Here is a 72089-nt window from a genome sequence, read left to right on the forward strand (position 1 = left end):
AAATAATAACATAAATAATAATAAATATATATAATTAATACATAAAAACAATGATATATATATATTTTCAATATTTGAAACATTAATTTAACACAACATTATGTAACATACTAAAAACATTATAAAATACATAAATAAATATAAATTATATTGGATAGCGTAAGACTAAAAATTACTATTCAAACTCCATAGGGTGCAACAGTAGGGAAAGTGTTGGATAGCGGATAGGTAAAAATTACTATTCCCACTCCAATGAGTGCAACATTAGGGAAAGCGTTGGATAGCGTAAGGGTAAAAATTACTATTTCAACTCCAAAGGGTGCAACAGTAGGGAAAGCGTTGGATAGTGTAGGGGGTAAAATTACTATTCCCACTCCAGAGAGTGCAACAGTAGGGAAAGCGTTGGATAGCGGGTGGGTAAACATTACTATTCCAACTCCAAAGGGTGCAACAGTTGAGAAAGCGTTGGATAGTGTAGGGGGTAAAATTACTATTCCCACTTCAGAGAGTGCAACAGTAGGGAAAGCGTTGGATAGCGGGTGGGTAAAAATTACTTTTCCCACTCCAATGAGTGCAAAGGTAGGGAAAGCGTTGGATAGCGTACGGGTAAAAATTACTATTCCCACTCCAGTGGTTGCAACAGTAGGGAAAGTGTTGGATAGCGGGTGGGTAAAAATTACTATTCCAACTCCAAAGGGTGAAACAGTAGGGAAAGCGATAGATAGTGTAGGGAGTAAAATTACTATTCCCACTCCAGAGAGTACAACAGTATGGAAAACGTTGGATAGCGGATGGGTAAAAATGACTATTCCCACTCCAGTGAGTGCAACAGTAGGGAAAGCGTTGGATAGCGTACAGGTAAAAATTACTATTCCCACTCCAGTGGGTGCAACAGTAGGAAAAGTGTTGGATAGTGTAGGGGGTAAAATTACTATTCCCACTCCAGTGGGTGCAACAGTAGAGAAAGCGTTGGATAGCGGGGAGGTAAAAATTACTACTCCCACTCCAATGAGTGCAACAGTAAGAAATACATTGGATAGTGTAGGGGATAAACTTACTATTCCCACTCCAGAGAGTGCAACAGTAGAGAAAGCTTTGGATAGCGGGTGGTTAAAAATTACTATTCCCACTCCAGTGAGTGCAATAGTAGAGAAAGCGTTGGATAGCGTACGGATAAAAATTACTATTCCCACTCCAGTGGGTGCAACAGTAGGAAAAGTGTTGGATAGTGTAGGTGGTAAAATTACTATTCCCACTCAAGTGGGTGCAACAGTAGGGAAAGCGTTGGATAGCGGGTAAGTAAAAATGACTACTCCCACTCCAATGAGTGCAACTGTAGGGAATGCGTTGGATAGTGTAGGGGTAAAATTACTATTTCCACTCCAAAGAGTGCAACAGTAGGGAAAGCGTTGGATAGCGGGTGGGTAAAATTTACTATTCCCACTCCAGTGGGTGCAAGAGTAGGGAAAGCGTTGGATAGTGTAGGGGGTAAAAATCCTATTCCCACTCCAGAGAGTGCAACAGTAGGGAAAGCTTTGGATAGCGTAGGGGGAAAAATTACTATTCCAACTCCAAAGGGTGCAACAGTAGGGAAAGCTTTGGATAGCGTAGGGGGAAAAATTACTAGTCCAACTCCAAAGGGTACAACAGTAGGGAAAGCGTGTAATAACATAGATTGTTATTTTAACATGCTTCTAAATAATGTTTATATTTGAAATAATGTATAATAAATTTTTCAAATACATCAACATCAATAAAAAACAATTAATAATAAACAAAACGATTTAAATTTGAATAATTAATTGACAATAAATTAACAACAAAACCCAATAATTAATATTTATTAAATATTACTCACCAAATAATACATATTACAAAATAAATGATTTATCATACCAATAAAATATTATTTTAATTTAAATCAATTTTAAAAATTTAACTACATTATACAAATTAACATTTAAAAAAATATGTTGAACAAATAATTAATTAATTTTTCTAAGTATTAAAAAAGATTTACAAATTACAAATATTAATTAACAATTTGAAAAATAATTATCTATTAAAATAATTAATTACCAATGAATAATTATGTAATACATTACTTATCCATTACTAAAAATGTATAAATAAATAAATATTTACTATAAAATTACTTTCCACCCAATACCCCTAAAAACACACAACAAACTCAGGTACTAAAACATATCATTGAATTAAAATTAACATTAATTACCAATTAATTAATTAATTTATCAATTAAAATAATTATTTGCCAATTAATAATTAATTACAACATAAAATATACATACAAAAATATTTTATTAATTACAATTAAATGACTTCCCACCCTATTCCCCTATAAACCCACAACCCGCTACGGTAATAAAACATAACATTTAAATAAAATTAACATTAATTACCAATTATATAATTAATTAATCAATTAAATTAATTATTTGCCTATTATTATAAAATATTTAATTGCCAATTAATAATGAATTACAAATTAAATTATACTCAAATAAATATTTTATTATTTACAATTAATTTACTTCCCACCCTATTCCCCTATAAACCCACAACCCGCTCCGGTACTAAAAAATAACATTTAATTTAAATGAACATTAATTACCAATTATATAATTAATTAATCAATTAAATTAATTATTTGCCTATTATTAATTAATTACTAAATAAATTATACATAAATAAATATGTTATTAATTGCAATTAAATTACTTCCCACCCTATTCCCCTATAAACCCACAACCCGCTCCAGTACTAAAACATATAATTTACTTATAAATACATTTATTAATATATACAATTAATACACATATAATATAAATTATTTTAAATACTTAAATAAAACATATATCACATACATAATAAAATACAAAAGAATAATACAAATATCGATATTAGTGTCATCGAAATTAGTTACATCGATATATATGCTATCGATATTACTAACTTCGATAATACTTACATCGATATTATCAATTTCGATATTACTTACCTTAGGGTCGATATTCTGTCCAACGATGTTATATTATGTTATGTTATTTATTTATTTATATAGCGCTCGGCTACTCAAAAAGAGTGTCCCGGCGCTTTACTGGAGAAAGGAAAACTGCGACATAATAACATAACACCAGATAAAAGCCACGATATTCTTGACATCGATATTCTACACCTTCGAAATTTAAAACACGATATTTTTGAAGTTCGAAATTTAGAACTCGATATTTTGACTGTGTACCAGCAGCGAGATGGTCCAAGTTAGGTTTTTTAGTAAGGGAAGAATATGAGCCTTTTTCCATGCACTAGGAACAATACCAGTTTTGGGAGAGGAGTTGGGTACAGGATTAATAATGGGATTGATGATAAGTGCCATCTTGGCAAGAACCTTCGCAGAGCAAGGATCCGACGGGGAGCCGGGCTTAAACTTTAATAATAATTCCAATGATACTTGTAGGGAAAGTGGAGGAAAAATCGAGAGCGTATAGCTCTCAGGAAGGGAAGGAAATGCAGGGAAGTTAAGGTCAGAATCACTTATTGAACAAATTGGCGTGAATGAGGCCTGAATGCTTTTAATTTTGTTAGCAAAAAAACTGGCCAATTGTTCAATCCAGAGTTTCGAAGGAGAAAATTTAGATATTTGAGTCGTGGGGGAGGAGAATTCCTTAACTATTGTAAAAATTTCCTTACTGATATTAGCAGCCGATTCAATTCTTTTCTTTTGGCGAAATAGGATTTTTTCTCGACGGTAATGTCTTTATGGTAGGTTTTTATGAGTTCCCTATATATAGCTTTCGACGAAGCATCATAACTTTTACGCCAGGGTCTCTCGGCTTTCTTAAAGAGCCTTCTGTTATCATGCAAAGCAGGAGTAAACCATGGCGCAAAGGCACGACAATTTCTTTTAGAGTGGGTAGAGAGAGGTGCTAGCTCCTCCAAACGTTGCGTGAGCCAGGACTGGAAGAGAGCTAAGTCGTCTGCCAAATCACCTGTTAGCTGACAAGGGTGCATGGCAAGCGAATGGGCTAGCATGTCGGAAGAGACAAGATGGTACGAGCGAATGGCAGTTGACTGCGGGCCAGAGCTAGTAGTGGTCACTTTGGTCACACACAGGATGTCAAAATTCAATAAATAGTGATCCGACCACACCAAAGGAAGAGGGGGAGAGGTGATGATGGGATTCGTCGAAAAGATTTGATCCAAGGTGTGGCCTTTATTGTGTGTAGCAGTCGAGGTAAAAGAAGTAAGACCAAATGGACTTGTAACGTCCAGGAGTTTTATGGTATCTGCTGCATCTGCCACATCCATATGGATATTGAAGTCACCCAGAAGCAGACAGTGCTTATATTTCATAATAAAAGGGGAAATGGCATTATGAAGTTCGTCATGAAAAGAACCAGCCTGACCAGGCGGTCTAGGCGGGTGGAGAAGAGTGGCTCAATGGTTAGAGTGGCAGACCCTAATGCAGAGGTCTAGCCTGGGACCAGGGTTCAATTCCCCGCCTCGGCGGGTCTTGGGTTCAAAAATTCCACAGACCTGATAATTCTCGCCTCGGTGCCTATTCCAATCATGGAGTCCCACTCTGCAACTCTGGGCAATAGCTTGCTTAATCTCCACAACGGCCCCCACAACGCTAAGGATGCCTGGCCTCCACCTTGGGGGTGCCAAGGAGTGGGCGCCTCACAGGGAAAGCCAGGATGGGTTCCACAGTGGTATTCGTACAAGCGCCTTGAGACCCTTGCTGGTGAGTAGTGCGCTATACAAGTATCAATTTACATATTTACATATATATCAGAAGTCCGCCGCACGAGTGATGAGGTGAGAACGACAGACAGAAGCCAAGAGACTAAGCCCCGTGTATATCTTCCGTAAGGACAACTGAGCAAGACTAGCGGTCATCTACCACAATTGCAACTCCTCCTCCCTTGCCCACAACCCGGTCTTTCCTTAATATATAATCATTTTGAGGGATAGCGATGGATATGTCGGGGCTCGGGGAATCTCCAAGCCAGGTCTCTGTCAGAAATAGGCATGCAGGTTTAGATCGAAAAGATCTAGGGCATGTTTACCCAAAGACCGCGTATTGAGTAACATGCAGGAGTAGTTGTTGTGATGTCTCCCACTGACAGTCTCAGGGTCGGGGGGATCTGAAGGAAAAAGGATCTCCTCGCAAGACGGCAAATTGCGAGGTGTCCAACCACAGCTAGTGCAATGAGTATCGGCATAAAGGTTGTTTGGAAACACAGGACAGCAGCAGCTAATATTTTCCCCCAGAGTTTTCAAATAACTTGAGTCATACCTATGCACATCACAAGGAGTAGTGACAGAAGGTCCATCAGTGAGTCCAGCGCCTGGCGCCTCCGGGACACTGATGGTCACAGACGGGCTTACTTTGGCGCACCTTCGGCGCGCATTTGGCGCAACCGCTGCACTCTCTGCTGCACGTCCTCGGAGGCATTTGGCTAAAATAAGGGCGAGGAAGTGGGTCAGAGGGCGCTAAAGACTAGCGTGCTGACCCCAGTTACACCCAAGATGGCAGCCGCGCTGCAAGCAGCGCCCCCAACAGAGTGCACAAATCAGGTAGGGCTAAATATTAAAAACAGTAGCTTCAGTGTCACAGCAGTAAAAATTATAAGCACAGATCGCCTATCAAATCACAGAGCGTTTCTGGCTAAATTAACGCGCGCGTTCCCGGCTGAGCCTCAGGAACAAGTCGGTTTGGAGTAAGGCAAGGTGGAAGGGAAGAAAGTAGGTGTAGATGAGAAGGAGACATCAGAGGAAGTTAAGGCATTTAAGGGAAAAGGAGTGAAAGGTACGGGTGATAACTAGGAAAGGAGTCAAGGCAAGGTAAAGACGAACAACAGCAAGAGGAGAAGAAAGAAAGTTTGGAGCTAAGGTTTAAAGGATTAATGTATATGGGAATAACAAACTCCCTCATAGGATCTACCAAGGAGAGGATATGGAAAGGCAAGTACACAGAGGTATTTAAGCCTCTCTGCTGGGAAGTGAGGGCAAAGGAAGGTTCTAAAGAGGAGGAGTAGTAATTGGCAAAGAGGTCCAGGGTACCAGTCATAATAGAAAACTGGACAGCAGCATTCTTAATTTACACCAGTGACTAGTGTAAGATGTTCCAGAGTAATGTGTGGCCCTGTTTAAATACATGGATGTCAATCAGAAGGCACACATTACATTCCGGGGTATGCTTGGGTGAGGTACGATGAAGAGTTTCAAGCTTGCCTTTTGCAGGACTCGGAAGGTATGTGGGTTGAATAGGACAATGATTTTTAACTATGCACAATGGGCTCGGAGAGGTGTATTGGCCCTTTCACCAGCATCCCACCAAGGGAGGGGTAGGCATTGAAGGTAGGGGTTAAATGGGACTGGGGAGGTGCTGGGATTTTAACAAGGATTTCTGCAATAGAGAATACTGAAGTTCTGTCATGAAGGCTTAAAATGGACATGATGACACTCACTGCTACAATGCAGTAGGTGCAGGGGAGGGCCACAAGGTAACTCAATAGGTGGCAACAGCAGCCTCAGCGAGGCAGGCACAGAGGGATGCAGAGACCTCTGGGAAAAGGCTCATACTCCAATTAAAGTGCATAGATTGGTGCATTGGGTGCAACGGTTAGTGAAGATGGCTGATGCAGAGCTACTTTTGAGGAGGTTTCAGGAAGGGTTTCTTTTGGGGCATATGTGGCCTCATGTCAGACGTTGGGCTGAAAACTTGAATTCAGGTTGTTCGACAATTGTCCTGGCCAGAAGGGCAGTCAGTGCATCTCAGAAGACCTATGTATGGCATCTTAGTCCAAAGACGATGTGGCAATTGAATTTGGTGAATAAAGTATGAGTGGAAGCACTTATGGTGAAAATGAAATCAAATCAGCTTTTGTCATCCTACTTGTCCACCTTGAAGATTTAGTATTATTTAGCATTCAGTTTGAGGGCAAAACGTATGTGGATAAGGCGCTGCCACAGGACTGCTTGAATTCATGTGCATTGTTTGAAACCCTGAGTTAGTTTCTGCAATGATTATTCACACAGGCGATGGGCTATACTAATGTGACACATTATCTGGATGATTTCTTCTTTGTTGGACAAGCTGGCCCTATGGACTGCTAGTGAATGCTGGGTGGTATTAAGAAGCTCATGGAGGAAGCTCTAGTTCCATTGGTGGGTGAGTGAACCGTGAGGTCACACTGTCACATTGCACTATCCTTTTTAGGGAGAGAGAGTGATACATTGTGTATGGAGGGGAGGTTGCTAGACAAGAACAAGGAGGGGATGATATTGTTAATTTAAGTACTGCTGCAGAAGGATAAAGTATGAGTGAGAGTGGTACAAGTGCTCTTGTATCATTGGAACTTTGGCTGTAGAGTGGTGTGGGCAGAGAGGGTCAATTGTAGGAGGCTGGGATTGGTGTTGTCAGGTTGTCTTTATCATACAACAGGGTAAGATTGAAAGCCGGGTGAAGGAGGACTTGAACATATGGTGTCTTTTTCTTGGAGAGTTTCAATGAAATACTGCTGGCAGGTTTGGGAGACAAAACTGAGTGGACAATAGAAAGACCGTTTTCAGATACATCAGGGGGATGGGCTTTGGAAATCTACTGGTAGTCGCATGTATATGTGGAACAGTGGCCAGAAGGATAGAGAAATGGAGGGCACAGCATTGCCTTTTTGGAATTATTTTCCCTTGGTGGGGGTGTTGGAAGTGTGGGTAAATAACTTCACAAACAAGAAAGTACTGTTTATTGTGGATAATATAGCAGTAGTACACATAATCAATAGGCAATAAGCAGGGGCAGGAATGTATTGAAATTGTTGAGAATCTGTGTTGGGCTGTCTGAAGAAGAACATATGATTCAAGGCTCAGCACGTGCCCGGTACTGCTAATAGCATTGCGGATGCCTTGTCTTGTTTTCAGTGGTGGAGGTTGTGCAGTCTTGCTTCAGGATGCCGACAGAACTTTGGAGAATCGGAGACAAAGGATACTCCAACTTGTAGCGGGTTTTCTGGCAGAATCAACAAGCAGAGCATACAGTCATGCATGGAGGCAGTTCATTTGCTCCAAGGCAAAAACGAGACATGCTGTGGATGGGGTCTGGAGATAGCAGGTGGATATTGTGAATTTAAAGATGGATATGGTGGAAAAAGGTTGGTTGAAAGTGACGATTGCAGGGAAATCAGCTGTAGTTGCATTTGTTGGCAAGCTGCTGTGGGGATACTCAGTGTTAGTGGGAGCGCTGTGGCAAAGGATATTGGAAGGTTGGGCAAGGGAAAGAGGAAACAGGGGGTGCATATGAAGACAGTTGATATGGTCTGAGTTTTGCCAGGTGGTGGGGAATCTGCAGACAGTCTGTTGCAGTCAGCTGGAAACTGAATTATTTTCAACAATCATGTCAGGGATTTGATTGGGGGCCCTTAGAGTATCGGCATCCCCGGAGGGGGAAATGGGGAAAGGGTTGGAATTTGAGGATATGGAGATGCACAAGGATTAAGTAGTGCTTAGGCTTAAGAAGTCAAAAACGGATCACAGAGAGAAGGGTGCAATTAAATTAGGGGCTTTCCCAGTGCAGCATTGTCACCCTGAATAATGGCGGAATAGGCTGAATGGGTAAGGACGAGTTTCCTGGCATGAAAGTGGAGGGGTGGTTGCAGCCTATCAGTTGTTGGACCTGGCCCTTTTTTCAGGGTTATCCCCAAACTTATTGCCTTCTTCCCCCTATTTTGTCTGCCCTATTTTTGTTGACTTTAGGACTATGGGCACTTTACAGCTGCTTAATAATGCTAAAGTGCATATGCTCCCTGTGTAAATTGTGATTATGATTGGTTATCCATGATTGGCATATCTGATTTGCTGGTAAGTCCCTAGTTAAGTGCAACGTGTGTGCTCAGGGCCTGTAAATCAAATGCTACTAGCAGGCCTGTCTCAGTTATAGTGCCACCCACATGATTAGCCCTGTAAACATGTCTCAGGACTGCCACGGCATTGTCTGCAAGTGCAATTTTAAACAGCCATGTCCATGGGCGTCCGCAGGGGAGGGCAAGGGGGTGCGCTTGCCCCCCCCTGGATCGCCGGTCCCATTCCTTTTGGTCCCTAATGTTCAAGATTACAGCAGGCTGTTCCCCTGCGAGAAGCCCCAGGAGTTTAAATGATCTCTCACTTGGGGCCTCTCGCAGTTCTCTTCGAACTCTAGAGGCTGCAGCAGCAACCGGCCTCGAGCAGACTGTGGACAGGCCCATTGTCATTCTGTCTGCTGCTGATCATCACATAAAGAATGACAATGGGCCGTCTGCCTTTAACTTACCTTGAAGGCGAGTGATGAAGTTAAAATGTTGCCCCCCCCCTGGAAGGCGAGTGATGATTTTGCTCCCCCTGGAAACATTTCTGCGGACGCCCATGGCCATGTCGACCTGGCAAGTGCACTCACTTGTCAGACTCAAATCATCCCTTTTCTTACATGTAAGTCACCCTTAAGGTAGGCCAAGGTAGTCCTATGGACAGGGTGCAGTGAATGTGAAAGGTAGGACCTGTACTGGGGTGTTTTACATGTCCCCATAGTGAAATACAGCCAATTTAGTTTTTCACCATTCCATGGACAAGCTCTCCCATAGGTTTTCATTGGAACTGCCTCATAATATTTTGCAAGTGTAACTTTCAATTGGGAAGAGCTTGGGATTTGGAGTTTGGGTTCTCGGAGCTCAGGATTTAAAAGCACATATTTTAGGAAAGGTGGCTTTTAAATTGTGTGTTTGAAAATGCCACTTTAATACCATCGGTGCGGTGCAGATTTCCGCGGTGCGCTGACCGCAAACGGAAACCTATGCGTTCATGACGAGCTCAGCTCGTCATGAGTGTACGAGAGGTGTACCTCATGATGAGCTGAGCTCATCATGAGCGTCGAAGGGGTTAAGAAAGTGGGCATTTTCTTGCTTAACCATCCTGTGCCTCTGCCTGTCTGGTTTAGACTGACAGCTGGGTTGTTTGTGTATTTACTCTAGACACTAGACAATCACTCAGAGGGAGCTGAGGTGTGTCCTGCATATCCTGATGGCCCATCACCAGGCTGAGGGGCCTTCCTGAGCTAGAGTGGTAGGATGAGTTGTTACTGACACCTGAATAGGGCTCTGATTGCCATCTCACAATACTGTCTCCACCCCACTGGAGTGTCTCTGGGGCCAAGGCAGGACAAGGCAGGAACTTGTGAACTACAAATACTTTTCTTCAAGTATGCCTACTTCAAAGATCAAGAGGGGTATAAGTATTAGACCTAAAACCCCAGACTATTAGAACACTTCTGGACTGAGGACTCTGCCAAGAAAAGATGAACAACAGTCAGTAGAAGTACTGCCCTTGCTGTGTGTTGCTTTACTGGGTTGGCCTGCTGCCTGCTGCTTCAGTCTGTGGGCGTGAAAGGACTTGACTGCCTTTCTATTCTGCTTGTCAAAGGTTCTCCAAGGGCTTGCGTGCTTGCCTCTGGTTTTCATAGAGATCACCGGAACATCAAGGACCGCTTACTACCAACTGACTTGGGGGATCTAAGTGACAGGAGGGTGCCAATCGTGACCGAGGGCTGAGTGCAGTCTTTTCCTAGAGCCTGCGTGCACTTGCTGCACAGAGCTGCTTCAGTGCCTTGTGGTTTTCCCCAGCCCTATCGCTCTGCAACTCGAACTCCCATTTCTACAACCAGCGCTACTGTTTCTACCACCAACAAGGACGAGCGCTGGGGTTTGTTCTTGCCGGATGCAGACGTCGTGGGAGGTCACGCCAGTACTGCTGAGTGTAAGCCAGCACCTGCTGATGAAGAGGATCTCTGTGCCCTAGTACACAACAGAGGCCCTTGCGTACGGCCACCCGTACTGCCCTCTACAGCTACTAGGTACTGTGACACACAGACCCCCCTGTACCAGACACTCAATTGAACCCTGCTTGCAGCCCCATAACCTCCAAGACGGATTGGTGATGCCCTGGCAGAGCCATTCCAAATCTCCCCGGCTTCTGAAGCGAGACAGCTGCAAGGTAGGCAGTAGGAAGTCTGGAGCAGTATAGTAAACTCCTGTAAAGGGAGTACCGCGCACTTTGTGTTCCAATCTATGAATCCCTGTTGGCACATCGCCTGCTGTTTAAATGTGCAAGTGGAGCTTACTCCAATATTTTGCGACAAGCCGCTTTTCCTTTACTGTGAACCCGAGTGGGTCTGACATGTTTCTTTTGCGCTCCTTGCACCGACTCCCTAGATACCATTATTGTTTTATTAGAAGTGCACTAACTTCAAGAGTCATCGTTATTCATGCAATGAGGAGTATTTTTATGTAACCCGAAGTACAACAAAAGTATTGATGGAGCGAGGAAGTGACAAAATGTTTTGTGTACCCCTCGTGAAGTCAGGTTTCTCATAACTATAACATGTATTAATCAAGTGGAGTGCAGTACTAACCAACGAAAAGAAAAACACACACAGAAAAGTACACGTGGGATACTAATTTGCTTGTGTTGCAAATCGTGATACATTAATTATGTGAATTCGTCATACTAATATAGTGCAATAATGCTTTTCGAGTAAACAAAGCTATGCATGTGTGCTTATTATAAGTATTCACTGTGGCAAAACAAAGGAGATTGGTAAGAAAACAATGCATTTCATTGCTTAATGCTAGGTAACTACTAACAGGGTAAACTTAGAATGGTGGGCGGTAAACAGAAAGGCTTTACTTCGAAACCTAACATTTAATTGTGTTTGTTTCTATAATAGTTCCCATTATGGCCCATGCGGCCTAGTCAAAAAATGGAGGTTTTGTGAGACTCCGAGAGAGTGTAACTCTACGCATGCGCGACTGTGCTCGAGAGATGTACGAGCAGCCTGTGCCTGGGCTACTGATGTCAAGGTCAGCATGGCCCGGAAAAGCTGAATGCTGCCAAATGAGATGCTTGGGTTGCGAGCCTGACAAAATTTAGCGAAGTATCGACATTAAGGACAGGATGAATGTGTTACAAACATGAACAATTAATCCCACCACATGAGAATTATGGAAGTGACTTTCCAAAATTTGGACAATGACCACTTTGAATGGACCAATGAGAAATGAGTGTGGACCCTAAAGTTTCAAATTTTAGTTAGATAGTTAGTGAAAACGGGTATAAAAAAGGCTGTTTGGATGAGAAAAAAAAACTTCTTGCTTTGAATTATTTTTCGCACCACGACATGCTGTCGGACTGATCAATTTTTGGATGCAAATACTTTGACATTTTCTTGACTTTAACTTTTTATGAGATCGGAGTCCTGATGGGAGGTAGACATCGAGGAAGATAGAGAGGCTGGTTTTGGGAACTTGTAGTTTAATCCTGTTTTTTCATTCTCGATAAGAAGACGGGTAATATGTCTTTGAATTATCTGATTTCTGAACTATTTTGCTAATAAATGTAAACTAATCAAATTTATTTTTTCCCTTTATTTGAGTGATTAGAGAAATGTTATAACCGAGTTCCTTAATAAAAAGTGAATTTTAATCATAAGGTTATGACAGAATAATCAAAGAAAAATAAAGTTAAATAAAATGGTGAATTATGCTGGTCTTGATTTCCATCAACTAACTTTTACTAGCTGGTCCATCGACTAGTGAGGTGCCTTAAATGCTGTTTTATGACATTTAAATACCATGGTGATATTTGTCAAATGTATATGTATATAATGTATAGAATTTAACATTTAGATTAATTAGGGTACTCCTTGTCCAGCAGCTCATCCTCTAGCCTTCACTGATCTTGGGAGCAGTGTGATTTGTGTTAATGAGTGACTCGCGGTGCTATGGGCCCCACCGACGAGTGAATTGTGATAGCTCCTGAGTATTCTGTGATGGTTTTGGGGGATTGTTTGAGAGCAGCGCTGGATCAGAATGCTTTTTGAAACAAGTGACATCTATACTTATGTATGTTGGTTTTTTTTTCGTTTTGGTCTTGTCTTGTTCAGAAAAAGAATGACTATTTTTCTAAATTGGTGTGGTGTCCATTTATTCTATTTTCACTGTGTTACTGTATGTATTATGTGCAAATACTTTACACATTGCCTTTGAGATAAGCCTGACTGCTTGTGCAAAGCTACCAAGAGGGTAAGCAGGGGTTATCTGGGTGTGTAACTCCCTTATCCTGACTAGGACTGGATGCATATCACTGCCAACTATAGTCCACATTTCAAACAGCCGTATTGTGCAAGCCTTTAGAATGAGAAGGGTTTTCTGCAGCAGAATATGGGACACATTCCTGTAGAACTTGTAGTGCGAGAGAGGCAAGGAGGCGGAGTTCATCTCCAGGCAGGATTATGAAGTTGAGGAGATATTCGTTGGAGTCTTATAGAAGATACATGTGCTGAATGGTAAATGATAGGGGTCAGCTTCTTGGGACGGGAGAAGAAAGGAGGGTTCTATCTGTTTGCTTTTTCCATTGTAAGTTCTGTTCCTGGCCTGACGAGTCCAGGCAAGAACATTTTATAGTTGGCCACTCATTTATAAAATGAGCACAGAGACAAGCAGCAGAGAGATGCTACAGGGACCAATTGGCTTTAGGGGAACATGGGGTGCAGGATTATTGGCAAGGAAAAGGGGGTATGTTGTGGAAGGAGCTGTTACCGGGGTTAAACCGGCACTTGGGGGTAGGGAATTCCAGGACATTCTAACGATACATGTAGGGAAAAACGACTTGGTGAGGACGATTAAAATGGATGTGAAGGTAATTAAGCAGTTATGGACTGGTACTTTTGTATTGTTGACAGAGCTAATTCATTGGAGAGTTTGGTGAGGGACAGATCGCCCAGCGGTTATCGGCATAGCGAGACAGAAGTTCAAAAGGAAGTGAGGAAATAGTCTACGGAAGAAGGGATAGGACTTATTATACATACAGAGTTGAATTTTGAGGCTGAGCAAATGTTCTGCAATGATGGGGTAAACTTGTCGAAGATGAGCATGGATTTGCATCTATTGTAATTGCATGTGGCATTGCCTGAAGCCTTAAACATTGAGTTGTAGAGGAAACAGTAAGAAACAGAGAGGGGGGGGGGTAGGGTCCTATGGTTTGTTGGGCAGAAAATTCTCCGGAAAAGAAGCGTTTTCTGGGTGGCGGTCTGCCAACAGGTTTTCAGGGTTAGTTAGGTTTTATCGTGTTGGGGTGGGTGAAGCTTGAAAGAGAGGGATGGAGGGGCTACATTTATAATTGCAGGGGGCAGGAAGCTAAAAGTTACAGTTTGAGGAGTGAATGGTCGTTCAAAGTAATCTGTGATATAATTTTATGTATTACAGTTGGGGGAAAGGTCAGGGGGACATTTAGGGGTGGGGATACGTGAATTGTAGGATGTTTGTTATATAGGAAGGTAAATAGTTTTGTAGGGCGGTTCGCCTAGGAATGTTTATGTCTTCTTATGTGCACCTGCTTCATTGAAGCTCTCTTTTCAATCTCTACAAGTTGCCATTGGTCCGTGCTGTGCCCTCTCGCCTAATGAGCTGATGTGGGCTCAGAGATGGGGCAGCTGGAAGATATTATGAGTTGAGTCTAACCAGAATATGGAACAGTGCAGTCAAGGGAACATCAATGACTGATGAACACACCCTGTGCACCAATACCGCTGTGTGTGCACTATCTGCCAGGCAACTCTGGCCCAATGTGAGCACCTGTACCACCCAGTATCCTCATCAAGGAGGGATTGCCAGCAGTGTCAACCATGAAGATTTGAAGATTTAGTGCCCAAACCTAACCTCCACTGAAAGTCATCACAGCTCTTTTAAGAAAATTGTGGACCAAACTACTTATTGTTTTACAAATTAAGCCCTAAGGAATGCCCTAGCTTGAGGGATTCTTACTGTAAATGTGTAAAATAAGTATGAAAGATGTGCGATCTTCATAATAGACTTTTGTTTCTTCCTGTGATATGACGTTTGTTGCATTTGCAATAAGAAGACAACAACAAGCATTTGCATGCAATAGGTGTCGCATTTATGCAAGACCTATTGCATTGCAAACGGTAGTCATCACGGACAACAGGAGGGAGAGCTGAGGGGGTGGGGGTGAAGAGAAGGCAGGGACCATGGGAGGGTGGGTGCGAGAAGGAACGGACAACGAGAGTGCGAGCAGGGCGAGAGGGCAAGGGCAACGGGAGGGAGGTGGGGAGTAAAGAAGGCAGTAGGAGAACCTCATTAAAGAAAATAGTGCTCAGAGTCTGAATAACATGTACCGTGTAACACTCGAAATAAAGGGGTCAATCGCCATGGGAGGTGACAAATGAAGAGGAGGCGGTACTAAGGAGGGACTAACAAGCCTATTGATGAATCAGAAGCCAGCATTTAGGACAATGACACAAGCCAATGGCAAACATGGGCGGAGAGTGGGCAGGGCTTTGAATCGTTCTTCTTCTACAATAAAGTCTAGCAGAGCAGCGCATGTGAGCTGGCTCATACTGGGCCTAAAAATGGGCCAGGAACCCTTACAGCGCAGTCCTTAAGGCAGATCACATAGGGGTTCCAACAAAACAGGCAGCTTTAGAGCCCCCGCCTCCCGAATCACTCTCAGAGGTTGAGTGCTCTGTGTGGGAAATGCTGAAAGAGGTTTTCACGAAGAGGTGAAGCTCAGCCGTTGCTCAGCCTCCCATTTGGCAAAGGGGATTTCTTCTGAGTCTGCGTCCGCCCACTGCTTTCCCTGAACGGGCTTCAATGAATTTGTGTTATGCAGCAACGGTTGCAAAAGTGGCCCTCGCCTTGGGTGCATCCTCACTGTAGTGAAGATGGGGAGGAGATGAAGATGAGGAAGCAATGGCTTTTTTACTTGCCAGCCATCTCATAACACCCTTTCCTGTCTGTGTCCCAGTACTTACTACCTGGCACCAGGCCCAGCCCTAGGAATTTTTATTTGGGTGGGCCAAGGGTCCTTTCAGGTGGGCCACTGCAGCAGTCACGGCAGGTGTGACTGGGGGGGAGGGGAGCTGGAGGGGGTGTTGCGCTGGGATTTAATTTAAGAATAATAATTTTAATTAATCAGCATGGAGAAGGACAGAGTGTGCATGACTGGTTTGGGCGACCCAAGAGGGCCGACCAAACAGCCTTTACATATTCAGGAGTGGGCACACCACTCCCCCCCTGCTCACAGAGCAGCCCCGCCCACCCGCAACCAAACATAAAATGGTAATAACTGAAAGTTATCACCATTTTTTGTTTCTGCTTCTCGCACTGCGAGAAGCAGTGGGGCGACGCTCCTCCGTCACAGTGTAGGAGCCGCCCCTGCACTGCGGGCCCAATTTGTTGCTTCTGGAGGTAGCCTTCAAGCCCTATATTACATCATACCAATTTGCAAACAGTCACCATGATACAACGGATTGCTTCTGAGTGCATAAAGAGCATGTGGAGAGTTATTTGAAAGTAAGAGCAATGTTTAGACCTAACTGCAAACCATCGAATTCCAGCAGGCCAGGCTTCAATACAGGTGGTGGTGGGGGCTTTGCTGATTAAAATGTATATCTGCCCCAACAAATTCTTTATAGCAGTATTAGAATAATGAAAGACTGGGGAACTATTAACTACACAAAAAAAGATGTTCTAATTATTCCTTTCAGGTTTGTATGCGGCTCTTTGATGTCAGTTCATATGTCACTGTTGTGTTAGGATTGTAACTTCTGAACTGCAAGTAACAAAAGGATCTCTGTAATCAAGGCAGTAACCCACTGAGCTGTCCACATAAACTACAGTATATCTGCATTTGAAAACTACCAACAGACAAAGGATTGCTCTCCAGCAGGATAATTAATCACCAGAGTTATCTGGACATTTTTACTGTTGTCTTGCATTTGTCTCAAAAAAAGGATGTGTCCCCTTCGCCATGCCCTTATTCTACCTGCATGAGTGGGCGGGGGCAGAGCCCACCTTTCTAAAACGAGATGCATGATTGGGGGGGGGGGCTGTGAGAAAGAGCCTAGGCTCAATCACTCAACTCCTAGAATAAGAAAAATAACTTTCAGAGGAACATTTTAAATTTCAGTGGCCAGTTTCTGTTGGCCTTCTTTATGTCGCTGCCAGTGGCGGCTAGTGACATTTGAAAGTGGTAAGGAGTAAAATTAGGGATGACTTAAGTAGCAAGCGAGCACTGCATTTTCTTTTACTCTCCTTTAGCCTTATTATTTTGAAGACTATGTAGCCCCATCAAATGGGTCCCATCACACCCATTTCAACAGAATCACAATTACAACAGGAGTATGTGACCACTTTGTGCTCTCTGCCGAGAGGCCATGGATGGATGGCCATGTATTCTGAACACGTTTTTGACTGACTGCAGGCACTATGAGAAATGTGCATTGCCCTCAGTCTCCGCTCCAGAGCTCTAATTGTGGCATAAAGACATAGTGCTGCTGGTGCGACTCAATCAAAAGGACAGGTGCCTGTAATCTTGAGTGATCTGATTTATAAGCCACTGTCTGCCACATTTCATGCTTTACTCCTTCGATGCTTATGACAAGCTGAGCTCGTCATGAGGCACAGTGGAGCTGTGCTCATGACGAGCTGAGCTCGTCATAACTGCCGCGGAACGCCCACGCGGGGCTAATTCCCCACCTGTGCAGGCATTCCACCGGAGTGGGTGGAGTCAGGAGGAGGTGGGCTTGTCATGAGTACCGTGGCGCCACGTGCGCCCGTTCCCCTGCGCCGTAGGGGTATTAGCCCCGCGGCGAAGGGATTTATGTTGCCATATTATTGGAGTGCTTTGCCTGAGCACCAGATACATTACACAAGGAGAACACATTCAGTTTTGGTTTCCACATGCACATCACAGACTATTCCACTTTCCACTGAGTCTTTGGATGTAATTAAATAAAGCAAGTCTGTTCAGACGTTTTTAAGAGCTGAGCATTTGCTACAGCAGAGTGGGCACAAACCGCAGCTCTTAATTTAAAGAAAATTCTTGTGAAGATCTTAAGCATCTTCTGAAAATACGCCACCTACCAACCTGAGGAAAATGTCCTCACCGAATGTGGGTAAATAACTGCCTCCCACATTTTAAACAGCAGAGGGAACTCTGCTGCATCCAGTTTGCCTGTATGAGCGCTGAATGTGCCCGATAACATCAATATGGCATTAGATCTAAAATGGTAGAATGCCTCACTTCAGCAAAGCCTGACATAAATCGTTAGGAGACCAGGCATTGCACATGCACGACTTCCTGTCACTGGAGAGTTTCGGAGTGCGGAGTTTTAGGTGGAAGATAGGATGGATCCTGGCTGACGAATGGCAAAACACGGCAAATAATCCCCTCCCCCTCCCCACTAGGGGCCTTATTTATGAAGGCCTTGCGTCAGTTTTGCGCCGCCGGTGCGTCACTTTTTGTGACGCACCAGCGGTGTAAGAAATGCGCCTCGTTGCGCCATATTTAAATAGTGACGCATCTAGGTAGATGCGTCACTTTTTAAACCCCTGCGCCACATTATACCTGCGTCAGGTATAATGTATGCAGAGGGGGCGTTCCCCCGCAAAAAGCCTCATAATAGTGACGCAGTGAAATCTATGAGATTTCACTGCGTCACTTTTAGGACGCTGTTGCGTCAAAATCTTGCGCCTGCCTCACAGCAGGCGTAAGACTGACGTAAGCCCTTTCACATGGGGCATTCCCCATGTGAAAGGACGCATTGCTGGAGTTGCGTCACTTTTGTGACACACTCCAGCAATGCGTCACTTTTGCGCTTACAGATACGTCTGAAATATTGGCGTATCTGTAACTCCTTGCGACATGATGCGTCATACATTAAATATGACGTATCAGGAATGTCGTAAGGAGTGCGCAGTGAAAAGTGACGCATCGCTGTTTTCACGCAGCGATGCGTCACTTTTCATAAATGAGGCCCCAGGGGCGCGACAAGAGACAAACTTCGGGGGGAGGAGGGCTACCAACAATTTCGGAGTGGAGCTGATTCTTCCAGCAATATGCAGGGGCTGTAAGAAGGGGTGAAAAAACACAACAAAGCCTCATTAGGACGTAAATGGTCTTTTAAAGACCTGTGAAGTACTCGGTGCGGCTGTGTGTGTGTGCCTGGGATGCTGTCTCACCTACGCTGACACACACGAGGCGGAGGGGGTAAGATCGAGGGCCAAGGTTCATGTTTGGGTGGGCCAGGCCCACCTGGCCCAGTGCCCACCTGCTAGAACCCTGCCTGCCTGGAACGCCCATCGGTACTGGTCCATCTTGATTCAGGGCTTGGATACTAGTTCAACAGCGGGTGTCGTTGTTTAGGAAGGGTGGAGGGTGCACAATGGCAAGTTGCAAGGTGTAAATACCTAATGGACATATATGACTGGAGTAATGAGATTGCCAGTAAGGGCCAGATGTATCAAACAGTTCTACCCATTCTGTGTCTATGGGGAAATGTGTTCATACATCTGGCCCTAAGTCATCATGCACTTGCACGTGCAAAACCCCACCATTCCTTATTACTTTAATGCAGAAGAGTTGCATTTGGTCAGATAATTGTTTCTATTTCACCCCCTAAATCCTTGTATGTTGAGAATTAGATTTGTGAAAGACCCTCCAGGAATCTCGGAAGAAATAATATCAGATTTTAAGTTTGTGGGTGGGTTCTTAAAGATCAATTGGCGCTCTGATTCAGTCTCAGTCCCTGTTTTAAACCTGCAAAAAATCAATGAACTAATGCAATTGATTTGTGCTTGCGAAGTTAAGCAAATAATTTCCTATTTGATTCCACAGACTCACTCCTGTCACACATAAATTTGCTTTATTCTGCAAACTCTCTTAGGCCTTGTAGTACTAATCCTCCTGTGATATTTCGCCCACAATTATTCACAAAAATGTACTAGTCACAGTGTAGTATTCAGATTTACGCTATGAAGTTGTTAATCCTCATTAATGCTAATAAAATAGTTCAACATTCTCACTGTCATGTGTGCCCAATAAAGGGAAAGGCACACAATAATTGCCAATATTGAAGAAGCAGCAACAGTCTCCTGAGAAATTTAAATATTGAAATTCTGAACGATGCGGAGCAACACTCTACCTCTAATGAAATTAAATTCGACTGAATGCTTTTCTAAGCTGATTTTTGCCCACAAGAGGGCAGTATTTGTTGACAATATTTTCGAGCAGCATTTATTTGTGCTATTTTGTACCGACCAGACCGCGCTGAATAAGTGAAGGAATATTACGTCCTCATCTCAAGTAATAGATGAATAGCATTTCTAAGCAGAATTATTTCAGTAGGTCCCTAACGGGCAATTTAATTAATCACACTCCTTACTTTTCTTGAGCGCATTGGACCTCATTTATCAATGTCAAGACATAAACTTGAGACCTTTCCTATTATTGCTATAATTACTGTAGCAGTCCTGTAATTCTTTAAACATTATGGCTCCTGAAAAAAGAGCCAAGGGAAGGTCAGAAAAGCACACGTAATTTCCTACACCACTTCTTGCAGTAAAATATTCTCGCTGTGGTCTGGTCACACTATCACATCCCTATATTTACATGTTTTCTACATTCATCCTAATAGAAATTGGCGGTGTCTGTAATCTGCAATGATCCAGTGTGTGATAGTCACTAATAGGGATATTTTACTCTTGTTCGATGTCGTTAGTGTTCTTTGAAGTCCACTGTTGTTTCATATGCCTTTTCCACTGCAATGCCTTTCCCACTGTTTTTCATAACTTTTAAAGACAGGGGTGATGGATAAAGGTGTAGCTCTGCCTGAATTAGAGCTCCCACCAATATCAGGCAGCAAGCATTGACTAGCACAGAGCACTTTATTCAGATCCATATCGGTGTAAACACCGGTGGTTTCTACTCCTTGTGACTTACACTTCCCAGCTCCTCAACACAACTTCTCCATGCTTAGTCCTCCTTGACGACCCTTTCACAACCACTTAGGCAGGCCCTCCCCCCAACTACAAAAAGAACAACTGATTTACAGAATGCTGCACAATGTCAAACATTCACCCCAGTACAGAGATCTGGGCCTACATCCATTGTTTTTTACTCCCCATGCCATTACAGTTCAGACCCAAGCATAAACACATCAGTCTTGACCCTGTTTCTCATGAGAACAGTCGAGCCTGAACTTCCAAGCTAGGTCCTCCCTGGTCTGGAATAAAGTATCATGGGACCGATTTCAGGGAATCACCCCTCATCAGCCAGGCTAGCTTGACTCTGGTGGTGTAGCCAGCACGGGACCGATGTCTGGACATACCTGTCCCATCCCATGTCCCACTCGGGGTGACAAATGCAAAAAGAACAATTGATGGACAGAATGTTGCACAATGTGAAACATTAACACCAGTACAGAGATCTGGGCCTAAATGCATCGTTTTTTTGTTCCCGTGCCATTCCAGTTCAGACACAGCTAAATGCACATCAGTCTTTACCCTGTTCACCATGGGAACAGTCCACCCTGAACTGCCAGGCCAGGTCCCAGGATCCTTGTTTCTGGTCCAGGGAGGACCTGGCTTGGCAGTTCGGGCTGGACTGTTTCCATTGGGTCCAGGGTCAAGACTGATTTGCATATGGCTGGGTCTAAACTGGGGTGGCATGGTGAGCAAAAGAACAATGGATGTAACCTAGCTCTATTGACCGGGGGAGAATGTTTGATCAGCTCTGCATTCCGACCATCATCTGTCTGTTTTTTGTTCTCCCCCAACTTGTCTGCCTACTCCGGCTGGAACCTTCCATTTTTTGCCCGATGTCTGTTTACCAGCTTCCTCGAAATCTGACTTTAGTCATTTGGCATGAAATCTGTAAGGCAGGTGGGTGAGTGTCTTTGGCCTTTCAAACCGTTTGATGGCAACTTCATTTCGAATAAGCAAGCCCATAGCCCAGCTTCAAAGCAGTGCCTCTACAGCTACTGATGTCACAAAACCATTATCGCGAGGCTCGCGTCCCAAATATCTAGGCTTTGCCCAGACTAACTTGATGAAAAATCTCTCAGCTGTCACTACTTGTCTTCCCCGAACACTAGTTTCACAAAAGGAAATCAGAATTGGTAATGATCCCTTTCCAGTATTTCTAATGTCACTAATTAGGGAATCTCCTTGCTCCCTGGTCAACCAACTGGACACGTAAAATGGAGATAGGTTTTCTATGTGGTACACATTTGATTTCTCTTGTATAAACCAACAGCTTTGCCCTGAAGCATACAGAATTGCAGGGGCTAACTACTGCAACAAGGATCTACTGAAATTTAAATGCCTTAAAAATTACTAGCTGAGGCCTAACTCACCTTGACCACAAGGAAGAGGGATGAAGGCTTATCTGGTAGCACGACACATATCCTTTCAAACACACAGGCATGCACACACAGCAAAGCATACTTATTGTGAGCACAGGGCCATTCAAGAATGCTAAATATAACAAGTGTGGGGCTTATTCACAAACTGCATTTTGTAGCATATTTCGTAGTACTACAATAGTACTACAAACACTACAAAATGCTATTCACAAACTTGTGTGTGAAAGTTCCCGACTGTCGCTACTATTTTTTTCTGTGCAGAGAACTCTACCACAAATACAGAGTTTTGGCACAGGTAAGTATACATTTAAAAGTTGTATACATTAAAGTGTATTGGTAAGAGAAAAGAGGAACGTTTATAGGACCCCTACACCATGAGAGGGTTTATCCCATGGCGTGGGAGTCATTTGTTTTGGTAAAACTAAACACTTTCAGACTTTGTTTCTGAAGAAACAAAAACTTATCAAATTTGACATCTGCCCATCAAAATTTTTAACTTATTGACAGGAACCATCGTGACAGATGTTCCTGTCTATGCCTAGAATTTTTTGCTGGTCTTGCAGACAACTCTAAATTTAGAAGACAGGTACTCTTTCAGGGAGACAGTATTTACCGCATCTCCTTGATGGAGTAGATATAAGACACACAACAGCCATTAGACTGAAATGGCTTCAGCCCCACTTCATGTTCTGTAGCCTGGCTGAAACTGTGTGGGTGTCTGTCTCAGGGAAAGCCAGGACGAAGTATGGGTCGAGAAAGGTGTATCGGTAGAAACATTTTCTTTTCTCTGACAGGCAGCTTATCTTGCTGCTTACAGTGTGCTCAAAAGTGGCAATGAGGGTCACAGGTGATTCCCAACATCCAGGACAAAAGCCCACGCTGCTGGTTCTACTTCTGAAAGGCAGCGTGCTTAACTGATCACCTTTTGTTTTAAATAGAAAGAATGCGTACCCATTAACGATGGTATGTGAGCTTGCATCTGCACTTTAAAGGCAATCTCTGCCATCTTCCTGTGCTTCCAAGCAAAGAAGGCAGTAATCTCAATTTTTTTATTTGTAATTGCATTTATATAGTGCTTACTACTACTGTGAGGGATAACAAGCGCTAAATGAATGCTAAAAAGGTAAGAAAGGTTTTTTTTTAAATGCAGTTACCATGCAGCAGTCCAGGCTTTTCTTTCAATAGCGAGGAGGAATGGGGGGAATTTGTGGTTTTGGGTCTAAAAGTGGCATTTACTGACAAAAACATAAGCACATGACAAACTATGATGGCGAAATAGGGGTGGGGTGAATGAATAGCAAAGAGTGTAGTTTTTTATTTATGCAGTTAAACATGCAGCAAACCCTGACAAAAGGCATCAGGACGCTTTACATGAGCACCAGATTACATTACACAGAATCAGGAGCCCTATTATGTAAAGTACGCGCTTTCCATGTTTGCACCATGGCGCTCCTTAAAACAGGTGCGACGGACGCAAACAGGGAAAGTGCGGCCAATTACATGGAATGCGCTGCCCCCAAGGCAGCTGTGAACTTGTGCACCCGCCTGCACTTTCAAAGGTGATTCAAGATTCCTTGCACGTGGGTGCAGTCAGCGACTGCATCCACCTGCAAGGGGATGTCTGGGGGATCCATGGGACCACTTTTCACCCTCCAGAGGGCTATCATTAGGGGGTGCTCATAGCTCCTTTGCCTCTGTGTCCACCCCTGTAATATGGCACAGGTGCAGAGCCAAAGGGGCTCCTCATTTGCATGGGGAACGCCCCAATGCAAATGAGGAAATGCCCTCTGAAGGTAGCAATGGTGCTCTATGTGCGCTGCACTATCGGTATTACAGAGGGGGCCGCACAAGCGTCTGTGACCACTTCTGTAATACCAAAGTGCCCCGGGGTGTGCAAAGCAGGCGCAAATGCCCATTGCGCCCCAGGGCACCTTCTGTAATACAGCCCCCTGTGGCCCTATTATGTATAGGGCTCACTTTTCCTGTTTACACCCTAGCGCACCTTAAAACAGGTGTGCTAGTTCCACACAGAGAAAGTGCACCCTATTACATAGAATGCGCTGTCCCCAAGGCAGCCGCAAACCTGTGCTGCCCTGGGGGCAGCTCATTTAAGTTAAATACTGAGCGGCTTTGAAGCAGCCCCCCTGTGTTTCACTGTGCAGGCGGCAATCTCCTTGCACTTTTGAAGGGCATTAGAGATCGCCTTGCAGGCGGCTGCAGTGATTGCCTGCACCCACATGCAACGGGATGTCTGGGGGTCCATAGGACCCCTTTTCCCCCCTCCAGATGGCTTCTATCAAGGGGTGCACTGACAGTGCACCACCTTTTAGGTGGCACACTGTCAGTGCACCTCCTAAGAGCTTCTTTGCCTCTCCACTCGGGTCTATAATAGGGTGCAGGCGCAGAGGCAAAGGGACTCCCTCATTTATATGGGGCATGCCCCTTTGGAAATGAGGGAAAGCCCTTTTGAGAAAGTGTAGGTGCTGTATGTGTAATCGCATTATCGGTATTACAGAAGGGGCTGCACAAGTGTCTGTGGCCCCTTCTGCAATAACAAAATGCTCAAGCGGGGGCGCAAAGTGGGCACAAATGCCCACTGATCGCCTGGGCACTTAGTGTAATACGCCCTAGATCATGGGTACTCACAAACTTTCTCTCGAGGGCCAGATTTACAGTGTGGTATGTGTCTGAGGGCCACACCGGTGGGGGAGGGGGGGGTGTCAGTGTGGGAGGGGGCGGGGCTAGAGCAACAACAAAAAACTGTGACCATGAGGTTGAACACAGGTCCCTGCAGCGGATGCCTTCATCCACTGAGCCACCAGACCCGGCATACACACATCTCTCTTTCTCTCTCTCTCTCTCTCTCTCTCTCTCCCTCTCTCTCAACCTCTCTCTCCCTCCCTCTCTCCCTTCATCTCTCCCAATTTCTCCCTCTGTCTCACTCAGACTGTCTCACTCCCTCTCACTCCCTCTCTCTCTCCCTGACTCCCTCTCTCTCACTCTTTCTCTGTCTCCCTCTCTCTCTCCATCTCCATCTCTCTCGCTGTCTCCCTCTCTCTCTCCGTCTCTCTCCCTCTCCGTCTCTCTCCTTCTCCGTCTCTCTCCCTCTCTGTCTCTCTCTCCCTCTCCCTCTCCCTCCCTCTCCATCCCTCTCCCTCTCTTTCCCTCTCCCTCTCATCCCCTCTCCCTCTCCCTCTTCTTCCCTCACCCTCTCCTTCCCTCACCCTCACCCTCTCCTTCCCTCACCCTCACCCTCTCCTTCACCCTCTCCTTCCCTCACCCTCACCCTCACCCTCTCCTTCCCTCACCCTCACCCTCTCCTTCCCTCACCCTCACCCTCACCCTCTCCTTCCCTCACCCTCTCCTTCTCTCACCCTCTCCTTCCCTCACCCTCTCCTTCCCTCACACTCTCCTTCCCTCACCCCTCTGTCTCCCTCACTCTGTCTCCCTCACTCTGTCTCCCTCACTCTGTCTTCCTTACTCTGTTACCATCCATCCTTCTCCCTCCCTCCCTCCTTCGCTCTCCCTCAGTCTGTGTCTGCCTTCCTTTCCCTCCCTCCCTCGCTCTCCCTCTGTCTGCCTCCCTTTCCCTCGCTCCCTCGCTCTACCTCCCTTCCCCTCCCTCCCTCACTCTCCCTCTGTCTGCCTCATTTTCCCTCCCTCCCTCCTTTCCTTCCTTCCCTTCCTCTGTCTGCCTCCCTTTCCCTCCCTCCTTTCCCTCCCTCCCTTGCTCTCACTCTGTCTGCCTCCCTTTCCCTCCCTCCCTCGCTCTCCCTCTCCCTCCATTTCCCTCGCTCTTCTTCCCCCTCCCATTCCCCCCCTCCCTGTCTCCCTGCCTCCACCTCCCTCGCTCTCCGTCTGTCTGCCTTCCTTTCCCTCCATCCTATCCCTCCCTCCCTCGCTCTCCCTCTGCCTGCCTCCCTTTCCCTCCCTCTCTCGCTCTCCATCTCTCTCCCTCCCTTTCCCTCCCTCCCTCGCTCTCCCCTTTGTCTGCCTCCCTTGCTCTCCGTCCCTTTCCCTCCCTCCCTCGCTCTCCCTCTGTCTCCCTCCCTTTCCCTCCCTCCCTTTCACTCCCTCCCTCTACCTCCCTCTGTCACTCTCTTCATCTCAGCCTGCCTGTGTGTGCCCGGGCTGAGACAGCTTCAGGGCGCACACACACACAGCCGCACCCGAGCGCTTCACAGGTCTTTAAAAGACCATTTGTATGTTAATGAGGCTTTTGTATTTCACCTCTTAGCATCCCTGCAGCTGCACTCTGACTATCACTGGAATGCCCGGGCCCCCACAGAGCAGCAGATTCTAGGGGCACAGTGTTTGCAGACTCTCTTTAATTTTATTTTTTTTTAAACACGGGTAAATTGTCTGCAAGGTCAGCGGGCTGCCTAGGAAGGCATGCCAGGCCACTGGACGCCCGCGGACCGTACTATGAGTACCCGTGCCCTAGATGGATTTTATTAGGCATGTGGAGATTATGTGATTTGCCCAGGATGTTGAGCTGATGCTGAGATTCAAACCTCGTTCCCCAGTTCCAAAGTTGGCAGCTTAGGCCTTTAGGCCACATCTCCTTTTTCAAAATTTGTCTCACTCATACTCATTCCCGCTCACATTTAGACCCAGATTAAAAACCTTTGATGCGAACCACACCGCTAAAGATAACATGTGGGAAGCTCTCGACGCATATCTAGAACAGTGACCAACATCTCCCCCTGTACTCTCAATAAAGAATATTTTGAAATTAAAAAAAAAAAAAAAAAAAAAAAAAAAACCTTTGATGATGTGCTGCATTTTTTAAAATCTTTGATAAACTGGACCTTAGTCTCTTTTCCCTCACTCACTCCTCTAACTCACATTCTTTTCCTTGCTCATTATCACTCATATTCACTCACTCCCACTCACTGTTACTCACACAAAAACTTACTCATGCTCGGTGACACTCATTCCCACTTACTAAAGCACTTACACACATACTGACTAACTCTAGGCCCTGGTGCAACTGCACCTGTTGCACCATTGATAGCTACACCCATGATTCACTTCCTTTGCCTCTCACAACCTCCATTCAATAACACATTGTAAGACATTCATTCTCCTTCACTCACTCCCTTGTACTTACTTTCACTTATTCATGCACACTCACAAACTCTGATTCTCACTTTCACTCTCATTGACACTCTCAAATGCACACACTTTTACTCAATCCCATTCACTCTCAATCACTCACAAACACATACAAAAACGCATAGAGAAATAACTTTTTTGCTTTACTTACTTGGCTTACTTAGCTGGCAGCTTGAAGGCTCCATGGCAGCAGCAAAGCAGAAATCTGATTCTGGGAGTAAGAACCAGCAAGCCATGATTCCCAACAAGGAGCCACATGGAGCAGCAAGGGCATGGCTGAAAAGGGGAAGATCCACCTTAATTCCCCTCTCAGCTTCTTAATAGACAATGCCACTGAAATTATGCATCAGGGGAGGGCCAAAGTATGCGGCAGCGCTGCCGAAATTATGAGTCAAGAAAAGCCAAATTATGAGGTGTAATGCAGCACATTTTATGATAGTATCATTTAATATATTTTGTCAGTTTTACACTTGTTAACACTTTTTGGGCATAGGTTGCACCTCTTTGGTTAGCATCTAAATATAGCAATAAGTAGCAGAAAGGTGACCAGCCAACCTTTGCAGAGGGACTTCTGTTTGACAGCAATACATGTCACTGGGCTTTTTAGTAACTTTTGAACCGTTTGAGCTAAAAACAAAAATCTTTTTTTGTTAAAATCTGGAGATTATGCAGCAGAAGATGGATTATGTGGCAAATACAGAAAAACTATAAATTTGTGAAAAATGATGCAGCCGCAAAATCACATATTTCCAGTGGCCCTGTTGATATGACTGGATGCACATGCCTATAAGAAGCTGGGATAGAACTGGAGATCCATCCCCTGCTACACTTTGTGGCTTTTCATTGACTTCATGGATGCACTGATGTGCACCCTGACAGTCCTATTTTAGCAGATATCCTGTGCTGCCTGGGGGATGTGAAGTATGTCTGCTAAATAAAATGGATTGGGCCTCTATTAGAGGATCATAGTTGAACTACGCCCCTCAGACATCTCACGATCCACCTACCAGAAGGTTCTTTTGTGCAGCTTGCTCCTTTTTGGTTTGGTGGACAGACATATAATAATAGACTGAAGAGGTGGAACAGAATGATACTGTGGATAGATGTGGTACAAAACGGGGTGGTGATGGACGGAGCATCTGAATCAATCAAACACTCACACCCAGTCAAAAGATCTGGGTTTAATCCATCACCGTTCTTTAGCCCACTCTGCCACACCAGTTCAGACATGGCTATATGCAAATCCGTCTGACCCTGTGCCTCAAGGGAACAGTCCAGCCCGAACTGCCAAGCCATGTCTTCCCTGGACCGGAAACAAGCTTCCGAGTACCGGTTTCTGGCATTGCAGCCGTCTTCAGCCCGGCTTGCTTGAATCCAGTGGCAAAGTGAGCAAGGGACTCACGTCTGAGCCTACCCTGCCACACTTATGGCGGCCAAAAGCGGTACAAAAGGGGGTGGTGATGGAAGGAGCATCTGAATCAATCAAACACTCACACCCAGTCAAAAGATCTGGGTTTAATTCATCACCGTTCTTTAGCCCACTCTGCCACCCCAGTTCAGACATGGCTATATGCAAATCAGTCTGACCATGTGCCTCATGGGAACAGTACAGCCCGAACTGCCAAGCCATGTCTTCCCTGGACCTGAAACAAGCTTCCGAGGACCGGTTTCTGGCATTCCAGCCATCTTCAGCCCGGCTTGCTTGAATCCAGTGGCAAAGTGAGCAAGGGACTCATGTCTGAGCATACCCTGCCACACTTATGGCGGCCAAAAGCGGTACAAAAGGGGGTGGTGATGGACGGAGCATCTGAATCAATCAAACACTCACACCCAGTCAAAAGATCTGGGTTTAATCCATCACCGTTCTTTAGCCCACTCTGCCACCCCAGTTCAGACATGGCTATATGCAAATCCGTCTGACCCTGTGCCTCAAGGGAACAGTCCAGCCCGAACTGCCAAGCCATGTCTTCCCTGGACCGGAAACAAGCTTCCGAGGACTGGTTTCTGGCATTCCAGCCGTCTTCAGCCCGGCTTGCTTGAATCCAGTGGCAAAGTGAGCAAGGGACTCACGTCTGAGCATACCCTTCCACACTTATGGCGGCCAAAAGCGGTACAAAAGGGGGTGGTGATGGACGGAGCATCTGAATCAATCAAACACTCACACCCAGTCAAAAGATCTGGGTTTAATCCATCACCGTTCTTTAGCCCACTCTGCCACCCCAGTTCAGACATGGCTATATGCAAATCAGTCTGACCCTGTGCCTCATGGGAACAGTCTAGCCCGAACTGCCAAGCCATGTCATTGTTCTACATTTTGTCCATCAACTGTGTTTTTTGCAATTTTCACTGTGGATAGACAGCACCTGCCACTGCTAACATAAATGCTTTCTGTCACAGCAGCATGGTTTCCCCCTGATTGCTCTGCCCTTGTGTGTTTTACCTCTTGATCATCCTTACTAGCACTGCAAGTGGCAGTTCAAGGTTGGAAAATCTTACACTGAGGTTCTGTAAAATCTGCCTTGTCCCGTTATGTTATGGTTCCGTCACGATTTTGGTGATGTTGTACCGTATTTAGCAAGTACGACCAATATGGAGTGAATTTGTCATGTTAACTAGCGAGTTTGTTACGTATTAAGAGACTTTGTCTCAAATATGGGTTCCATTTTGTTTGTGCATCCATTTTGGTGTTGCCATCACGTAGGCCCATGGAGGTAACTAGACGAACGAAGTTGCATGGGCTTCTTTGTTCATGCACTTATTAACTAAGCCTTTTCTTGACTCTAAGGTGCATTGTAAGGAACTGACCTCATTATCTGAAACTGACCCTTTGCGAGGCCGATTTCCTTGGTTGGTTGCTATCTGAGATTGCAAGTCAAAGTTCAGGACATCGTTAGTTTTTAGCTTTTCTACACATGCCTTATCTTGCTCGTTATCTATCATTGTTTCCTTTTTATGGTCCTTCGTTACATGCATTGTGCTTTCAATTATGGGTTTGTCCGGCTTGTGGAGATTGATTTTGGGACATCCTAATAATTAACTTGTGGGGTTGGTACAATGTAAAGTGAGCCTTTTTGGAATGTGATAATGTTTAGAAATGTGTTTTCTGCGTCAGGAATGGGAAGATAATGAGTTGGGTCCGATTCCGCATGATGTGCTCGATGTTCAGTCAGAGTTTGCTAAAGGGATGGTAGTGGAATCTGATGTTACAGATGCCGTAGAGACGATACTTGCTTTCAGATCTAGGCTTTCGCCTCAGACATTGTATGAACCCTATTCCTCTGTTAGGAGGAAAGTGAAACAGTACCCTATGAGAGAAGTTCCTCCTGTATGGAAAGAAGCAGTTCAGGCTAATGTAAATCAGGGTATTGATGCCGCTCCGGCTCATTTTCAGCGAGTATTGGTACATGTCCCTTGGAAGAGAGCAGAGGTCTTGGCTCTTAAGCAGACCTTAACTGACCCTCGTAAGAATCCTGCTGGTTATTACAAGGAGTTGTCCCAGACAGTTAAAGCGTGTATTATGAATTTAGCTGACATCGATATGTTGATGGGTAATGTAGTCCCTCAACCTTTGTGAGCGAAGATTCGTCATGAGAATCATGCTGCTGAATTAGGTAATACCTGGGCGAATATTGTTGCTGCAGATGGTAGACAGGAGGGAGGTGCTAAACCTGAACCTTTAGTTTCAGAATTATCAGGTAGAATTATTAATTTGATAAAAACGATGATGCGCGCTTTACGAGTGAATTGGGATAAGTTAGCAGCATGTAAGCAGAAGAAAGACGAGATTGTATCTGATTTCTTCACTAGGTTTGAAGAGACGTTTATTGATCATAGTGTTCGGGATATGAGTACGGAAGGTGGCCAAAGGTTGTTTGTGGATAAATTTGTCTTTAATTTGCTTCCCGAACTTTCTAATAAGTTAAAGGACTCTGAGAGTTCATGGGATGTTTCTTCGTCGGCCCAGATATTGGCTACTGCACAATATTATGAGAATAGGGATAAAGATGAGAAGGATAAAGTAGAGAAGAAAACGAAATAGTTAAAGACGAAAGTTATTTTGCAGCAAGCTTATCCGCCTCATCAGAATCAGCCTCAGTTTCAGCAACCTCCACAATTTCAGAGATTGTTACAGAAGCCTGAGCCCTCTGCTCCGCGATTCTTTCCTGGCCTTAATCAGTGTGCTTATTGCAGAGAGGAAGGTCATTATAAGAATAGTTGCCCGGCTTTGTTACAGCGTGCAAATGGTCTATCTGGTCAGAGAGGTCGTGGTAGTTTTCAGCAGACACCTAGGGGTAGGGGACGTGGTGTGATCCCTCAAAATGAGCGTTCCTCTTCCCTACAGAATTCTGCAAATTATTTTGACAGACAGAATGTTCCGAGCAGTCAGTCTGCCCAGTATTATGTTGTGGATTACTATGTCGAATGTGAGAGTTCTGGTTATAATGATAACTAGGACAGCCAAGGACAAAGTGAGGGAGTAGTGTCAGTTCCAGTAGATCAGAGTGGACCTTATGTTGAAGTGATTACATCAGGTGTGGTAGAACCTTTTCTTTTGGATACTGGTGCGACGAAGAGTTCTATTATGCACTCTAAACTTCCTGGCACACCTTTGTCTGGCTTGACCAATGTTTCAGTAGGATTTTCAGGCGCCCCAGTTCGTAATCCGGTTTCTAGTCCTTTGTCCCTTTCCATTGGCCCTTGTAAATTGGAAGCTCCGCTTATTATAACGACTGGTTGTGGTGAGAATCTGTTGGGTTTGGACTTGCTGAAAATATTGTATGCAGCCTTGCACTGTTCTCCTTCAGGAGTACAACTTACCCTCGGTAAGAAAGTGATTTCTCCAATGTATTTGTCTAAGGATTGTCTGCCACTGGAATTGCGTTCACTTCCTGATACACTTTGGGCCACAGGTCCAAATGATGTTGGTCTTTTGCAGATTCCTCCGTATGTTGTTACCCTTAAGTCAAATGCTAGGCTGCCTCGTATTCCACAATACAGGATTTCGAGCGATGGTGAGAGAGCTCTTTTAGCGATTGTCTATGATCTGGTTGAGAAGGGTGTAGTTGAGGAAACGAGAGGTAATGTGTGTAACAGTCCTGTTTTGCCTGTCCTTAAACGTACTGATGCTTCTCAGCCACCTGTGTACCGGTTTGTGATTGACCTTCGAGAGGTCAACAAGATTGTACTGCCACAGTTTCCTGTGGTACCTGATATCACTGCTTTGTTGACTCTGATTCCTGCTTCGGCAGCTTGGTTTTCTGTTATCGATTTGAAGAATGCTTTCTTCAGTATTCCTATTGCTGAGGAGAGCAGGGATATTTTTGGCTTCTCATTAGGAGGCCGAAGCTTCCGGTTTAAAAGAGCTCCCCAAGGTTATTGTGAAAGTCCCTCCATCTATAGTCAAGCATTGAAAACTCAGCTTGACAGTTTTGTGTTACCTGTAGGTGCTACTCTTATTCAGTACATTGATTATTTGTTGATTACTGCTGATAATGAAAAGATTTGTAAAGAGGCTACTCTGTCTTTGTTGCGGTATTTGTCTGACCTTCATCATAAAGTGTCACCTTCAAAGTTGCAATATTGTCGCCAAGAAGTGACCTACTTAGGTCATCTCTTGTCGAAGGAGGGAAGGAGATTGACCCCAGAACGAATGCAAGCAATTGCGCAAATGAGTGTGCCATCCACACAGAGAGAAGTGCGTGCCTTTTTAGGTATTACATCGTATTGTAGACAGTGGATTCCCAATTTTTCACTGTTGGCGAAACCTTTGTTAGCATTGACTCTGAAAGATACTCCGCATCCTCTTCCTTGGTCTGACGAATGTCAGAAAAGTTTTTCTGAACTACGCGATGCATTGTGTTCGGCTCCTGTGTTGGGTACTCCAGACTATAGTAAGCCTTTCACGTTGTATGTGCACGAGAGAGAAGGTTGTGCGTTGTCAGTGTTGACACAACCATTTGGTGATAAGCAGCGTCCATGTGCATATTTTTCATCGCCGTTAGATCCGGTAGATAGAGCGTTGACAAGTTGTCTGAGAGCTACAGCGGCCGCGGCTGTTTCTATCCGACAGTCTGCCGGTTTGGTATTGGATAATACATTGATTGTGATGGTCCTACATGCAGTGGATACCTTATTGAATAGAACCAAGACACAGCACCTTACTAGTGCTCGTTGTCAGGTTACGAGTTGACGCTTTTGGCTAGCAATGTTCACATTAAAAGATGTAATGTGCTGAATCCAGCTACATTGTTACCGATCTCTACAGAGACGGATCTGCAGGAACAGCATGATTGTTTTCTTCGTACAGAGGAAGAAACGAAAGCTAGAGTTGACCTAAGGGATACTCCCCTTACGGATGTTGATGGTACGTTGTGGGTAGATGGTTCGTGTTTTAAGCTTCCGAATGGTGAGACGACTGCAGGGTATGCTATCACAACCTTACATACAGTTGTTGCGACAGCACGCATACCACAGAATTCTGCACAAGCAGCAGAGTTGATTGCACTGACTATAGCGTGGGTGTTGTCAGAAGGAAAGCGAGTGAATGTTTATACCGATAGCCAGTATGCGTTTGGTGTTGCTCATAGTTTTGGGCGTTTGTGGAGAGAGCGTGGGTTCCTTACTTCCCATGGAACGAAAATTCAGCATGGACAGTTGGTGAATGAACTTTTGGAATCTCTCACTCTCCCAAAGCAGATTGCAATAATGAAGTGTAGTGCGCATAAGAAAGTTGTGGACGATGTTGGTCGAGGGAATGCGTTTGCGGATGAAGTTGCGAAGGAAACGGCGAAAGACATGATGAGCCGTATGTATGTTGCAGGCCCAGCTAATTGGGCTATGGCTAGTGGAATGTGTGAAGACACAATAGAAAGTGTGAAAATGATTCACGCTGAAGCAACTGAGAAGGAAGTTAGTACATGGAGAGAGACGATGGGTATGTTGGATCCTACAGGTTGTTGGGTTGAGTTGTCAGAACACCAGCGATGGTTGTTGCCAGACGCGTATGTGCTCCCAGTGGTTACAATGGCCCATGGAATGGCTCACATAAGTTTGAAGGGAATATGCAAATTGTTGGCTCCAGTTTGGCAGAATGCTGGAATTCTGAAATTTGCAGAGAACGTGGTGAAGCATTGTATGATTTGTTTGAAGTATAATCCGGTAAGGGAACTCCAACTCCAGCTGGTCATTTTGCTCCTCCAACGTATCTGTTTGAAGTGATACAGCTAGATTATATTCATATGGAGAGATGCAATAACTTGAAGTATGTCCTTGTGGTTGTTTGCGCCTTTTCCAGGTGGATAGAGGCTTACCCCCTAAAGGATAATACTGCCTTGTCTACAGCCAAGGTTTTGCTGAGAGAATACTTCCCTAGGTATGGTTTGCCGAGAATTGTATGGTCAGGCAATGGGAGTGAATTTGTGGGTCAAATCATGAAGAAAGTGTGTTCTGGTTTGGGAATAAGGCTGAAATTCCATGCAGCGAATCACCCCCAGTCTGCTGGACTTGTTGAATGCTACAATGGTACCTTGAAGCTGAAAATAGCTAAGGTACAAGCGAGCACTGGTCTTACATGGCCAGATGCCTTGCCGTTGGCTCTTTTGTCAACAAGGACGACAGTGCATTCTCGTGTGGGACTTAGCCCATACAAAATAGTTTTTGGTCGTCCAGCGAATGTTTGGGGTGTGCCTCGTCCTAAAGAATACAGCAGTATTGAATACCCTATGTTGGTGGATTACTTACATGACTTGACTGCCAAATTACGTGTTCTCCACCAACAGGTCTATGACAGCTTGCAGACAGCTACTACAGATCCAGGACATTCAATCCTGCCTGGTCACTACGTCCTGGTCAAGAACTTCCAGCGTACCATGCATTTGGAACTCAGATGGACTGGTCCTTACTTAGTCCTTTTGGTTACTAGAACCGCTGTTAGAGTAGTCGGCAAAAAGAACTGGGTGCATGCCACCCACTGTAAAAAAGTTCCTTTCCCTTTACCGTATGATCAGTGGGTGAGGGATGGTATAGCTGATACAGATTGCGAGAGAGTTCCCACATTCGTGCCTTTCAGTGATGCTCATTTGACATGGACACGGTCAGAACGCGAGGATGATGATGTTCTGCAAGCTGCTGTGCCTCCTCATCTAAAGATTGACACCACCAATCCGGAACTTTTATTTAAGGATCCAACTGTACCTGATAAAGAACGTTACGATTTGAGGCCAAGAAAGCCTGTTGCTATGGACAAATAAAACCGAATTTTTTCATATAGTGAATTACACCTTGTCAGATCAAGGGACTTTTTTCCTTTTTCCTTTTTCGAGTCACCATCCGGACTCAGATGCAAGGTCGCGGTACAGCCTTAAGGGGTGAGCCACGTATTGACACAAGGTCTGTGGTTCAGGGTCATTAGTGCGATCTTGGCACACACTTAAGTGAAGAAGGTAATAGCCGTGAGCAGCACGTTAGAGGATGGAGTTTTTTGAGTCTGATAAGTATGTTAGGAAAGTGGATTCTAAAGTCCGAATATGTATATTGATTCGTAGCAAATGTTTTTTATTAATGTGTTATGCTTGTGAATATTACGTTAGCTTGTGTGGGTTGGATTTTCTATATCACACAATTGCCGCTTACATCTACATCCCAACCTACTCTTTCTTTTTCGACTGTTTCTCCACATGAGTTTCATAAGTTACCTGAACATGAGCAGACACGAGGATCAGAATTTGTGAACAATTCGTTTATACAGATGTTGCATCAGCATCAGCTAGTCATAAATACCACAAATTGTTGGGTGTGTGGTCTTATGCCACATACTACAGATAAGAGAATGCCATATTTGGTTTTGCCTTTTTCGCCTAATGGGTCAGTTTGGGCACTCCAATCAATGTTTATCTATGCGAATGGAGCCTCTTCTGTACGTTCTGTGAAAGACAATGCGAGTAATAATGCCTTGATACGGGGAATAGTTGATATGATTAGAGATATTGATGCGTATAACGCTATCCCTAAAGATGAGGTACGAGCATAGGTCGGTTGGAATAAGACGACATATAGTGTTAGCTTGACGAAGAAAGAAAGACAGCGAAGGTCTCCTCCTATTTGGATTGTACCCCAACGAGGTCATCTTTGTTTGCAAGGTAATGGTCAGAATCCGAGAGCTCAGCTTGGTAAGAGTGTGTGTGTTCACGCATAAGTTTATACATCCCAGAAATCTCCTCCATTCGTGCCAGCTAAAGGCACATATTTTGTTTGTCTCGACAGAGCCTACACATGGTTGCCATCTGATTTTTCTGGCACATGTTATGTGGCATTTCTGCTTCCCCCTACATACACTGCTGTTGTTGATTACCATAAGACAAGATATGGTAGAGGTGTTATTGATGCAAAATATACTGTCGCACAAGAAGCTGGAGACTTCTTTAAGGGTTTCCTGCCCTTTTGGGATCCTATGGCTAATAGTAGGAATATTCGTCAGCTTACGAGAGTGGTTGAGAACACTATAAATGAGACTGCAGGTGCCCTTAGCAATAATACAGCTGAGCTTCAAGCGGATCGCCTTATGACATTACAGAATCGCTTTGTTTTAGATATTATACTTGCAGACAGTAGCGGTCGGCAGTAGGTGTTTCTATAGGGCGGTGACGTGGGCAGGAGGAGGGGCAGGGTGGGGGGAAATAATGTATGGATTACGGAGTTTTACAGGTAAGTAAACATTTAAATACATAAAACGAATTTCGTTGCGCGCACTGCATCACATTTGGTGATGCAGTGTGCGCAACGAAATTCGTTTTATGTATTTAAATGTTTACTTACCTGTAAAACTCCGTAATCCATACATTATTTCCCCCCACCCTGCCCCTCCTCCTGCCCACGTCACCGCCCTATAGAAACACCTACTGCCGACCGCTACTGCTTGCAGATAGAGGTGGGGTATGCAAATTGATTAGATCTAGTTGCTGCGTTTTCATACCAGATAATGCCCCGACAGTGTTCCAAGCCATCTTTAGGTTACGTAAGTCTGCTGAATCTATACATGTAGACAAAGGTAATTGGTTGTTGATGGGATGGTTATAGGAATTGCTGTCCAAATGGGGATGGAAGATTCTGATGTTCCTTGGTATGACGTTAGCTATCCTTTTCTCGTGTTGCCTATGCATCCAGTGTGGTCCCGCCATTTGTAGTCTTTGTGCTACAATCTGTGTGAGAAGACCCATCCCAAGAGAAGTGAAGGCTAATAAGATGATGTTACAGCAACACCTTGATGACCTGATGAGAATAGATATAGACCTGGATTCATTCATTCAAATTCTTTATTTTGGCTTAAACGCCATAAAAGAACAATGCATACTTTACATTACATTTCATTGAAATAAAACATATCACTACATAAAAAAAATTAGTTAAAAAAGTACAATTCAAGTTGGAAGAGAATTGGAGCGGAAACAATTCATTCATAAATCATAGATGGACCATCTTGTCAATTCCAAGCAAGTCAGTTTAGTTACAATTGATGCCCCATTTTTTTCCTTTGATAAAAAATAGAAAGTAAAAATCTACTAACACTAAATGTTATCTGTTGAGATGTGTTTGTTGTTAGGATTCTCAGAACCTGTGAACATGACCTCAAGCCTAAAGGTAGGCATATTGGTTTAATCCATCTCTTTCTTGCCTGAGCATAAAGAGGGCAGAAAAGGAGGATGTGTTGCTCGTTTTCAATCTGGTTGTGATCACACATAGAGCAAATTTCGTCCATTACTGGGGACGATAAATCACGGTTCCTTGCCCAACGAGCCAAAGTAGTTTTAATTAATAAATTTCCATATCTAAATTTTAAGAATAAAGTTTTGGCAAGTGGGGGCTCTATTTCATCCATAAAAATCTCATAAAGGGGTTCGTCCTTAAAATTTAGGAACTTTGAAACTAAGGTCCCACTAGTTGTTTTACTTACAGTCCTGTTTGATATGAAACTCCAAAACGCCCTTTTTAGAATTAGTTTGGGATTGACGGGTAATTGCTCGGGGTTCTCCCAAAAATGTTTCAATCCTATATTACTCAACCAAGTCTTAATGTGCCTTAGCCATGGGGTGGCAGTCTGACTGTCAAGTATCATAATTTCTTTTAGCCCGTCTCTATAATCTTGGAGTTCAGGGGCATGCCATAATCTAACCCACAGCATTAGAGGTCGAATCAGGACTTGGTGGTCAGTTCTTTTAAAGTTTAGGTCCAGTTCCAAGGGTACTAGTGGGGTACCTCTCGGGACCCTTACCAAACTTCGCATAAAGTTGTTGTCTAGGACACTAAAAGTCTCCCTGGACCCGGGACCCCATATTTCTGCACCATAGAGGACTGATGATTGGACCTTGAATTTAAATAATTCCATCACTGGGGACACCGCTTTGCTGGTGCTCAAGCTTTGCTCCCTAAGAATTGGTTTAGCATTCTGAGCAAAGATTAATTTACTTTCATCCATTTGGGCTTTCCAAGTAAAGTTTGAATCCAAGGTCACCCCTAAATATGAAAAATGAGGCACTGATTCCAACTTTACTCCTTTTAATGTTAGACAGCCCTTGTCCGGTTTAATCGGATTTAGGGCCATACATTTGGTCTTCTTCCCATTGATCTCCAAGCCCTTTTGGCTACAATATTCACTGAAGGTGTCTAATAATGTCTGTAAGCCATTTTTCGTTTGGGAAATCAAAATGGTATCATCAGCAAATAGTAAGGATGTCACCTTTTCGCCGTTCAGTTTAGGAGAGTCGTTTTTACATCTCTCTAAAAAAGAGGGAATATCATTTACAAAGAGGGAGAAGAGCGTAGGAGCCAGGACGCAGCCCTGACGGACTCCACGTTCGATGGGTATTTTTTGAGTTAATTCACCATTAGGGCCCCATCTGATTCTCGCAAAATTCCCTTCATGTAACTCTTTGATCTGAGCGACAAGATTATTAGGCATGCCTGCTGCACTCAAGGTTTTCCATAAGAGATTGCGAGGCACCAGATCAAATGCTGCCCTTAAATCAACAAAGGCAACATATAAGTGGCACCTTTTAATCACTACGTACTTCCAATAGAGGCAGCAGAATCTAAAGATCTGATCTATTGTGCTGACTTTTGATCTGAATCCGGCTTGGAATTTAGTTAGAATTGTGTTTTCATCTAGCCAATTACTCACGCGTAATAAAATGTGTCGTGAGTAGATTTTCTGTAGAATGTCAATTAGACTTATTGGCCGATAATTACATGGGTCCATCCTATCTCCTTTTTTAAAAATTAAAACAATTTCCGCTCCCTTCCAACTTTCAGGGAATTCTAAAGTGCAAGAAAATGTATTGCACAAATAATTAATATAGGGTGCCCATACTCCTAGGTCATGCTTGTATAGGGCCCCCGGGATCTTGTCCAAACCTGGGGCTTTCCCAGATTTAATTTGGGTTATTGCCAGCTCTGTTTCCCCTAAAGTAAAAACCAGGTGGTCTGCTGGGGGTTCATGGTTTGCCACACTCGTGTCCATATGTGGGTCATCATATTTTTTGTATAATTTCGTAAAATGAGTGACCCAAGTTTGCTCATCTAAGAAAACATCTTTGACCACCCTACATACATGGTTCCCATTTGCGACCAGCCTCCAGAAAGCCACATTATCACGCGATCTGGCGGCTAGCAACAAATCGGCCCATTTGTCTTCCTCCCATGCTATCTTTGAGGCCCTTTGAACAGATTTATAATTATTCCTTGCTCTTTTTACATCTATTGGAGATTTGGCCTTGATTGCAATTAATAGTTCCCTCTTTGACTCTCTACAGGATCTGTCATACCATGGCTTACTATGGGACATGTTCTGGGTCTTCTGCTGGTTTTTTTTGGGCATTTTGGTGACTAGTAATCTTAAGTCAGCAAAGAATTTCTGGTGTATTGGCAAGAATGACGTTTTAGTTTCATCCTCAACCATTGTGGCTAAATAAGGTCCAAAAGTCCCAGCAAGAAGTGAGTATATTTCACTAAGGATGTCACTGTGGTCCAGTATAAATGGCCATTTCAGAGATCTTCTGTTGTTACTAATATGGATCTCAGAATTATCAACACCACTTTCCTCAGATGTAAGTTGGTGAACCATATCGTTGAACAGTGAGACATCTAACGTCAAGTTTAGGGGGAAATGATCGCTTTCAAACCGTTCCATTACTTCAAGGTCCAAGAGATGTGGCCAGAGGGGAATAGAAGCAATCACAAAATCTAGGTTATTTTTATAATTGTTCCTGGTAAATGTTGGTTTCTTAGAGCTATCGGATGGTAATCGTCCGTTGCAAGCCCTAAGAGAGTGTTCCGTACATAAATTAATCAGTTGAAGACCCAGTGTTGAGCATTTAACCGATTTAACATTCTCCAGAATAGGGATTTTGTTTGCCTGATCTTCCTCATCAAAGATTTCGCTGATACCCAATACTGGCTCGAAATTACAATTTAAATCGCCAGCCAGGAAAACGAAATCCTCCCTGGGGTCTAGTCTACTCAAGAAGCAGTCTAATTTTGCAATAGTTGGTGATTCTCCTGAAGAGGGTAGGGGCCTATTATAGACATTTACAAGAAATAAGTTCTTCCCGTTACATACTGTGGCTTTTAAAGCTAATATATCTACAGAATTTGTGGGTATCTCCTCAATTTTTACCCTTAAGTTTATTTTCACCCACATCAAAAGACCCCCTGACAGCCTTCCACTTCTAGAGGGTGTCGCACCAATTCCGTAGGTCTTGTAGCCCACCCTATGGGGCGTCTCCACTGCCCAGGTTTCCTGAAAGAAACAGAGGTCAAAGGACTCTATATAGTTTGCCCACTCCGGGTCCCTCAAGTTTTTTACGACTCCAGCTATATTCCAACAGACCATTTTGATCGGCATCTCAAGAGCAATTGACCTCTCAGAAAAAGCCCTAGGCATCTCTTCATAGTTAATGGGAAGCACAGGTTGTATTACCAAGGGCGTTACCTCTAGGGATGAGTTGTTACTCAAAATAATTGTGGGTAATACCTGCTCTTCTGGAATATTTACATCATGGGATACATTTACATCATGAGGTACAGTTTTACCCAAACAAGAAGACACATTATTAACCAGTACGTCAGGCTTATTGACAATGCCCACATCACCAGGATTCGTTGTATCTGGCCCCTCACCCCCCGGATCAAATAACATCAGTCGCAATCATCTAGGCTGCTAAAGATGTCAAACCTATTAAAGGTTTCTAGAGGTGTGAAGGGTTTTAGGTGATCCATCCTTCCTTTCTGGGAATTGTATGTTTTAGCCGATACGTAATTCCATCCCATAGAGTCTGGAGCTACCACAGGGTAGGGAGCATAATGCATATTGTTAGCATTCTGTAGTAAAGGGGGATACAGAGCATATTGATTGCTCCCAGCATTCTGTGCACTAAGATGGTTATTTGGCTGGTTTTTGAGTGTATGCTGTAACGGTTGGTACTGGGGCGGATGGTGCTGGGATGGAAACACCACTGACCTTGGATAAAAATATGTTAGTGGTTTAGGGATTATTATATTATTAGAGCTACCTGTCTGCCAGTTCAGTATGAATTGAACAGCATTAGGGTCTCTAAAATTCACCACCACCACGTCACCATCAATGTCTTTGGGTCTACCCCCCAACCATTGAAGACGACGAACATGGGCAATTTCACCATTAATATGATTTGCAATTGGCCTATATATGCTCAGCCAATGCATAATCTTATTTTTTAATTGGGCGAAACCCTCCCTCTTATTGTGTCCAAGCACTGGCACCCCTGTTAGGACTACCACATAGGGTACTGCCTCTGGTGGGAGTTCGGGCAGAGGAGTCCTTCTAGGTTTCCCCCAGGTATGTCTGTTTTCCCCCACCTCCCTTATTGGTTTCCCCAAAAGTGAATTGGATATGTTACCAATGGTTTTGTTTGTAACATTTGACGATGATTGGTCAGAAGTTTTTTGTTGGGGGGGTTTAGGGGGTGGGTGGTGTTGGACAGTCGCTGTCACCGTATTCCATGCAATTGAGGGAGGGATAGAGATGGGATTAGGAATTGGTTTGGGTGCTTGAGCTAAAGTTGGTGTATTTTTTGATGCATTGTTTGGAATCGTATTAGTTACAATGTTTGGATCGGAGTTAATTACAACATCCTTGCTTCCCAATGCATGCTCAATTTTACTCAACCTACATTCCACTTCCATCAACCTCTCCAAAATACTTGCAGAGTAAGATTTAATCAAACTCTATATATCAAGTAATGACACAGGACCCTTGTTCTCAATTGGTACATTAACAACCGCGCTAGTGTCCATACTGTCCTCCTTGTCTGTCGGCAGATTTGACAAGGCTGAAGATAAAGATGATGTAAGGATCCCCTCGGTATCTATTTGTGGAGTACAGGGTTCCTTGACAACATTGATCGCCTTTTTGCCAAAATCACAACAGCTCAACTTGGGTTGTAAAGGGTCCCCCCTTTTCCGCTGTTTTTTATTCGGTAGTGGTCCATAGATTTTTTGGAAGGGTGTCTGTTTTTTGGCCCTATTACGGGGTATTTTCACTGAAGGCAGAACATCTCCCTTCAATGTTGTTGGGCTATTTACGTGTGAAGTTGAGGCCAACCCATTCGCATCTGTCTTGGGTAAGGTATTTGGTGTGAACACAACCACATTCGCTTCCAAGGGCTGGCTATCCGATAGGTTATTCAACTCATTAACTATTAATTCAGTGTCAGTGTCGGTCAAACCAGTGACGGGAAGTGATGGCAATAAAACTGACCCATTTTTTATGCTTTCCACGGAACGGCGTCGATCCGCCCGCCGCTCCGCCAAGACGATCTCCCTTGCAATATCAGGGGATGATTTGGAAACATAATTGTCCAAGGTTCCATTTAACAGCACTCCCTGTTTGTCATGCGTGGGCTGGTCTATATTTAAGGAAGACATTTATAAGACTGGATTGAAGAAGCTAAATAAGTCAGAGCAGTAATGGGCAATGACAGAAGCAATCAGTACCTGTAGGACAAAGAGATGTGCCCAGTCCGGTCTCCTCGGTTCTCGGAGGGTCTCAGAGGGTCCGCCCTTAGTCCGGGCTTTGTCCCGGGATGAGTCCCGCACACGCGTCCCGCTCACGCGCTACGTCGCCAGATCTTATACCGGAAGATGGTAAAGGGGAGGAGTTCCCGGGAAGAGGCGGCAGGTGTGCCAGGTGTTCCACGCACAGCCTGGTGGGCCTCGCAGTCCCGTCCTCCTTAACTGCTGCGCTTTCTCCCAACGCAGCTCGCCTCACCAGCAGCACTTTCCCAGGGTAACGTGCAAGGATTAAAACAGTCTGCAGCAACAAGCACTCCTCTGCGAGCGGCTCCCGCGAAGCGGGGGCCACAAGGAGTTATGAAGGCGGTGATAGAGGGGAGGAGTTCCCGGGAAGAGGCGGCAGGTGTGCCAGGTGTTCCACGCACAGCCTGGTGGGCCTCGCAGTCCCGTCCTCCTTAACTGCCGCGCTTTCTCCCAACGCAGCTCGCCTCACCAGCAGCACTTTCCCAGGGTAACGTGCAAGGATAAAAACAGTCTGCAGCAACAAGCACTCCTCTGCGAGCGGCACCCCTGGACCTGGATTCAGATTGACTTGAGTTTAGGTTCTTGCCTACGTAATGGCAAAAGGAGGGGCTGAGGTTCTGTAAAATCTGCCTTGTCCTGTTATGGTATGGTTCCGTCACGATTTTGGTGATGTTGTACCATATTTAGCAAGTACAACCAATATGGAGTGAATTCGCCATGTTAACTAGCGAGTTCATTACGCATTACGTATTCAGAGACTTTGTCTCGAATATGGGTCCCATTTTGTTTGTGCCTTCATTTTGGTGTTGCCATCACGTAGGCCCATGGCGGTAACTAGACGAACGAAGTTGCATGGGCTTTGTTGTTCATGCACTTATTAACTAAGCCTTTTCTTGACTCTAAGGTGCACTGCAAGGAGCTGTAAGGAGCTGACCTCTTTATCTGAAACTGACCCTTTGCGAGGCCAATTTCCTTGGTTGATTGCTTTCTGAGATTGCAAGTCAAAGTTCAGGACATCGTTAGTTTTTAGCTTTTCTACACATGCCTTATCTTGCTCGTTATCTATCATTGTTTCCTTTTTATGTTCCTTCTTTACATGCATTGTGCTTTCAATTATGGGTTTGTCCGGCTTGTGGAGATTGAATTTGGGACATCCTAATAATTAACTTGTGGGGTTGGTACAATGTAAAGTGAGCCTTTTTGGAATGTGATAATGTATAGAAATGTGTTTCTATTGGTCAGAATTTGCTGCAGTGGGTGTCCATTTGTAATGTGAATATTGTGTATAAATACCGAAGTCTTGCTCTACAAAATTGAGCAGTTTCTTGAGTTGTACACCGTGTTGTGTTGCTGGGATTACTGCTACTAGCTGCATCTAATAAACTTGATCTCTGACGCCACCTAGAAGTATTCCGTGTCTCTGTTTGCCAAGACAGGAGAACCCAAAGACTTTGGGCATGTCTCTGGTGCCGCTGGGTTCTAAAAACCTGGTTCTTCAACACCAGAGGGGGAATAGTGCCTGCTCCAAATCCATGACACTTGCACATCTCAAAGGATCCAAACTTGTAAGTGTAGTCCTGTGAGTTATCACACCTACTCCAGAAACATGGTCACCCTGAGTCCCCTCTTATCAGAGTATACCAGTTTTAAAGCTCAAACGTGGTGCTCAGAGACAAGAGTTCAAAATGGTATGTTTTATTTTAAACTTTGCTTTGCTGTTCAGGCCCACTCTTTCCTGTCCATGTGCTACAGTGCAGTTTAACTTCTATTCCATTGCCCACAGGTAGCCACCTGGTCCTTATCACTGTTAATCCTGCCCTATATGCCTATTTACCCTCTCTCCACATGTGGCAGCCCTTTCTCCCATTCCCTGTCATACTCCCTTTTCATTTTTCTCAACCGGCCCATTTCCACCACATACATTTCACCTTTGTCTTTTTCCATAATGAACATTGTCTCCTTGTCGCGGACTGATCATCCTGGCTCTTTCAAAATTTTCTCAGTACAAATGTAGATCAAAAGACCATACCAAAATAACATAAAAGCAATGAACATCAAGAAGATGTTCACAACAAATCACACTCTGAGAATGAAGTGTTTGGACATTGAGAGGAGGTAAGAAGACAGGGTAAAAAGAGATTAGCACCATATGTCCAAACTCTTGCAGCTCAAAGTCAATTAAAAAATCACCATTATAAAGGGTGAAGTCTACTCAGTATCAAGAAGCTCATTTCGGTGCCTATTTCATTAAGGAGATAAAGTTAGTTGTTCTTCCTGAGGTAAGTTGAACACTTAGGGCAATATTATGAGTCTGGCGGTCCCAGGACGGCCAGACTTGTGGTGGCACGGTGGTGGGGGATCCAGCCGCACCAGAGGTCTGACGGCCTGATTACCACTTAAGCAGCCGAACTGCCCTAGGACCGCCGGCTCCGCCAGGGAAAAAACACTTTTTGGCGTACCAGTGGCGGTCAGAGGCCGCAATATGCTTGGTGGGACAGCCATGATCCCACCAAACCTATTACAAGTTTCCTCTTTGACAAGCTTTTCCTGGCGGAGAGAAAACAAAGTGGGCCCTATAGGGCCCCCTGTGCCTCAAACATATGTGGATATGTGGATGCATAACATGTGCCCCGTGTGTATGCATGCACATAGGTTCCTGCACGGCATGGACTTTAAAGTCCATGCCTTGCAGAAATCTTGTGAGGCATTCTTATTGCTCCCCCCACCTTTGAAAGGGCACCACAGGAGAAACCGCCATGCCACCCATCTGCCGGACCACTGTAAAGTAGTAATATGGCATTCGGGCGGCGGTGACCTTCGGCGGAGCTGAGCTCCAGCAGAGATGCAGCCAAGTCCCTGCATAGATAGTGCTGAACCCATGCATAGATAGAGCAGAGACCATATACCCATAGGTAATTTCTTTTACTGAGCTGAAGCTGACTTCCTGCATACATAGACTTGCGAACCTGGGCAGACAGAGCTGAGCTCTTCCAAGTATGCAGCTTAGCTCCATTGCAGACTGTGGTGAGCCCTTCTGCAGACATAGATCATGATGAGTCTTCACAGCCAGAGCTGAGCTCTTTCGGGATTAATTTCTATAATGTAAAATATTAGGGGGCATATTACCAAGCAATAGCGATAATTATCGCTATTGCTTGGTTAGAGACAAAAATTTACCGCTGACCTGCGGCGATTTTTACCGCAAATAAACCTTGGTATTACCAAGGTTTATCGAAAATGCGATAAATATCGCCGCAATCCATAAATAACGCTGAAAAGTCAGCGATATTCATGCATTACCGAGCTAATGCTCTTAGCCATGTTATCTACCTCCCATTGGATAACATGGCTAAGAACTGCTCAGGGCAGGTGTTAGCTTTTGGAGATATTCGCGCTTAGCGCGAATATCTCCAAAAGTTGGTAATAGGAGATAGTGATGTTAGCGACTGTTTTCAGTCGCTAACATCTTGGCACGCCCACTTTGCATATCATTAGTGATTAATATCACTGACATGCAAAGTGGGGCCTAGGATGGTCGCTATCTCCTACTAGCTGTCGCTAACTGGTGTTAGCGACAGCTAGGTAATAGGGAGATAATTTTATCTCTGCTTTCTTGGCTTTTAAAACCAAAAAACCGGAGATAAACCCCCTTGGTAATATGCCCCTAGGTTCTGTGGGAACTGTGAACCAGGACTGGCTAATATTCTGTAGGAGTATCACACTTCTCTAACCCAGGTAATTCTTCCTCATAGGGAGTGAGGAGGGGAAGGTGGGAGGGAGGATGACAGTGAGAGCGAAGGGAGTGAGTGAAGTGATTGAAGAGAGAGAAAGAAAAAATAGATAATAGCAAAAGAGAATTACGCATGTGTGTGAATATGGACAGAAAGGTGAGAAAGAAATGAGGAGAGCATGACTGAGATGGAGTGTGAAACAGGAGAACCCAGAATGAGAGATGTATGAACAACACCACAATAATAATGCTAGGGCAAGCTTTGTTATGTTAAGGGTATTTTGAAATGCACAGCTCACCCTGGAAAGTACCCTGGTGATGAAAGCAGGGGTTATGAGTAAGTAGCGACCCCGGATTCAGCTTTGGCCCCCTGGGCACAGCAAGTGAATACACAATGTAGTGTACTGTCCGTTTATTCTAACGTGAATCAAAACTTCTCAAAGCAATGGTAGAAACAAATTAAAGGCATTTATTCATGGTTTTCAATCTTGATGATCAAAATTATAATCCTTAAATGCAAGTGATCAAGGCATCGTCATCACAGCATCTTCACAGTTAAATCCACTCCCTATGTATTTCGGGCTGAAGGCCCTTCATCAGGGGAATAATCTGCAAACAATAAACAGCATATTATGCCAAAAAGTATACACACCAATAGAAAAGCTATAATAGTGTTTGCTTATAGCCAGGAAAACTGTGCTAACTAAAAAATCTCAATGCAAAAAGCATAGGTGTGCCTGGAAGGAATTGTCGCAATTACTCTAAGACGTGCGAAAAGCTGTCTATAACATATCAGAATGTATCGTATAAATATCCTGAAAAAACAGTTGACTAGACGTGAACGTTAGAAGTGGCTGGAAACAAAAATAAAAATGCTGGCAGTGTTAATAATGGTGTCGGCATGCCTGACAATTGCTAATAAAACATGGTGGCAGCGTGCGTAAATCATAACAGAAAGAACAAGAAAAAGGTGCTCAAACGCAGACACCGATACGGTGTTCGGTAAAGAATTGTGAAGCATGTGGTAAAACAGACCATGTGGGCGGCGTGCACCAAGTTGTAAACTTACTCTGTGCCGCGGTGAAAAACGCTCCTCTGTGATCTCAAAGTGAAAGGTTGTTAGTGGGCAGTTAACGGCGTATAGTGGTTCATGTCCGTCCAGTTATGAAAACTGATAACGGACTATGGAGCACAAGCCTGAATCGTTGTGAGTGTGGTCGCCATTTTGTAACTGTGAAAAATAACCGGAACATATGGAAAAGACTAAAGGTGAAAGAATATAACAGCAGAACAAACCCAAATAGAAAGAAAGTAAACAGTAAAAAGTTAATAGCGTGAGAAATCGAGATTAACAAAGACAAGTGATAAATCAATGGGAGAAATGGAAACAAATAAAAACAGAGTGAAAATGAATGTCAGCTACAAGAAAGATGAGAAGCTAGAGATAACAGGAAAACTCCATCCGTTCATTGAGACCGTGGGGTTTCATTGAGTTTAAATGTTTAATCCATAAGTTCTCTCGTTGTAAGAGAAAATTATTGTTGTTGCGGCCTTCTTGTTTCTCCACTGTGAGAAGTTGGCCTGGTATATAATGCTCACTAATTCTAGTGATCACTTTGTACCATGCCAAGCAACCCTTATGATGATTGGTTGTAATTCAACCTTGTAGACCAGTTATCCTAGTGGTAACGTGGACAAAGCAGTCTTAGGCTAAGCTCTGAAAGGCATGTGAAGCCAGCTGTATTACCATCCACAACCCCCTTGAATACCAAATGAAAGGACACCACACAGATTTATTGAAAATATATATTGATTTATTAACTATAAAATCCCCTGGACTCTTTATGAGCACAGAAGCACAAGAGTTAAATCACAAGACAGTTTAAAATACACAAAAGTTGCACAATTTGGATGAGCCCTAGGGGCCACCTAAACCATATACTAAGAAAGTGGTATAAGAGATACCAATCAGAACGGGAACAGGCCTAGGGCCTTGGGAATCGCTTGAGCTATTCGAGACTAGCAGTGATTAAGTCGGGAAAGGCCCGAGGGACTCGGGTGCAGTGTCTAAAGTGCACGCACTTTCCAATGTAAAGTCTATGGTGCGTAAAAAGTACAAAGTTAGTTAGTTTGGAACCTTCCGAGTGACCTAGAACGCTGAAACTTAAGACACAGGCCCTTGAGATGTGTACCAGTGTAGGAACACCAGCGGAGCTGAGTTACCTACCCACAGGAAGCGGGTGCACAGGGTCGAAGTAGTGTCGGGTTTCGTCACGCTGGTCGATGGTGCTTGGAGCTGAAGATGCTGCAGGCGGCTCGATGTGAAGAGTTCCGGTGGATCCAAGAGTGGATCTGAAGATGTGAAGACCTGAAAGCAGAGGGGACAATGTTCAAAGTCACTAGCCAGTGACTACCGTTGAACCAGATTGGAACCAGGCGATGTCGGGGGCAAACAGGCGTTGAGGTGTAGCTTCTCTCTGCAGCCACGTGGACACCGGGGGTCGAGGACAACCAGGAGTCGGTCACGAGCTGTCCCACGCAGGCTTCTCGCTGTTGGCGGTGTCGGCAACTTGATTGGAGCAAACAGGCCTTGGCTAATGCAAGCCACGCAGGAATCAAAAAATGCTTAACACTCGGACCCGCAAGGTCAGAGCGGGTGCTCCTTTACACAGGAGCTTGGGAAAGTCTGGAGCAACCATACCCGCAGTGTAGTTTTTCGGTTTCGTCGCCAAGATGGCCGCTGACCACGTGGCTAGTGGCCGGGATGGCGCGTCGAGTGGCACAATGCAAAAGGGCCCCACGCAGATCGGGGAGATGCTGGAGGGCTCTTCTTCAGTGCAAGAGCTGCTCGGTGGTGGGGGTTCACAGTCCCCAAAGCACAACATCGAGGATGCCTCGGTTGCTGCGCAGTCAGCTTTTCAAGTGTCTTCCAAGAGGTCCGGTCCCACGTCACTCAGTGCCTCCACGGGTCCCTTCTTTGCAGGGACTGTGAATCGGGCTGTGAGAGGTCTGGAAGTCTGGGTCTTGTCAGGCTCTGGGCTCGGGCTCCGGCGGAAGGCGGCGGCAAAGCAGACGTCGAGTTGCTGGTTAGTGCCTGTGTTCACAGGTTGGCCACTCCTAGGCCACAAGGGAGATTCTCTTCAGTCTTCTGTGCAGCAGAATGTCGAAGTCCAGTCTTCTTCTTGTTTAAAGTTGATTTCAGGATGATCTGCTGTGCAATGGCACTGCTCCCACTCTTATTCCCAATCTGAGGGGTGGATCACCTACTAGGTCCCTCCTCTGGGTGGAACCAGGAAGGGGGGCGGTTACACCCCCTTTCCTTTGTCCAGCTCCTCGCCAGGCCTGGGTCTGGAAAGTCCCAGGACCGGTTTGGACTGGCTTATGCACGGGGACACCTTGTGTGCCCCGGGCATGTCTGATTCTATTCAGCCCTGTCCTACCCAATACACAAAACCCTGTCTGGGGTGGTGCCTGCACCTCCCAAGGCAGGAAACCCTTTGTCCAAGCCTCCCTCGCTGGAAGGACTCCCAGCAGCAGGAGGTCAGACTCGTGTCTGTGGTGGCAGCATCCATTTTGTGATGCTGAGGCTCTGGTTAACTTTAACCGGGGTTAAGGCTACACACATGTCGTGTCCCTCTAGAAGGGTGGAATGCTATCCCCGTCGACAGAACTGTCGAGGGGATAGTATTCCAATTCGTATGACACCTTACTCGACATGTTTTGATAAAGCCAAACCAAAGATAGCAAATAACCGCGAGGATTATAATGCACTTAAGAGTATATGGTATGGCAATATCCCGGAACAGCTTAGGGAGTGGTTCCCGACAGCTGCAGACAGGCTCAGCTCATGCTAGAGCACCATCTCACATATTTCCAAGCACTCTGCCTCCAGGATTGAAGAGGCCTTCCATAGGAGTGGCTGATAGGAACATATGTGTCCAGTTTAAGGTTAGATATAGGGATACTATATCTAAGTAAGAGGTGATTACACCAACTTACCCCAGCTGAGTGATCAGCCAGTTGTGTCAAATATGGAGGCCAGGCCAGGGGTGGCACAATACATGCTGCAGCCCCTGGTAGGCCTTGGAAACACCTATGCCCTGGGTACCTAGGGTACACTGTTACAGGGGCCAATAAGGTGAACCAGTTCCAATTCCTAATGCACCTAAAGTGCATTGGCAGTAATTTAGAGAGAGAACAGCAGGCTTTGGGTCTGATTAGCAGGCCCACAGCCACAGTAAGTCATAAACCAGTGAAGCAAAAAGCAAAAATTTGGGGTGACCATAAGATAGCAGACCCTACTCTCCTACACAACCCCCCCCCAAACGCAGGGACATTAGACTAACCTTGACCAGTTGTGTCTTCATGTTCTAAGTGGAAGTACCTGGAGAGACCATCTGCGTTGCCATGGTCAGTCCCTGGGCGGTGCTCCACTGTAAAGTCCATCCGCTGTAAGGAAATGGACCACCTGAGTAGTTTGGAGTTTTCACCCATCATCTGATTAAGCCATAAGAGGGGCTTATGGTCGGTCTGAATCTTGAAGTGAGTGCCAAATAAGTATGGTCTCAACTTCTTCAGGGCCCACACCACAGCAAAGGCCTCCCTCTCAATAGCTGACCAACGTTCCTCTATGGGGGTCAGCCTTCTGCTAATAAAAGCAATGGGCTGGTCCTGGCCATCTACATTAAGCTGTGAAAGCACTGCTCCCACTCCCAACTCAGAAGCATCTGTTTGGACAATGAACTCTCTTGAGTAGTCAGGACTCTTCAGGATAGGTGCAGAGCACATGGCCTTCTTCAGGTCTTCAAATGCCTTTTGACAGATTTCTGTCCACTGAACCTTTTTGGGCATCTTCTTAGATGTCAGATCATTAAGAGGAGTCACAATGGACCCATAGTTCTTAACAAACTTCCTGTAGTACCCAGTCAGGCCCAAGAAAGCTCTGACCTGAGTCTGGGTAGTTGGAGGGGACCAGTCCATTATGGTCTGGATCTTACTCTCCAGTGGTTGAACTTGGCCTCCACCTACAAGGTGGCCCAGGTATACAACCTTGCTCTGCCCTATCTGGCACTTTGTTGCCTTGATAGTGAGGCCTGCCTTCTGCAGAGCCTCAAGCACTTCCTTCAGGTGGACCAGGTGATCCTCCCAGGTGGAGCTAAAGACAGCAATATCATCCAGATAAGCTGCACAAAAGTCATCCAACCCAGTGAGGACTTGATTCACCAACCTTTGGAAGGTGGCAGGTGCATTTTTCAAACCAAAGGGCATTACCACAAATTGATAATGCCCACTAGGGGTAGAAAATGCTGTCTTGGCTTTAGACTCCTCAGCTAACCTGATTTGCCAGTAGCCAGCTGTCAAGTCAAATGTGCTCAATTATTTGGCAGACGCCAACTTGTCAATGAGCTCATCTGCCCTTGGAATAGGGTGTGCATCTGTCCTGGTGACAGCATTGAGTCCTCTGTAATCCACACAGAACCTCATCTCTCTCTTGCCATCTTTGGTGTGAGGTTTGGGGACCAGAACCACTGGGCTAGCCCAGGGGCTCTCTGAATGCTCAATGACACCTAATTCTAGCATCTTTTGCACCTCAGTCTTTATACAGTCCCTGACGTGGTCAGGTTGCCTGTAAATCTTGCTCTTTACAGGAAGACTGTCACCAGTGTCCACCACATGGGTACACCAGTTAGTCTGACTGGGTGTCAATGAGAACATATGCCTGTATTCCTGTAGAACTTGTCTACAGTCATTTTGCTGATGTTCAGTGAGGCTGCCATCTAAGGCCACACCATCAACTGTGCCATCCTCAGGATTCTGAGTGAGCAGGTCTGGGAGAGGGTCACTCTCTTCCTCCTGTCCCTCATCTGTAGCCATGAGCAAGCCCATGTCTGTCCTGCTGACATATGCCTTCAATCTGTTGACATGGAGCACCCTGTGGGGGCTCCTGGGAGTTCCTAGGTCCACCAAGTAGGTAACCTCTCCCTTCTTTTCCAGAATTTTATGGGGTCCAGACCATTTGTCTTGGAGTGCTGCTGGGGCCACTGGCTCCAACACCCATACCTTCTGTCCAGGCTGAAACTCAACCAGGACAGCCTTTTGGTCATGCCAAGCTTTCTGTAATTCTTGGCTAGCCTCAAGGTTTTTGGATGCCTTTTCCATGTACTCTGCCATCCTGGAGCGGAGACCAAGTACATAGTCCACTATGTCTTCCTTAGGCTTTTTGAGAGGTAACTCCCATCCTTCCTTCACCAGACACAGGGGTCCTCTTACAGGGTGCCCAAACAACAATTCAAAGGGGCTGAAGCCAACCCCCTTTTGAGGGACCTCTCTGTAAGCAAACAAAAGGCAGGGCAGTAGGATGTCCCATCTTCGCCTGAGCTTTTCAGGTAATCCTTTAATCATGCCCTTTAGGGTCTTGTTAAATCTTTCAACAAGCCCATTACATTGTGGATGATAAGGAGTGGTGAACTTGTAGTTGACACCACATTCCTTCCACATAGCTGTCAAATATCCTGACATGAAGTTGGCACCTCTGTCAGATATTACCTCCTTAGGAAACCCCACTCTGGAGAAAACTCCAAGTAAGGCCCTGGCCACAACAGGAGCTGTTGTGGTCCTAAGTGGAATTGCCTCTGGGTACCTGGTGGCATTGTCCACCACCACCAGTATGAATCTGTGCCCAGATGCTGTAGGGGGGTCCATTGGACCTGCAATATCAATCCCCACTCTTTCAAAGGGAACCCCCACCACAGGTAGTGGTATTAGGGGGGCCTTTGTAGTTCCACCTGCTTTACCACTGGCTTGGCAGGTTTCACAGGAGCGACAAAACTCCTTGGTGTCTTCAGACATGTGAGGCCAGTGAAAGTGAGGGACAAGCCTGTCCCAGGTTTTATTCTGGTCTAAGTGTCCTGCTAAAGAAATATCATGGGCCAAGGTGAGAAGGAAACCCCTAAATTGCAGAGGTATAACCAACCTCCTGGTTGCACCAGGCTTGGGGTCTCTACCCTCTGTGTAAAGGAGTCCTTCATCCCAAAAAACTTTATGGGCACCTTGAGCATTCCCAGCAGCCTGCTGTCTGAGGGGTTCAAGAGAGGGACAGGTTAACTGAGCCTGCCCCAAGTCTGCCCTAGAAGGTCCCCCTGTCCCCAGACACTCAACCTGATCAGGTTCAAGTTCTTCAGAGACAGTTCCTTCAGGGGTCTCAAGACCAGCTTCCTGTGAAGCTTGATCCTCACTTGTAGGCAGTTGGGAAGGCACAGCCTTAACCCTCCTGTTCTTCTTCTTGGAAGGTGCTTGGTCCATTGTTCCAGGATCCAAGACCTGAGGTTCAGAGAGGCACTTTTTGGCCTGTGACCTGGTCACAGCAAGGACATGTGATGATATCCCTAACATCTCTGCATGTGTCCTGTACTCAACTTCTGACCATAGAAAGTTCTCCAGGTCATTGCCCAACAAACATTCAACTGGGAGATCAGCACTAACCACAACTCTTTTTAGGCCAGTTACCCCTCCCCAGGAAAAGTTAACGAGTGCCACACTATGTGTAGTAGTGACATTGCTGGCATTGGTCACCAGGTAATTATCACCTGGCATGTATTGTCCAGGGTCCACAAAGTTAGGTGTCACCATTGTGACACTGGCACATGTCTCCCTGTAAGCTTGAGCCACTTTGTTATTAATCAAAGGCGTCTGTCTGTATTTGCCCAGGTTACTGGGACTGATGTCAGGGGTCAAATCTATGTCCCCTTCACAAATCAGAACAGCCTGTGTAAGGGTTCTGACTAGGTCAGAATCTCCTTCAGTTCCCAAAGTGATACCCACTACCCCCTTGGCTTGTGGACCAGCACTGCTAGCTGTACTAGTGGGTGCAGGTGCCTTAGGGGCTGCAGTGCTGGGGGCTCCACCCTTTTTACACTCACTTGTCCAGTTAGAGGTGTTTTTACAAGTTTTACACCAGGGTTTCTTCTGACCTTCTTTCTTCTTTTTCTTGGAAGTTTGGGACCCACCCTCTGTTTCAGTTTGGGGCCCTGTTGAAGACTTCTGGTCTTTAGATTTCTGCTCCCCACCCTTCTGGTCTGTTTTCTTCTGGTCACCACCCTGGTTCGTTCTGGTTCTGGTTCTTTTGCTCAACTCTGGTTCTTACCCATTTATCTGCCCTCTTTCCCAATTCTTGGGGAGAGGTCAAATCTGAGTCAACCAAATGTTGATGCAACTGTTGGTTCTGACAATAATTTAAAATGTGTTCTCTCATCAGCAAATTATACAATCCTTCATAGTCTGTAACCTTGCTTCCCAGCTACCATCCCTCCAGAGCCTTAGTGGCACACTCAACAAATTCAGACCAGTCCTGAGTCTGTGTCTTCTGGGTATCTCTGAACATTAACCTGTACTGTTCAGTGGTTAAGCCTAACCCATACATCAGAGCACTCTTCAGGACCAGGTAGTTTCTAGAATCCCCATCGCTAACTGTGAGGAGTCTGTCTCGACCTCTACCTTCAAAGGAGAGCCGCAAGATTGCTGCCCACTGCTCCTGAGGGATCTGCTGTACTCTGCAGGCTCTCTCCATTGCAGTTATCCATTTGTGGATATCATCCCCAGCTTTGTAGGGGGGCACAATCTTACTCAGGTTTCTGTCATCAATAGACCTGTCTTTATCCTTGTGGATATTGCTGCTGCCAGTGAGTTCTATTACCCCACTCTCTCTAGGCTGTCTTGCTCTAGCAAGTTTCTCTTGGGCCAGGGCAACCTCTAACTCTTGTCTCTGGATCCTCAATTCAGCCTCTCTCATTTTGGTCTCATGTTCCCTTCTCTGAGGGCTAGTCATCTCCCTTCTGGAGTGACCATGAGAACCTCTAGAAGCATGGGAGTTGTTAGAGTCACCTGAGTGAGTCCTTCTCCTCCTAGGCTTTTGGTTAAGTCCACCTGGGGGTCTGAATGGGTTGTTACCTGATTCAGTCCCAAATAGGCTTAAGTTAGCCTGGTTCAGTCTACTGACCAGCACCTGACTATTTCTGTCATCATCTGACTCACTGCTTCCCTCTTCTGTCTCTTCTTCCTCTTCCTCCTCTGGGTCTACCTGAGGAGCTCCAGTGATGGGGGCTTCCTCATCTACCAGGATGATAGGGACAGGGGTGTCTACAGTGTCATCCTCAGAAGGATGGCCTCCTTCAGCATCCCCTGTGGGGTGTGCCTTAGAGGTCTTTAGAGTCTCAGACTGATCCAAGATCTCTCTAAGGTGGTCTTTGGTAGGGGAAGGCCCTGTCCTCAGACCCCTTAAGACACAAAGCTGTCTTAATTCCTTAAAGGAAAAAATAGCAAATTTGGATGGTGCCCTTGGAGGTCACTCTCAACAGGGATGTTCCCAGTGGAACCCTCTGCTCCAGACATTGCTCTAGTGTGGGTGGATGTGTTGCAATCTACCTACACTGGTATTTACCTACTAAACCTATCTAGTAGTTGTAGTCAGGGTGTGCTACTCCCTTTGCTTTACAACAACTAAGTTCAGTAGAACTTAAGTATACTAGTCTTGTTTTATATGTACCTAGCAGGTACCTGTATGATGTTTCAAATGATAATCTCAAAGATTGTAATGGTAAAACAACAGCAAGCTCAGATCCCAATCTGCTGCTCACCAATGTGAGAAGTTGGCCTGGTATATAATGCTCACTAATTCTAGTGATCACTTTGTACCATGCCAAGCAACCCTTATGATGATTGGTTGTAATTCAACCTTGTAGACCAGTTATCCTAGTGGTAACGTGGACAAAGCAGTCTTAGGCTAAGCTCTGAAAGGCATGTGAAGCCAGCTGTATTACCATCCACAACCCCCTTGAATACCAAATGAAAGGACACCACACAGATTTATTGAAAATATATATTGATTTATTAACTATAAAATCCCCTGGACTCTTTATGAGCACAGAAGCACAAGAGTTAAATCACAAGACAGTTTAAAATACACAAAAGTTGCACAATTTGGATGAGCCCTAGGGGCCACCTAAACCATATACTAAGAAAGTGGTATAAGAGGTACCAATCAGAACGGGAACAGGCCTAGGGCCTTGGGAATCGCTTGAGCTATTCGAGACTAGCAGTGATTAAGTCGGGAAAGGCCCGAGGGACTCGGGTGCAGTGTCTAAAGTGCACGCACTTTCCAATGTAAAGTCTATGGTGCGTAAAAAGTACAAAGTTAGTTAGTCTGGAACCTTCCGAGTGACCTAGAACGCTGAAACTTAAGACACAGGCCCTTGAGATGTGTACCAGTGTAGTAACACCGGCGGAGCTGAGTTACCTACCCACAGGAAGCGGGTGCACAGGGTCGAAGTAGTGTCGGGTTTCGTCACGCTGGTCGATGGTGCTTGGAGCTGAAGATGCTGCAGGCGGCTCGATGTGAAGAGTTCCGGTGGATCCAAGAGTGGATCTGAAGATGTGAAGACCTGAAAGCAGAGGGGACAATGTTCAAAGTCACTAGCCAGTGACTACCGTGGAACCAGATTGGAACCAGGCGATGTTGGGGGCAAACAGGCGTTGAGGTGTAGCTTCTCTCTGCAGCCACGTGGACACCGGGGGTCGAGGACAACCAGGAGTCGGTCACGAGCTGTCCCACGCAGGCTTCTCGCTGTTGGCGGTGTCGGCAACTTGATTGGAGCAAACAGGCCTTGGCTAATGCAAGCCACGCAGGAATCAAAAAATGCTTAACACTCGGACCCGCAAGGTCAGAGCGGGTGCTCCTTTACACAGGAGCTTGGGCAAGTCTGGAGCAACCATACCCGCAGTGTAGTTTTTCGGTTTCGTCGCCAAGATGGCCGCTGACCACGTGGCTAGTGGCCGGGATGGCGCGTCGAGTGGCACAATGCAAAAGGGCCCCACGCAGATCGGGGAGATGCTGGAGAGCTCTTCTTCAGTGCAAGAGCTGCTCGGTGGTGGGGGTTCTCAGTCCCCAAAGCACAACATCGAGGATGCCTCGGTTGCTGCGCAGTCAGCTTTTCAAGTGTCTTCCAAGAGGTCCGGTCCCACGTCACTCAGTGCCTCCACGGGTCCCTTCTTTGCAGGGACTGTGAATCGGGCTGTGAGAGGTCTGGACGTCTGGGTCTTGTCAGGCTCTGGGCTCGGGCTCCGGCGGAAGGCGGCGGCAAAGCAGACGTCGAGTTGCTGGTTAGTGCCTGTGTTCACAGGTTGGCCACTCCTAGGCCACAAGGGAGATTCTCTTCAGTCTTCTGTGCAGCAGAATGTCGAAGTCCAGTCTTCTTCTTGTTTAAAGTTGATTTCAGGATGATCTGCTGTGCAATGGCACTGCTCCCACTCTTATTCCCAATCTGAGGGGTGGATCACCTACTAGGTCCCTCCTCTGGGTGGAACCAGGAAGGGGGGCGGTTACACCCCCTTTCCTTTGTCCAGCTCCTCGCCAGGCCTGGGTCTGGAAAGTCCCAGGACCGGTTTGGGCTGGCTTATGCACGGGGACACCTTGTGTGCCCCGGGCATGTCTGATTCTATTCAGCCCTGTCCTACCCAATACACAAAACCCTGTCTGGGGTGGTGCTCGCACCTCCCAAGGCAGGAAACCCTTTGTCCAAGCCTCCCTCGCTGGAAGGACTCCCAGCAGCAGGAGGTCAGACTCGTGTCTGTGGTGGCAGCATCCATTTAGTGATGCTGAGGCTCTGGTTAACTTTAACCGGGGTTAAGGCTACACACATGTCGTGTCCCTCTAGAAGGGTGGAATGCTATCCCCGTCGACAGAACTGTCGAGGGGATAGTATTCCAATTCGTATGACACCTTACTCGACATGTTTTGATAAAGCCAAACCAAAGATAGCAAATAACCGCGAGGATTATAATGCACTTAAGAGTATATGGTATGGCAATATCCCGGAACAGCTTAGGGAGTGGTTCCCGACAGCTGCAGACAGGCTCAGCTCATGCTAGAGCACCATCTCACATATTTCCAAGCACTCTGCCTCCAGGATTGAAGAGGCCTTCCATAGGAGTGGCTGATAGGAACATATGTGTCCAGTTTAAGGTTAGATATAGGGATACTATATCTAAGTAAGAGGTGATTACACCAACTTACCCCAGCTGAGTGATCAGCCAGTTGTGTCAAATATGGAGGCCAGGCCAGGGGTGGCACAATACATGCTGCAGCCCCTGGTAGGCCTTGGAAACACCTATGCCCTGGGTACCTAGGGTACACTGTTACAGGGGCCAATAAGGTGAACCAGTTCCAATTCCTAATGCACCTAAAGTGCATTGGCAGTAATTTAGAGAGAGAACAGCAGGCTTTGGGTCTGATTAGCAGGCCCACAGCCTCAGTAAGTCATAAACCAGTGAAGCAAAAAGCAAAAATTTGGGGTGACCATAAGATAGCAGACCCTACTCTCCTACACAACCCCCCCCCCCCAAACGCAGGGACATTAGACTAACCTTGACCAGTTGTGTCTTCATGTTCTAAGTGGAAGTACCTGGAGAGACCATCTGCGTTGCCAGGGTCAGTCCCTGGGCGGTGCTCCACTGTAAAGTCCATCCGCTGTAAGGAAATGGACCACCTGAGTAGTTTGGAGTTTTCACCCATCATCTGATTAAGCCATAAGAGGGGCTTATGGTCGGTCTGAATCTTGAAGTGAGTGCCAAATAAGTATGGTCTCAACTTCTTCAGGGCCCACACCACAGCAAAGGCCTCCCTCTCAATAGCTGACCAACGTTCCTCTATGGGGGTCAGCCTTCTGCTAATAAAAGCAATGGGCTGGTCCTGGCCATCTACATTAAGCTGTGAAAGCACTGCTCCCACTCCCAACTCAGAAGCATCTGTTTGGACAATGAACTCTCTTGAGTAGTCAGGACTCTTCAGGATAGGTGCAGAGCACATGGCCTTCTTCAGGTCATCAAATGCCTTTTGTCAGATTTCTGTCCACTGAACCTTTTTGGGCATCTTCTTAGATGTCAGATCATTAAGAGGAGTCACAATGGACCCATAGTTCTTAACAAACTTCCTGTAGTACCCAGTCAGGCCCAAGAAAGCTCTGACCTGAGTCTGGGTAGTTGGAGGGGACCAGTCCATTATGGTCTGGATCTTACTCTCCAGTGGTTGAACTTGGCCTCCACCTACAAGGTGGCCCAGGTATACAACCTTGCTCTGCCCTATCTGGCACTTTGTTGCCTTGATAGTGAGGCCTGCCTTCCGCAGAGCCTCAAGCACTTCCTTCAGGTGGACCAGGTGATCCTCCCAGGTGGAGCTAAAGACAGCAATATCATCCAGATAAGCTGCACAAAAGTCATCCAACCCAGTGAGGACTTGATTCACCAACCTTTGGAAGGTGGCAGGTGCATTTTTCAAACCAAAGGGCATTACCACAAATTGATAATGCCCACTAGGGGTAGAAAATGCTGTCTTGGCTTTAGACTCCTCAGCTAACCTGATTTGCCAGTAGCCAGCTGTCAAGTCAAATGTGCTCAATTATTTGGCAGACGCCAACTTGTCAATGAGCTCATCTGCCCTTGGAATAGGGTGTGCATCTGTCCTGGTGACAGCATTGAGTCCTCTGTAATCCACACAGAACCTCATCTCTCTCTTGCCATCTTTGGTGTGAGGTTTGGGGACCAGAACCACTGGGCTAGCCCAGGGGCTCTCTGAATGCTCAATGACACCTAATTCTAGCATCTTTTGCACCTCAGTCTTTATACAGTCCCTGACGTGGTCAGGTTGCCTGTAAATCTTGCTCTTTACAGGAAGACTGTCACCAGTGTCCACCACATGGGTACACCAGTTAGTCTGACTGGGTGTCAATGAGAACATATGCCTGTATGCCTGAGTGAGCAGGTCTGGGAGAGGGTCACTCTCTTCCTCCTGTCCCTCATCTGTAGCCATGAGCAAGCCCATGTCTGTCCTGCTGACATATGCCTTCAATCTGTTGACATGGAGCACCCTGTGGGGGCTCCTGGGAGTTCCTAGGTCCACCAAGTAGGTAACCTCTCCCTTCTTTTCCAGAATTTTATGGGGTCCAGACCATTTGTCTTGGAGTGCTGCTGGGGCCACTGGCTCCAACACCCATACCTTCTGTCCAGGCTGAAACTCAACCAGGACAGCCTTTTGGTCATGCCAAGCTTTCTGTAATTCTTGGCTAGCCTCAAGGTTTTTGGATGCCTTTTCCATGTACTCTGCCATCCTGGAGCGGAGACCAAGTACATAGTCCACTATGTCTTCCTTAGGCTTTTTGAGAGGTAACTCCCATCCTTCCTTCACCAGACACAGGGGTCCTCTTACAGGGTGCCCAAACAACAATTCAAAGGGGCTGAAGCCAACCCCCTTTTGAGGGACCTCTCTGTAAGCAAACAAAAGGCAGGGCAGTAGGATGTCCCATCTTCGCCTGAGCTTTTCAGGTAATCCTTTAATCATGCCCTTTAGGGTCTTGTTAAATCTTTCAACAAGCCCATTACATTGTGGATGATAAGGAGTGGTGAACTTGTAGTTGACACCACATTCCTTCCACATAGCTGTCAAATATCCTGACATGAAGTTGGCACCTCTGTCAGATATTACCTCCTTAGGAAACCCCACTCTGGAGAAAACTCCAAGTAAGGCCCTGGCCACAACAGGAGCTGTTGTGGTCCTAAGTGGAATTGCCTCTGGGTACCTGGTGGCATTGTCCACCACCACCAGTATGAATCTGTGCCCAGATGCTGTAGGGGGGTCCATTGGACCTGCAATATCAATCCCCACTCTTTCAAAGGGAACCCCCACCACAGGTAGTGGTATTAGGGGGGCCTTTGTTGTTCCACCTGCTTTACCACTGGCTTGGCAGGTTTCACAGGAGCGACAAAACTCCTTGGTGTCTTCAGACATGTGAGGCCAGTGAAAGTGAGGGACAAGCCTGTCCCAGGTTTTATTCTGGTCTAAGTGTCCTGCTAAAGAAATATCATGGGCCAAGGTGAGAAGGAAACCCCTAAATTGCAGAGGTATAACCAACCTCCTGGTTGCACCAGGCTTGGGGTCTCTACCCTCTGTGTAAAGGAGTCCTTCATCCCAAAAAACTTTATGGGCACCTTGAGCATTCCCAGCAGCCTGCTGTCTGAGGGGTTCAAGAGAGGGACAGGTTAACTGAGCCTGCCCCAAGTCTGCCCTAGAAGGTCCCCCTGTCCCCAGACACTCAACCTGATCAGGTTCAAGTTCTTCAGAGACAGTTCCTTCAGGGGTCTCAAGACCAGCTTCCTGTGAAGCTTGATCCTCACTTGTAGGCAGTTGGGAAGGAACAGCCTTAACCCTCCTGTTCTTCTTCTTGGAAGGTGCTTGGTCCATTGTTCCAGGATCCAAGACCTGAGGTTCAGAGAGGCACTTTTTGGCCTGTGACCTGGTCACAGCAAGGACATGTGATGATATCCCTAACATCTCTGCATGTGTCCTGTACTCAACTTCTGACCATAGAAAGTTCTCCAGGTCATTGCCCAACAAACATTCAACTGGGAGATCAGCACTAACCACAACTCTTTTTAGGCCAGTTACCCCTCCCCAGGAAAAGTTAACGAGTGCCACACTATGTGTAGTAGTGACATTGCTGGCATTGGTCACCAGGTAATTATCACCTGGCATGTATTGTCCAGGGTCCACAAAGTTAGGTGTCACCATTGTGACACTGGCACATGTCTCCCTGTAAGCTTGAGCCACTTTGTTATTAATCAAAGGCGTCTGTCTGTATTTGCCCAGGTTACTGGGACTGATGTCAGGGGTCAAATCTATGTCCCCTTCACAAATCAGAACAGCCTGTGTAAGGGTTCTGACTAGGTCAGAATCTCCTTCAGTTCCCAAAGGGATACCCACTACCCCCTTGGCTTGTGGACCAGCACTGCTAGCTGTACTAGTGGGTGCAGGTGCCTTAGGGGCTGCAGTGCTGGGGGCTCCACCCTTTTTACACTCACTTGTCCAGTTAGAGGTGTTTTTACAAGTTTTACACCAAGGTTTCTTCTGACCTTCTTTCTTCTTTTTCTTGGAAGTTTGGGACCCACCCTCTGTTTCAGTTTGGGGCCCTGTTGAAGACTTCTGGTCTTTAGATTTCTGCTCCCCACCCTTCTGGTCTGTTTTCTTCTGGTCACCACCCTGGTTCGTTCTGGTTCTGGTTCTTTTGCTCAACTCTGGTTCTTACCCATTTATCTGCCCTCTTTCCCAATTCTTGGGGAGAGGTCAAATCTGAGTCAACCAAATGTTGATGCAACTGTTGGTTCTGACAATAATTTAAAATGTGTTCTCTCATCAGCAAATTATACAATCCTTCATAGTCTGTAACCTTGCTTCCCAGCTACCATCCCTCCAGAGCCTTAGTGGCACACTCAACAAATTCAGACCAGTCCTGAGTCTGTGTCTTCTGGGTATCTCTGAACATTAACCTGTACTGTTCAGTGGTTAAGCCTAACCCATACATCAGAGCACTCTTCAGGACCAGGTAGTTTCTAGAATCCCCATCGCTAACTGTGAGGAGTCTGTCTCGACCTCTACCTTCAAAGGAGAGCCGCAAGATTGCTGCCCACTGCTCCTGAGGGATCTGCTGTACTCTGCAGGCTCTCTCCATTGCAGTTATCCATTTGTGGATATCATCCCCAGCTTTGTAGGGGGGCACAATCTTACTCAGGTTTCTGTCATCAATAGACCTGTCTTTATCCTTGTGGATATTGCTGCTGCCAGTGAGTTCTATTACCCCACTCTCTCTAGGCTGTCTTGCTCTAGCAAGTTTCTCTTGGGCCAGGGCAACCTCTAACTCTTGTCTCTGGATCCTCAATTCAGCCTCTCTCATTTTGGTCTGTTGTTCCCTTCTCTGAGGGCTAGTCATCTCCCTTCTGGAGTGACCATGAGAACCTCTAGAAGCATGGGAGTTGTTAGAGTCACCTGAGTGAGTCCTTCTCCTCCTAGGCTTTTGGTTAAGTCCACCTGGGGGTCTGAATGGGTTGTTACCTGATTCAGTCCCAAATAGGCTTAAGTTAGCCTGGTTCAGTCTACTGACCAGCACCTGACTATTTCTGTCATCATCTGACTCACTGCTTCCCTCTTCTGTCTCTTCTTCCTCTTCCTCCTCTGGGTCTACCTGAGGAGCTCCAGTGATGGGGGCTTCCTCATCTACCAGGATGATAGGGACAGGGGTGTCTACAGTGTCATCCTCAGAAGGATGGCCTCCTTCAGCATCCCCTGTGGGGTGTGCCTTAGAGGTCTTTAGAGTCTCAGACTGATCCAAGATCTCTCTAAGGTGGTCTTTGGTAGGGGAAGGCCTTGTCCTCAGACCCCTTAAGACACAAAGCTGTCTTAATTCCTTAAAGGAAAAAATAGCAAATTTGGATGGTGCCCTTGGAGGTCACTCTCAACAGGGATGTTCCCAGTGGAACCCTCTGCTCCAGACATTGCTCTAGTGTGGGTGGATGTGTTGCAATCTACCTACACTGGTATTTACCTACTAAACCTATCTAGTAGTTGTAGTCAGGGTGTGCTACTCCCTTTGCTTTACAACAACTAAGTTCAGTAGAACTTAAGTATACTAGTCTTGTTTTATATGTACCTAGCAGGTACCTGTATGATGTTTCAAATGATAATCTCAAAGATTGTAATGGTAAAACAACAGCAAGCTCAGATCCCAATCTGCTGCTCACCAATGTGAGAAGTTGGCCTGGTATATAATGCTCACTAATTCTAGTGATCACTTTGTACCATGCCAAGCAACCCTTATGATGATTGGTTGTAATTCAACCTTGTAGACCAGTTATCCTAGTGGTAACGTGGACAAAGCAGTCTTAGGCTAAACTCTGAAAGGCATGTGAAGCCAGCTGTATTATCATCCACAACCCCCTTGAATACCAAATGAAAGGACACCACACAGATATATTGAAAATATATATTGATTTATTAACTATAAAATCCCCTGGACTCTTTATGAGCACAGAAGCACAAGCGTTAAATCACACGACAGTTTAAAATACACAAAAGTTGCACAATTTGGATGAGCCCTAGGGGCCACCTAATCCCTATACCAAGAAAGTGGTATAAGAGATACCAATCAGAACTGGAACAGGCCTAGGGCCTTGGGAATCGCTGGAGCTATTCGAGACTAGCAGTGATTAAGTAGGGAAAGGCCCGCGGGACTCGGGTGCAGTGTCTAAAGTGCACGCACTTTCCAATGTAAAGTCTATGGTGCGTAAAAAGTACAAAGTTAGTTAGTTTGGAACCTTCCGAGTGACCTAGAACGCTGAAACTTAAGACACAGGCCCTTGAGATGTGTACCAGTGTAGGAACACCGGCGGAGCTGAGTTACCTCACCCACAGGAAGCGGGTGCACAGGGTCGAAGTAGTGTCGGGTTTCGTCACGCTGGTCGATGGTGCTTGGAGCTGAAGATGCTGCAGGCGGCTCGATGTGAAGAGTTCCGGTGGATCCAAGGGTGGATCTGAAGATGTGAAGACCTGAAAGCAGAGGGGACAATGTTCAAAGTCACTAGCCAGTGACTACCGTGGAACCAGATTGGAACCAGGCGATGTCGGGTGCAAACAGGAGTTGAGGTGTAAATTCTCTCTGCAGCCACGTGGACACCGGGGGTCGAGGACGTCCAGGAGTCGGTCACAAGCTGTCCCACGTAGGCTTCTCGCTGTTGGCGGTGTTGGCAACTTGATCAGAGCAAACAGGCCTTGGCTAATGCAAGCCACGCAGGAATCGAAAAATGCTTAACACTCGGACCCGCAAGGTCAGAGCGGGTGCTCCTTTTCACAGGAGCTTGGGCAAGTCTGTAGCAACCAGACCCGCAGTGTAGTTTGTCGGTTTTATCGCCAAGATGGCCGCTGACCACGTGGCTAGTGGCCGGGATGGCGCGTCGAGTGGCACAATGCAAAAGGCCCCACGCAGATCCGGGAGATGCTGGAGGGCTCTTCCTCGGTGCAAGGGCTGCTTGGTGGTGGGGGTTCTCAGTCCCCAAAGCACAACGTCGAGGATGCCTTGGTTGCTGCGCAGTCAGCTTTTCGAGTGTCTTCCAAGAGGTCCGGTCCCACGTCACTCGGTGCCTCCACGGGTCCCTTCTTTGCAGGGACTGTGGATCGGGCTGTGAGAGGTCTGGGAGTCTGGGTCTTGTCAGGCTCTGGGCTCGGGCTCTGGCGGGAGGCGGCGGCAAAGCAGATGTCGAGTTGCTGGTTGGTGCCTGTGTTCACAGGGGGCCACTCCTAGGCCACAAGGGAGATTCTCTTCAGTCTTCTGTGCAGCAGAATGTCGAAGTCCAGTCTTCTTCTTGTTTAAAGTTGATTTCAGGATGATCTGCTGTGCAATGGCACTACTCCCACTCTTTTTCCCAATCTGAGGAGTGGATCACCTACTAGGTCCCTCCTGTGGGTGGAACCAGGAAGGGGGGCGGTTACACCCCCTTTCCTTTGTCCAGCTCCTCGCCAGGCCTGGGTCTGGAAAGTCCCAGGACCGGTTTGGACTGGCTTATGCACGGGGACACCTTGTGTGCCCCGGGCATGTCTGATTCTATTCAGCCCTGTCCTACCCAATACACAAAACCCTGTCTGGGGTGGTGCTCGCACCTCCCAAGGCAGGAAACCCTTTGTCCAAGCCTCCCTCGCTGGAAGGACTCTCAGCAGCAGGAGGTCAGACTCGTGTCTGTGGTGGCAGCATCCATTTTGTGATGCTGAGGCTCTGGTTAACTTTAACCGGGGTTAAGGCTACACACATGTCGTGTTCCTCTAGAAGGGTGGAATGCTATCCCCGTCGACAGAACTGTCGAGGGGATAGTATTCCAATTCGTATGACACCTTACTCAACATGTTTTGATAAAGCCAAACCAAAGATAGCAAATAACCGCGAGGATTATAATGCACTTAAGAGTATATGGTATGGCAATATCCCGGAACAGCTTAGGGAGTGGTTTCCGACAGCTGCAGACAGGCTCAGCTCATGCTAGAGCACCATCTCACATATTTCCAAGCACTCTGCCTCCAGGATTGAAGAGGCCTTCCATAGGAGCGGCTGATAGGAACATATGTGTGCAGTTTAAGGTTAGATATAGGGATACTATATCTAAGTAAGAGGTGATTACACCAACTTACCCCAGCTGAGTGATCAGCCAGTTGTGTCAAATATGGAGGCCAGGCCATGGGTGGCACAATACATGCTGCAGCCCCTGGTAGGCCTTGGAAACACCTATGCCCTGGGTACCTAGGGTACACTGTTACAGGGGCCAATAAGGTGAACCAGTTCCAATTCGTAATGCACCTAAAGTGCATTGGCAGTAATTTAGAGAGAGAACAGCAGGCTGTGGGTCTGATTAGCAAGCCCACAGCCACAGTAAGTCATAAACCAGTGAAGCAAAAAGCAAAAATTTGGGGTGACCATAGGATAGCAGACCCTACTCTCCTACATCCACCACTTCAATAACTGTAAACTGCAGTTGTCTGATATTGTGTCGTTGTGCCATATAAAGCAATGCAATGACAGATTTAATATTGACAGTTCGAATGTTGCTTTTATGTTCGCTGATCCACGTTTTGATTTTTCTCTTTGTTTACCCAGCATAAATTAGCGCACACGGGCATTTAAAAATGTAGATGACATTTTTTGCATCACATGTAGCGTTCAATTTGAGTTGCATCTTGGTACCTTTCATGGGATGATTAATGGTGGGACCTTTATGATGTTTTACAATTGTTACAGTTGTAACACAGGGTGTTTCCTTTGTTATTCAGTGGCGTGATGTTAATGGGAATGTTGGTGATGTTATCTTTAATATTCTTTCCATGATTGAATGCAAAAGCTGGTGGACCTTCGAAGATATTTTTGAAATCTGGTTCGGATGCAATGATGGGTCAATGTTTTCTGATTGACTTCTTGTATGCGTAACTGACGGTGGAAAATGTGGACACAACTACTGGTTGTTTGGATTGAGGTTGATGTTTGACAATATAAAGATCAGATTTGTTGATCTTGTCACATCTCTCCATGGCTGATTTTAGGATGCCAGATTGATATCCTCTTTGTTCAAACCTGTTCAACATTGTTGCGGCTTGTTGCTCATATTTGAATGGATCAGATACAGTTATTTTCACCTGTTCGGTTTTGTATGGTCTTAAGTCTTCTAGCAGTTAGACAAAGTGCGTTGCAATAGTCCACCTTGCTGGTGATGAGGGCCCAGATGACCCTCATGCATGTGCTGACTGGGAGCCATTTGAAGATAATATTGAGCATTTTGAGGGTGTGGAAGCCGGAGGCGGTGACTTCCCGGACTAAAGAAAACTTTACAACATTTTTCCCCCATTCCTTTTGCTCCCTTCATAAGAAGTCTGGCTTTCAATGTGTCACTGGTCAGTGGTGTTTGTGGATGGTGTGGAAGCAAATCTCCAAAGAAAAATGTTGGTCACCAGCACATATTTTATTTTTAGCCAATTAAGTACTGGGTTGGAGTGAAATTATTAACACCTAAGTGCTGTCTAAAATTGGTTATTGTAAATGTCTGTGGTAGAGTCTGCAAGAACAATACTTCAATAAATTACAGACTTTGCAAAATGCGGCTGCCAGTCTTCTCCTAGGCATTCCCAAGTTTCAATCTGTTTCTCAGGCCATTAAACATCTACACTAGTTAGCGGTTAGGAAATCACATAAAATTTAAGGCACACTATTTGGTCTACAAAGCTCTCCATGAAACAGGCCCACTTTTACTGAGAAAATCCTTCAAGTTGTACCCGCTGTTAGAAGGTACCTTAGACCAAATAGGGACCCCTGCTTCTAGTCAGGGTAAGGGGAATACAAGCTTGTCGATAACCCCTGCCTACCCCCTCGGTAGCTTGAATTGACAGGCTTATCTTCAAAGGCAATGATAAAGTACTTGTACCAACACTCACAGTAATACAGTGATAACACTACAAACGGGCTCCACACTGGTTTAGGAAAATAAATTATCTTTACTAAAGGGAAACAAGACCAAAACGACAAAAAGTCCCACATATAAGATTACTTGATGAAATGTCTTTAGATAAATCATTGCAAAGATGAAAAATAAGTTGTAGAAATCAGATAGCACCCACAGGACTTTCTCGGATTAGAACAAAGCAAAGTCCAAAGTATTACACTGCTTGCGAGGATCGCAGCAGCAGGTGCAGAGTCACCCAGACTCCCGAACAACAGTGCCTTGGACAAGGATGTCGATGACGGTGCAGGCATCAGCGAAGAACGATGTAGTCTCCAGCGAAGTTGCGACGTCGGTGGTTCTGGTGGATCAGAAACAGATTCTTCTCCTTGCGCTTGCACAGCTCCCAATATTAGAAGGGCCTCATACTCAGTTTCAGGCCCTCCTAGTGAATGGAACTTCCAACAAGGAAGTTCAGGGAGGCTTGCAGTGAAATACTTTTGTGTCTGGGACTTCGGAAACAGGAGTCCAGCTCTACTCAGGCCCTTGGAGACTTTCTCCTTCAGAGGGACACAGGACTCAGCAAAGTCCATCTTCAAGTTGGGGGACACTGCACACAGCAAAGTCCCTTCATCCTCTCCTCAGTGGAAACAGCAAACTGCAGGCCAACCCCAGACACACAGCAAGGGCAGTCTTCTCCTGAGTCTATTCAGCTGATCTTCTTGGGCAGAGATTCCTTTCGAAAATAAAGGTGTCTATTCAGACGAGTCTAAAATTCAGGAGTTTCGGTTGTAATATTTATACCCCAAAATTGTTTGTTCTCAAGGTGTGAGGGGTCCTGGACCCAGTTCGAACCAGTTCGGGGTGCCTTCTGCCAGGGCACATCTTTTTCTTTTGTGACTGTGGGGCATGGTCTCCAGACGCACCGCTGGAGGTGGAGCCAGCTCTGTGGATGTCAGGCACAGCCCTATTCAGGCCCAGGTGCTACTCCCCCCACCAAGTGTTGATCTGCCTATTCAGCCTAGCGCTGACTCATCCTGCTCTCCCAGGGATCACGCACACCTCATCAGAGCATCTCACTTACAACCCAGATGGCCAATTCACAAACAGGCAGAGCCACACAGAAAGGTTGAACACAAGAATAGCCACTTTCTAAAAGTGCCATTCTTAAACGCAGAATCTAAAAACCATCTGTCCTAAAAGATGCCTTATCAATTTCTGAGTTCTGGGATACCAAACTCCAATTCTGTATCTCGCTCCTATGGGAAGATAGGCAGGTAACCATTAAACACAGCCTTCCCCATTCTGTCCTAATGGGCAAGATAGCGCCTCAATAGTGAAAGACAAATTTTGGCAGCATTTCACTACCAGGACATAGCACTCACACTAGTACATGTCATGCTTTTTACATACCCTGCACCCTGCCCAGGGGAGTACCTCGGGCCTACTACAGGGATGGCTAAGGTGTACAAGAAGCGAAGGGTAAGGCCTGGCAGGTGGGGACACCAGCCAGGTCAACGGTGTAGTTAATGAATTGCGCGCAGGCATGCCAATGGCCGGCCTGAGTTGTCGTTTCCATGCTACTAGTGTGGGTGGCACAATCAGTGCTGCGGGCCCCCTACTAGCATTTGAGTTACCAGCCCTGGCACACGTAGTGCACTTTACTAGGGACCTACAGGTAACACAAATATACCAATCATGGATAACCAATTACAACATGATTTCTCCAGGGAGCACTCGCACTTTAGCACTGATCAGCAGTGGCAAAGTGCCCGAAGCGTCTAAACCAGCAAAACGTATTCCAGCACAGTTTCAAAAAATACAGGAGGAAGAGGCAAAAAGTTTTGGGTAACCACGCCAAGGATGTCAAGACTAACACCAGCCCAGTAGAATTCTGCGATCTCAGGGAGAAAAAAATGGGGTAGTTTCTAAATTCAAGAAGTCTAAGTGGGGTGAAAGCAGCTCCGTCCTTCGAGCAACAAAAGACTGGAACTTGCTTCCACTCCATATTAAGGCCACTCCTACACTGCTTGCTTTTAGAAAGGGACTAAGGACCTGGATTTAATTTAGGGTTCATTCAGTTGTTTTCATATCTTTGCTAGCACTAAGAGAACCCTGGATATTCGAGCGCTTGAAAAAATGCCTACATTAATAAGATATTGCACATGTGACAGATTCACTTGGCAGCTATACTTGAGAATTTCAAAAAGTGGTGTATTCAATTTTTAATTAGTGTTTCACATGGAGCATCAAATGTAAAATCTTCAAATATTGAAGGAGTTTGGCATTTTATATATTTACTTCCCTCGGGTGGTTAAAGCAGGCAAACCCCAAAGTGAGTGGATGGAGGAGTAAAGCATAAAGCTTGTTAGGGCAGGTCAGCCTCAAAGGTGCAATAAGGGATTTCTTGCAGGAGCATCTGTAAGTGCATGTGTGCTAATCGGTAATGTATGGCGTGGTGGCACTGCAAAAAAAGGAAGAGTCTTATCGTGGTGCCCTCAAATCATGGTCTCCTCAGTGGACGAATGCTCTGCATTCTTTCCTACACAGCTAGCTGTACCTTCTGTTTTCCTTTGAGCGAGAGCCCAAGATATCTGTTTGGTTGAAGGAACATGAGCTCCGCATGACTGAGGGGGCAGGCGTGGTGCACTGACTGGAGCTACTGGAGCCCTTTGAGAGTGGTCTAGCAGGGTTATGGACATGAACACACTTTCCACACGCATGGGTCTACTCCCAAGTCTCATTTTGGCTATCTCAATCTAATCCGGCAGAGATGTTGATCCTCACCATAATAAAAATAAATGCAAATTTTACATGGATTCAGTTCCTTGACTAATATGGCTGCCAGCACTCCTTCCAATGATGACTTTTCTTGCAGAATGCACCCATTTAAATATGTGCATCTTTGTCTAACCTTCTTTCATTTGGAGAGAAAGAAACAGTGATTGAGTGCAAGTTTGGTTTATGCGAAAGTGTGTATTTTATTTAATTAATTTAGAGCTAACAAATTGAGAACTGGCTGTATAGTTGTAACTTACAATATAGTCTCATTGCTCTCGC

General features: G+C 45.6%; 1 protein-coding gene across 1 annotated transcript; it reads right to left on the reverse strand.

The window, feature by feature from the left end:
* Window positions 1–7420: 7420 nt before the first annotated feature.
* LOC147726899 (uncharacterized) lies at window positions 7421–41579 on the reverse strand. Its single transcript, XM_086963531.1, has 2 exons — window positions 39797–41579; window positions 7421–7572 (listed from the first exon to the last, which is right to left on the reverse strand). Exons 1-2 carry the CDS (start codon window positions 41577–41579, stop codon window positions 7421–7423), a joined length of 1935 nt encoding a protein of 644 aa, XP_086819657.1.
* Window positions 41580–72089: the final 30510 nt, after the last annotated feature.

The sequence above is a fragment of the Lissotriton vulgaris genome, chromosome 3_1 (genome assembly GCF_964263255.1).
Source record: "Lissotriton vulgaris chromosome 3_1, aLisVul1.2, whole genome shotgun sequence".
NCBI lineage: Eukaryota > Metazoa > Chordata > Amphibia > Caudata > Salamandridae > Lissotriton > Lissotriton vulgaris.

Coding starts and splice junctions, on each gene's coding strand:
- LOC147726899 (XM_086963531.1), bottom strand. CDS start 41,579: ATGTTATTTGATCCGGGGGGTGAGGGGCCAGATACAACGAATCCTGGT. Junction 7,573..39,796: donor TAAATCTGGGAAAGCCCCAG/GTTTGGACAAGA, acceptor TTGTCCACTCAG/TTTTGTCTCCCAAACCTGCC.